Source organism: Calypte anna, chromosome 7 (genome assembly GCF_003957555.1).
Source record: "Calypte anna isolate BGI_N300 chromosome 7, bCalAnn1_v1.p, whole genome shotgun sequence".
NCBI classification, from domain to species: domain Eukaryota; kingdom Metazoa; phylum Chordata; class Aves; order Apodiformes; family Trochilidae; genus Calypte; species Calypte anna.
The window spans coordinates 21,904,175-21,976,263 of record NC_044253.1 but is presented as its reverse complement, the minus strand read 5'-3'; the positions used below and the strand labels follow the sequence as shown (position 1 = coordinate 21,976,263).

Genomic DNA, 72,089 nt, shown 5'->3' with positions numbered 1-72,089 from the left:
GATGTTCAATACTAAAATATTTTGAGAGGATTTTAAAGATTTTTTTTTCCTTTGTTGTTTTTTGTGATGAGTCAGAAAATAGTTTTGATGCACTTTCTGCCGCTGATTTTCTTGACCCCCAGCTGCTGTCCTGCAGCTGGAACAGACACACACCACACCTCCTGGGGTGTCACTAGCAGCACGAGGGCAAAACATCCCTCAGCAAAATTCCATGGGAGACATGCTGTGCTCCATGTGTAGGGCTGGTGGATCAAAGATGTAAACTAAGAGTATGCAAGGTTTTTCTTCAGTTGCTGCAGGGCGTTAAAGCTTTCCTTAATTAAATTTACCTTCTAGGAACATGGTGTCAGCGTGGAAGAACGCTGGGTGTTCCTGCTTCTCCAATGGTTGGATTGTATTTATCAACATTTTATTAAAAAGAATGCAAAAATGAATTTGCAAAATGTTGGAAGGTAGAAGGAATTGGCTGGCTGGTGTCTAAGGAGTGTATTTCTATTTGTGTCTCAGAATGGCAAGCATGATCATGTTCAGGTGCTCAGGCAGAGCAGCAGAGTGGGCAGACTGTCAGGGCTCCGACCTGAGGAGGGATGAGTTTGCTTTCCCTCCTCCCCTCTATTTTTCCCTTTCATTCAACCAAGCAGCATAAACACCTGGTACTGCAGCATTTAAGTGCTGTCTTGCAGCAGATGCACGCAACCCAGAGTGCAGGCTTTCCTGGTATATACATTGCATCTTGCTACTGAGACTCCCCTAATCTAGTCCTAAGTGTGCTTCTCCCAGTGAGCAGCTGCCACGTCCTCAGGGCTCAATTCACACTGCAGTTAAACACTGCACAGCAGATGAACAGTCCTTCTGCTTGTGTAGCCTTCAGTTTTGGCCTAAATTGTAGCTTATATACAGTTAGTCTTAACACATGAGGGAAAGAAACACCAAGACAATTGTTCTCTGCAGGTCAGTGAGCTGTTGAGGTGAGCTGGACTTCTGATTGTTCAAGAAAATGTGCATCAAAACACAGGATACCTTTTTGCAGCAGTATCTGGCTTTTCATGTCTTGTCTGGCAACTGCAGAGGGTACGTGCTCAGGGATCACTGTTTCCTGGTCAATGTTGTGCCTTTAATGTGATTCAGACCAACGCTGGTGGGAAGGAGGGAAGGAGCCCTACTGGGACTGCCAGCTCTGAGGGGTTTGGGCCCTCACAGCAAAGCCTGGATTAGGGTGAAGCACCCGGCTCTTCCCCTGAAGGAGCCTGTGCACAAATGGAAGAAGGCCTAGAAGAAGCTGTTTTCTTACCTAAAGATAGGGATGATTTTCTGAAAAGAAAGGCATTGAGGACACCACTGAAAAGAGGTGTCTGAGCAGGGCTGGCACACGGGGCAGGTGAGTGCTGCTTCAGCTGATGCGCAGCTGGTTGGGGCTGCACGGCAGAGCTCGTGAGTGGCTTCAGCATGGAAGCAAATGCCTGTAGAAAATAATGGTGTCAAATGCACAGGTGATGGGCACAGTGGGTAATCACACAAAGTATGTGAGAAAAGCACAGAGGAGAGATGAGCCAAAGGGAAGTAGACCAGTGGCTGGGTAAAAATGGAAAAGGAAAAATGGTGGGAGACTTATCCCCCAGCTTTTGACAGTTTTGGGGACTAAAACAACTATCCAGTGTAAGCACTAAATCAAAAATGTTTTTTTCCTCTTTGCATGAATAAACTAGAATGTTTTTTAGATCAAGAATAACTACTAAAATGGGAGCCTGTTTCCTGGAATGGAAAAAGGAAACTTATATAGCAAGAAGGAGGTTAAAAAGAAGCAGGAGGAAGAACTTTATCCTTCTTCAACTCATCCTTAACTTTCTTCTGGAAAATGCCTTTCCTGATGGAAGGATATGTCATGTAAACCACGCAAACTGTTTTTTTATATTCTGACTTCACTTTGTATTGAGTTGTCAAACATAAAACTGAATGTGCTGCTACAGGCTCATTCTGGGCCCCTTGAGCCAATGCCCATGGTTAAGGCACAGCCACAAGCCCACCTCATGGCCTTACGCCCACCCTGTGGTGCCTGGACTGCAAGAGCAGCCAGAGAGTAACCAGGCACCAAGGCAAAGGGGTGAGGAGCAGCTGGCTGTCTGGGGGGGGGAGGGGGGGGGCTGGGAATGCTATTTTCTGAATGACAGAAGCAAAATATTGGGACAGACCTTTTCTGTGATGGCCAGATGGGATGACAGCAAGAGCAGCAACTTCAAGGCACCGAGTGCCTCTGGACAAGGGAATGTTCTGCCTTTGTTTTGGTTACTTTTAATATCTTCCTGTTATTAGCAATGATACTGCTGAATGCCCCTTCCTCTATGCCAACAGGCTGCTTGGCTGCAGGCACATCAGTGTAGTCTGTCACATTCCATCAGTGTGCAAGGAGCAGCCCCTGTGTCCATGTGGGAATACCTCTGTGCCCCTGAGGATCCTGGTGGTACCTCGTACACCTACCCATGTGAGTAAAGAGAAGGTTGGGATGGCCACCAGGCCCAGCTGTGGGGGCATTTTGATCTAATCACATCTCGTATATGGGAAGGAGTACCATTGTACTTTTCAGCAGTGCTTTTTCTGACAGTTTTAGATACCTCATGTGGGGAAAGTAGTATCTTTTAAAGAATACATTCTATATTTGGTAATGATTCGAGGCATGAATGTGTCTGAAGGAGAAAGGCTTTTCAAGCAGCATGCTGCTGGCTCAAAGGTTCTTCAACAAATTCTGCTGGGCTTTGCCTCTGAGCTGTGCTGCCCCCTCACCAGCCCAGGCCTTGAGGGATCAATTCAGGAACTGCTTGAGACTCTGCACAATATTCTTCTATAGTCCTCTTTTTTCTCTGGAAGAAAGACAGAGGGAAATGTCAGAGAGAATTTACAACTTAGATGGGCGGGTGGCAAGGCTTGGAAGCTGTACAGAGATGATTGAGAGAGGAGCACTGTCCCACAGAGGTGGGACACTGCACAGGTAGACTTGGAAAATTTTGACTTTTTTCTTTTTTAAGTACAGCACGGCCTTAAAAAAAAATATGTGGAAAACCAAATCTAGCTAATCTCTAGCCAGTATCTCGGCAATAGCACTAACTGACAAAATGTTGGCAATGGCAAACATTACCAGGCCCAAAATCTGAAGTTGGCTGTAAGGCCCAGGGGCTGTAAGGATACCCTTCCTGCTCACAATATGCATGAAGTGGCCAAAATGGGCGAGCATGGGTCAGGCAGCAGCAGGCTCTGTGTGGGCTTGGCAGGATCCCTGCTCACACACTGAAATGCCCAAGAGGACACAGAGCTGTTAATGAATTCAGAGCCACTCTCTCTATTAGCACCTGGAGTGGTTTCCCTTCTGCATAGCTACAGGTGCATGGTCCAGGCAGAACCTGGGCTGGTGTTGCTTGGGAGCTACATCTGTAGCTGGCCCATTACTTCCCAGGATGTTAACTGATGCTGTTTGGCAGCAGTTTGCAAATTGTAAAGGCATGTGTATCTGGAAAAACTACAACAGGAAGGAAAAACATCTTCCAAAGAACAGAATGGAGCAGAGGCCAAATAATTAAGCTCTTAGTCAAAACAGTGGACAAGAAAGAATCTTGTTTCATTTTATTTCTTACATCGGCAAAGATGGCGAAAGAGAGGATGGATCTGGACCCCAAAAAAGTGAGTTTAGTACTTGGTTCTGCTGTGACCTCTGGCAAGGCTTTTGAGACTCCTGCACATTTCATTCATGGAATGGGGATAATTCATCTCATGATCAACAGAGTCTTTATGAGGAGAACATCCCCAATGGACCTCAGGCTGGGAGAAGTACTGGAAGGAGTTACCTTATTTCTATAAAGGGCACTGCTGAATTAGCCAGAATTTCAAACAGTTTTGGAGTTGAATAGTGTTGGTATCTGACAAAGAGTGAATGTTTTATACCTGGAGATTAGGATATTTTGTTTCTCACAGTGTAAACAAGAAAATATTTGTCTTTGTAGATTAGCTGCACCAATGAAAATACTTCACATAGTCACTAGTTGGGAGTTCTTCAGGTGGTTAATACATCCCAACCTGTCTGGTGCAGACTGGAACAGGGGAGCAGAATTAAATAGAAGATCCTGGGCAGGTTGAAGCCTTTTTACTCAACACAACGCAAGTTATGCTGTTAAGTCCCTTCTCTGCTTATAATCATCATCCTGATGACTTGTGTACTGAATGTGGACAAATGGTAGATAAACTGATGAGGAAATGGGAGAAAGGAGCATTAGCTCACTATTGTGTTGGCTGACACTTGTTTTTGATGTGTGGGTGGCTGCCTCTCTGACCTGTGGGAAATCATTAACATGCTTTAATTCTTATTGATTTCTATGTGAGAAAAGTAATACCTAACTCATATTTTTCACAGAAGCCAAGCTTGGCCTCTTTATGATGACTTTCACAAATAGGTTTCTTCTCTCCATGGAAAGCTCAGCGACAAAGTTTCACAGATAATTCATAAATGTCTAAAATTGTGGGGTTTGTGTTGTTTTGTTTTCTGTGACCTTAGAAACCTGCTTCTTGGCGTGCCTGAAAATAATAGAAATAAGGAAACATTTTCTGACTTCAGCACTTCCAACTAAAAGCATTATTGTGAATTACAGAACTCTGGAGGCCTGGGTCCCAGCAACTCCAAAATCAAGCATGTGTTTAACTTCCAGCCCATGCAGAGTCTACTGTCCTGGGGTCTTAAATCCTTAGGGAGCAGTAAATAAGAATAAGGCAGCTTTCTCCCTCAGAACTAGAATTAAATTGCAGATTTAACTTGCAGATTTAATTGACCTGTTTTATTGCAGATGTTTATGTTGAATTGTCCTATTACAGGAATTATCACTCATCCAGGGAATAAAATGGCTCCAAGTGACTAACTTCAGTGTCACATAAAAAAAAAAAAAATGAGTACTGACAGTTTTCTAAGGTTTTATGATTCTGTTCCCTTATACTGTTAAAATGAAAGTCAGTCTGTTAAATATTTACTTATTAGACAAACATGCTGTTCTAACTTCCTCCCTATATCCTTAAATAATGAATGACAGAGCACAAAAAGAAGGCTACTTGTCAAATTTATTTTAGATTAGTGTAGGAAAAACAGGGACTGACAGATACAACATGCTGAACAGAATGGGTATTTATTTTCCCATAAAATTGCAAAATGTATCTAGTTTAGAAGATTTTATTGCTCCAAGCCTTGGAGACTCCTATTACTGTGTCAGGTCATTATTATTCTCTTAGCAAAAGAAGATTCAGGAAAAAAAAATTCATGAAAAATATAAAAATATTTCAGGTTAGCCTCACATATGTAGTGGCAATAATAATAATAATAATAATAATAATAATAATAATAATAATAATAATGCCACAAGCATCCCTTTATCACCTTGTGGCAGGGGTGGGCACTTGTGTTCTTTGAGTTAATCTTTTTGGGAAGAAGAAGGGAATAGAAGGATCTGGCTGCTGAATTCTTTCATTATCTCTCCTTCCTTTGTGTGGGGTACAGAGAACTGTGAATCACAGCACTGCCCAACACAGCTATGGGCAGCCATGGGTGCACTAATTGCCTCAGCACCTGTGAGCAAGATTACTGAGCTTGAGAGCCAAGTTTCCTTGCTATACAACATGAAGAAGAATAAAAAGTTCCCAGATGCTATTTTTAGGGATGTGAACATGACTAGCAAAGAAGGGTCTGAAGTGTGCAGTGCAGAAGAGAGGTAAAGATGAAAGATGAGTTGCTGTGACTAGGACATAAACAAGGTAAGCAGTCAGTGAGAGGGGAAGGTGCATGATGGAGCACCAGTTTGCCCCTGGATCCATGACTGATAGGTGATGAAGTAAATAGGCAAACGTGCCCCGGTGATGAACAGGGAAGAAATGTGGTGATACAAGAACTATATTCGGTAAATGCCATGAAGATGGTGTGTCTACTGGTGCAGTATGACATCATGCAGGACCTGGTTTGGACTCTCTTGCTTTCAGCTTTCCTTTGACATGCCAAAGCCAGGTGGCACTTTCTGTGCACATCTCCCACAGAGCAGCTGAGCTGAGGGCCCTGCACTGCACTGGCAAGGGACAAGAGTGCCAAGCAGCCTGGCTTCTTCCCTCCTTGAAGTGCATGGATGCTGCATCTCTATTACAGAAAAATCAGGAAAGTCTATAGGCCTAAGATGTGTGTCTCTCACCAAACTTCTGAGAATGGTTAGACACTTGGACATCAGTGATGCAGCAGGTTAGAAAGTGGGATGAAAGGCTTTTTAACAGCACTGGCTCTTGCTAATTTCAGAACAAAAGTCCTGGCTGCCAGGACACGAAGTTATTGTTCGTTTCTTTGTTTGTTTTTTCCCAGTCTCCAGACTTGGAGAACCTGAAGATGCTGTTTCCTCTGTGTCTAGTGTGCTGAATGCTTATCGTTGAGACTGATGAAAATATCCTATGGAGTCTTTGAGAACACATTCTGGTCCTTCCTTTCATCTTGGGTTTCAGCTCATCCAGGTTTGAGAAATCCATATGAAAAAAATAAAATGACCTTTTCTTCCCCAAAGTCAAAGAACGAAAATCGATTATGTTGTCTTCAGAGCTGGACAGCAATGGAATAGAAACCAAGCACTAACGACTGGTTAGTGAGCTATGAATATGATGGGCTTGGTTTCCCTTGGGTGCTCTACTATTTGGATTCTTCTAGGTCTACATAGCTGGAAGCTCCAACTGCAGTTTTTGCTGTGTGTGGGTATTCCTGACATCTTTTATCTTTGCAGCTTTCTTGGTGTTTAATAAGGTTTTAACTCAAACTGCAGTGGGTCTTCTTTTACTTAGCAGCCTGTTTTCATGAAATGTACAGGAATGTAACATTTTTAGCCTTTTATTGTTCTGTCAGATGTGGTTAAAATTGGCTACTGTTTGTTCTTGTTCTCTCTCTTGCACAACGTGCAAGTATGTACATGCACGTATGTGTGCACACATGCGCACACACACAGAGATTTATTATACACGTGAAGAGATAATGATCTCAAAACCCTTTTCATTTCTGTAGGAATCCAGGCTTGGAAAAAAGTATTGTAATGCTTTTTCTTTGAGAGAGGAAAAGGAGGGCGAACTAATTATTTTTTTTCTACACAGCAGACAGAATATTCAGTTACCACTCTGTATAAACATAACATGTGTTGCTGAAAATCTGGCACCACTATTGTACAGTAAAAGATGTAGTGGGATTCCTGTCCTGGAGCTGGATACTTGTGCTCAAGCATGGCATGCACACTTTGCCTTCAGTGCTGAGGGGTCTTGCTGGGGTTGAAGGAATGCGTAGGGAACCTGGGCTTGCAGTCAAGAGCCTGTTTCCATTACATCTGTTTTAGTTTTGCCACAGAAAACAAGGCATTTTACCCTTCGTTGTAAGTAATTAAGATGATAGTGCTGTTTCTGAGTTTTCCAACTTTGTGAAAACAAACTAATAGCAATGTTTCACTTCAATAATTTAGACATTAACTGAAACGAGAGAGAAACAATACATTTAATTAACTTGCAGTAATTAATTTTTAGAATTAGGAAGGACACTTGCAGCAAGTGCAGACATTGCAAGTGTCATTAGATTGGGAAGGCTGTGCAGTTAACTCTGAAATGATCAGGTCAAAAGGACCAAGAGTGATCTCTAGCTTGGTCTGAATAGCATGAACTGTGTGATTGCTGGTGAGCTGCAGAAAAGATGATGAAGATGTGCATTTTTTAAAGATGTTTATAGAAGGCAGAGGTTAATTAGCAGCTAAAAATGTCTATTGCTGTTTATGTCAGCAGCATCAGTGTGTAAATTATTGTCATTTTCAAGCCTCAAACGTGCCTCTTTCAGACTGAAGCTGAAATAGATTAACAAGTCTTTTACTGAGGCATTTCTTAGATAAATTTTAATTAGTATATTTTTTTCCCCCTGAGAACATTCTATTCTGTGACTAGCACTGGAACTTCAAATCTCACTCAGCTTTCTCTTCCTTGGCATTTGTGATGCAATTCCATTTACCTGCAGGATGCTGCAGGAAGGTAAGGTGAATGTATCTGTTACCGTGGTCTTGTCCAAATTTTAAATTTTGGCTTCTCTGCAATGTAGACAGAGAAAAACCTGAAATGAGCCTTGGAACTTTCCACCTCATCTTTCAAAGTTTGTAAGTAGAAAGGCACAAAACTAATTTGTTCTGTTGCTCTTAATGCTTATGTCTACGCTAATGAAAATATGCTTGTAGGAAAAACCACAGAGGTTTTATATGCACTGTGGACAAGAGCCAGAACTCTCTTCAGCAACTGGGGTTCTTCACAAGGGAGGCAGAGAAGATCAAACGACGGAGACATCCAAGCCAGATGGTCTACAGGTGGCATGGGCTTCCCACACTCTCCTAGTGCCAACAAAAAATGCTGACAACTGCTGCAAGGCCAGGTCAGTCCTGCATCAGACACCTCCTGTGGAAGGCTCTACAGCCAGGCATGGCCCTCAGCCCTCTTCTGGAAGTTGCTGCCCAGAACTCCTTTTCTAAGATCCCATAAAGGACTGTGTATTTTTTTTTTTTTTTAAGAAGGGGAAAAAAAAAAAAAAAGAGCCTCCCTCAACTACAGGTAGGTAAGAACTTGGATCTGTTACCCAGGTTTATGACTCTCCCTTGTGTATAAACATGGATCCCTCACTGTTCAGACCACCTTAACCCTGTGGCCATGAGGCTGCTGGAACTGGGGCTGCTCAGCAACACCTTGGGATTTGCCAGTGGGAGCACAGGATGTGGTTTGCACTGTAGCCCCAGACTTCCTTCTCCTGGAGGGACCCACACAGTCTTGTTTACTCTTGCTCTGGGAATGGGATTTCAGACTGGGGTTCCTAAAAATATGTCACATCATCCTTCTAAAAATGTTTTTTTTCAGAGTACATAATTCCCATTACTAAGTTTCCAGTTTTTCAGTGAACATATGTGCATGTATATAATTTGCCAGTCTCTTTCATTTCCATAATAGCCTACTTTTCCACCAGTACTATTAGAAGTAAAATGCCAAACTGGGAAACAGAATTAAGCTAGATTAGAAGTACACAACAAAACACTTTTTTTTTCTTTCAGGTGAATTTAATTATGTATCTATTTTTCCATTCTAATTTTTGATGGGTTATGGAGAAGGATCATTAGAGGCCATATTATTGATTCTGAAAGTCTTGGTTATGGACTTCTTCCTCTTAACAATTTTTCTAACCTTATCTAAAAGAGCTCTGATTTTTTTTTATTATTTCTATAATTAAATCATTTTTGTTGTGATGACCTTAAAGGGTAGGAATTTAAATATAAACAAACAGGATAATGATGGGGCCCAAGGGCAGGAACTTTCAGGAAGCTTGAAAAAAGAGGTATTCATTTCTCACATAAGCAAGGTGAAATCAGAGTTGTCTACAGTGGTTTACCTACCAGTGGGCAAGTTTTCAGCTATGTACCTATCTGCTTTTTCTGACACCTCTCTCCTAATGGGAGATTAGATGATTTTGTTTCTTCTTTGTAAGAAACAAATTTTGTTAACTAAAAAAGTTTTTACTTAGATGTAATAAGCTGCCAGTTGAATAAAAACCACCCAAATTTTACATGGAAGATATAATATACTCTTTATTTATTCATATACACGGCTAAAAATACCCAACAATACAATTACCGAGGGAAAAAAACCAACCTTGTGCCAAGTACATTGAAATTACTCGCCTGTCTCAGTCACATAGATTAACATAAGAAAGAAAAAAAGAGCAGAAATGAGTTTTCTCTAACATGTTATTAAGGACACAGAGTCTGTTTACCAGTCAAATAATAGATGTCCCCATGGAACTTTACAATTTGCAAAACATACAAAAATGTATCATCCAGGGAGAGTTGCAGCTGTAACAAATGAGGAAGAATTTCTGACTAAAAGGGAACATGACTTATGTTGTCCTAATTGCTTAAAAAAATTTCATAAATACAATGAGAAGGCCATAAACAATGCTCCAGAGGAACTGTCCTCACACACTTACGTGTGGAGCCAGGACAGACTTTCTGTTGGCCCCATTCCTTGAAGATCTGTCATCTCTGTTAGTGAAGAGTCACAGCTTTTAGAATTGTGCACAGATGGGGTGGTAAGGCTATTTATTCACAGGTCCTTCCTCTTACTGTGGCCGGGCTGCCTGTTACACACCTCCAGTCGGGTGCACGAAGTGTCTGGAGCTGGTGTGCTCCTGCTGGGAATGCTGTGATGTCCAGCACTCTGCCAGGCCTTCTTTATTCCAGCAACAGCTTACACTGGATGTGAGCAGATCAGTGGAATCAATTGTCTCTCCTACTAACAGATGAATCCAGGTACCATTCTGTTGGACCTCTCTTTAATGGAGTTGTTTTAGAAAGAAACTAGGATTTTTAGAATAGCTTTCCCAAAGCTCTTCTAAAATCCGGTTTAACTTTTAGTAAATATTATTAGTCTTCCATATGGTTACACTTGGATACACTTGTGCAGCAGATTATACCAATGCCTTGGTATTTCAGATGCTCTTGAGTGCTGTTTGTACTCCTCCAGAGGCTAGAAATTCTGGGCTCCTGACAAGCACTTTACACAGACACAGCCCAAAGCAAGTTCCTGAGCAGTTTGGTAAGCTTGACACCCTGAATTCATCTACTTGCTGCTGCTGAGGGACCCAACCTCTCCTCATCTGCACCCACTCATGGAGCCCTGTACCCCACTCACTGTCTCTAAGTTTGACTCTGTAGCTTGCCATGTGGGCAGCAGTGTATTATCAGAGTTTGTTTTCTGGCAGTTGTGTAAGTTGATTAAATTATGGCAATGTCAATGAGCCAACACTCAGCTTCTTCTGGTCAAACCACACCTACTACTCAAACCTGCTCCTGCCTTGCAAAATTTGTTCTCTTCCAGCCACTCATCTCTGACTAGGGAGGTGCTTCCTGGAGGATGACAACACCAGGCCAGCCAACACCTTTCTCTGCCCACTACTGCTTCCCTGCTATTTTACACCAGGTGAGGACTCATTTCTCTGTTGACTCCTAAAGGGATGAACTCAAATCATGCATCTATCTTCAACTGCTGGTGCCTCACAAGTCAAGCTCCTGTCAGTGCTGCCTGTGGCCCAATGTAAACATCTCCCAATATTCTGAAGCAACTGGCCCATACATGACACAGAAATTAAGGGTGCAACGTCTAGGCCTAGTTGCTAGATTCTTTTTCATGTTTGCTAAGACTTAAATGAATTGTGAAGGAAGGACGAAATTCAGAATGAATTCTATTAAGTTTAATAAGGTCTGGTTCAGAACCTTGTAATTATCTTGGGGTTTGTTGTGCCAAGTAAATGTTTGGCACTTATAAACCAAAACATATGCCCCTCCAGATTCTACTGAAATTTTAAACAGATGACTAAAGTGAAAGCAGGTACCTCAAATTCAAAATTAAAAAAAAACAAACCCTGAATTGTTGGGTTCTGTGTCCTAGTTACTTTTTCAGACATGAGATTTACAGATAATTCTGCTTGTTGTCCCTTCAGTAAAGGATGTGTTTTAAGATAGCTTGTTTAACTGAATCCCTACTGATTATTCAATGTTATTTTAAATCCAATTTTTCAAACTAAAGCAATCTGTGTCTGAGTTATCCCAGTGATACAGAACACACCACAGCAAAAAGAATTCCTGCCTGTCCTGCCAAATTGCATTCTAGGATTCAGCATGGCAAAACCACCACATTACAGAGGAAGAGAGCAAAACAGGTGTGAAAGCTGAACTGGGCCACATACCAACAATTCCTAAATAATATGGCCTTCTAAATAGATGCAGGGTCACCTATCAAAGGCTCTCCTAAAGACAGACAGGGCGTAACTCACTAGTTTCAAAGGAGTATGCAGACAAAAAAGACATTTCCAATACAGCCAGCACTGTACTGGTTGTGTTAGGTGCTGTGCTTCCTTCTGATACTGTTACTGATCATAGAATGGTAGGGGTTAGAAAGGGCCTCTGGATATCATCTAGTCCAATTTCCCTGCCAGAGCAGGTTCACCTAGAGAAGGTTGCACAGGATGGCACCCAGGAGGGTTCTGAATGTCTCCAGACATGGAAACTCCACCACCTCTCTGGGCAGTCTGTTCCAGTGCTCTGCTACTCTTACAGTAAAGTTTTTCCTTGTTTCTATTGAACCTACTGTGCTCCAGCTTGTGACCACTGGCCCTTGCCCTGTGACTGGACACCACTGAAAGGAGTCTAGTCCCATCTTCCTGACACCCACCCTTTAGGTACTTGTAAGCATTGATGAGATCCTCCCTGTCTTTCCCAAGCTGAACAGATAGAGCTCCCTCAGGCCTTCCTCGTACGGGAGATGCTCCAGTCCCCGTGCTGATACTCTGAGACCAAGCTCCAAGACTTGACTTAAACCAAGAAGAGATGTTACAATGGCCATATGCAGCACTGCACTTAAAACCAAAATACAAGGGAAGTGTTTTAGTGTTCTTTCCTATTTGCATCTTATGTGATCTTTCAAAACCATCCCCGAAGTTTCATCAGAAGCTGGTAGGCATCACTTCCTCTCCTGAACTCTACAACTGCTTACCACACAGGCTGCTTTTCAGTTCTGAAATAGCCACATTTGGGTATCTGGTGGAGTTCTTCTCATTATGTGTAGATCAGTGTTGCTTCCTCCAGATCTACACAGTGTGAATTACAACACCCTCCTCTGAGCAAATGGATTTGAGAATTCATCCCAGGACCTGCAGTTTCCCACAAGCAGCCTAGAAGCTGGAGGCAAGGGCTTGAAGAGGCAAGACTCTTTAATAATGAGCTGGTCATGGTTAGTTTATTCAGATCACATACTGATACAGTACATCTGGTGGGTAATCTCAAGAAAGAGGAAACAATGGCTCCTCTAATTGGGCATGGAGCTCAATTTCTGTGCAAATAACAGCACAGCCCTAACCCAACAGGAGGACCCAGAACTTCCAACCAATATGGACACAATGGTCGCTCAGGTACATCCAGGATTTTTCCAGTCAGTCTTCATGCATGTATATTGGTAAGCAAAATGCTACAAGTAATGTGTTTTCTATTTGTCTTTTTAGCTCGATTTTGTTTTTTACTTCTCACCAGTACTGAACACTTCTGAGTCTCTTCTTTTTATCTGTTTTTAATAATAGCATACCTTTTTTGCAATTATTATTATTATTATCCTACTTTTAATAGTAATATTAATATTCTCTTTTGCTTTTTAATCTGAATTTAGTATTACCAAAGTGTCCCCATATTTTATGTACTTGACTAGAAAAAACTGGTCCTCAGACAGTGGAGCCTATTTACATCCAAATTTTACTGCACTGAAAAACCAAATCCCACTATTGATATTTCGGATCCTTCTGTCATAAAGCATTGCAGTTATGTCCCAAGCCTGCAATCAGATCCAGAGGAAAACTACTCTATACACAACATCTTACTGAAGTCAGAGTTCTCAACGTGCATCCAGCAGTAGAAGGAAGACTATGTAGTTAAAGACTTGGACACCATCATCTTCCTGAACACTGTTGACATGTGGCAAAACCCTGCTAGTTAGCAAGGAGCAGTTTTCTACTATCATTCCCACCTTCACAACATATTAACAGGAATTATTTCTCTTACACATCAGCCTTGAAATAAACCGCTTCCTAGTTTATCGGAAGTCTCAAGTCATCTCCAGTAGTTCTGGTTCCTGGATGACAGAGCACCATCCATTCCACTAGCAGCAAAAAATAAATTGCAGATGTTTTATTAGCTGGACAAGACTTTTTTCCTAGATTATACAGTAGTCTGGTGGATCACGTGATCTTGCATTTTCATTTTTCTCCTAAAATTTGCTTGTGTATATATACTGACACACTTTAGAAGGTTATATATTTAGGCTTTTACTGCCTAAAAATTATTTCTGATGTTCTTATGTCAGAATAAATATGACTTCTGTTCCTAGTTATAACTTTTGCTTCTCAGAGTGTTCTGTTATTAAAATGTAAGATATGAATTGAAAAAAAAGCTTCCTCTCTTTTATGGCTATGCAATTTAACTTGCCAACAACTGACAGTAAAGGAGAATCACAAAACACTATGTATGCAAATACAGACATTTTAAAAACCCAAGTGGGGTTTTTTTTTTTTTTTACAACCCTAGAAAAAATTGTGACAAACAGCTTTCGGATTAATTTACAACTTACTATTAAAAGTCACCTGAAGGCACTCTCAACATACTTGCAAAGGTAAATGAGTCTAAAATAAGACTACACATCACACAGTAAGAGCAATCTTCCATTCACAAGGCAGATACTGCAGTCTTCCTCCATCATAACTTCCTGCTATTAACTTCACATCTTCTCAGTGCATTCTTTTCTGCTCTGTAATAGTTTCTAGGCTAAGCCTGGGTAGTTATAGTGCAAGGTCATAGTGCTGATTAAAAAGTACCGTTCAATCTCTGCTGAGAGGCTGTTGAAAATTCTGACCGTGTTTCTGGGTTTCCTAGTTACCAACTTCTCCATGTACTCATCTGGGTAGCCTGTGATTTCAAATTCTCAGCACAACTATAAAGGAGACTATGCTCACTGTATCTCCTAGGTAAATCTTAGTGATAATTACATTAAAGATTGTAACAGGAAAGTAGGTTTGAGTGCTCATCTAATGTTTTGCACCCTCATGCAGGCTCCCCGGAACACCACGTGAAAGGTAACTAAGAAAAACTCTTTATCAGGAGAGTCTAAAAGGTAAGGGTCAAAATCACTGCTTCAGCCTACACACTGTCCTGTCACCCTGTGACTGACTGCATTTGGACCTGAGGAAAGGCCACACTGAAGCTGTTCCCCTTTACAGGAACACTTCAGGAGCTCCATGGTGTCACAGAGAAACAGGCCCCACTAATAATCATTTCTGTATCATCACATACTTATATAATGCTTCAAACGTATTTCCTGCCTTGGTGTAGCAATCCCAAGAGCTCCTAGTTTCCTTTGTGTTGCATAACGTCAGGGACCCAGCAGCAAACTAACGCCGAGGGGAATTTTTTTTCATTCTCCTCAACACGACTAAAATAAAATCTGCTGTCATGGGTGCCGGGTTTGGCTCCCTCACTCCGAGCGGAGCACGCTGATACCCACGACACCCCTGTCGGAAGGACGTGGCGTGTTAACATCTGACTCAAGCCTTACCCTCCATGGGTTGCAGTCTACAGAAAAGGCAAAGGCTCTTTTTAGATTCAGCCCGCCCGGGTCAGCCAGGTGCGAGCCCGCCGGGCCAGCACGCTTATGCAACACCGGCGGCCCGGACATTGCGCTCTGGCTCCCGGGGCCGCGCCGCCGCGGCCAGACGCCGGAGCTGACCCGGGCCGGACCCCTCGTCCCGCAGGAGGGAGGCTGCCTGCCGGGCGAGCTCCCGGGTCCCGGCGCTGGTGCGGGGCCGCCGCCGGGCAGGGCCCGCACGGGCGGGCCGGTTCCCCTGGGGACGGCGCGCCGACATTTTAGCGCCGGCCGGGACAAAGCTCGGCCGCCGCCCCGCAGCAGCGGCTGTCGCCTGCCGTGAGTGACACCCCCGCCAAGGCGATTTCAAACGAGCGCGGCTCCAGCCCGGCGCCTCCCGGGCACAGGCGCACCGCGCCGCCAAACGCGGCGGGGGAGGGGGCCGGGGGGCAGCCGTCGCACAGCTGTGCTGCCTCTGCGCCGACCCCCGCGGCGCAATCGGGCGGGTAGGCCCGCCGGGTGACCCGTGTCGCCCCGGAGGGGGAATCGCGGCGGCGGGGCTGCTCCCCGCGGCGCGGGGTCTGCCCGGGCCCGGGCTGCGTTAGGCCGCGGGCTCCCGGCGGGTCCCGCTCATTGTTCCTCGCACAAGCCCTGGCAAACAGGAAGCCGCCTCGGCATGGGGCGCCCCCCCCGCCCCTGGCGGGTGACTGGCAGGCCGCGCGGCCAATGCGAGGGGCGGCGGCGGCGAGGCCCAGCCAATGAGCGCGCGCGCGCGGGAGTAGGCGGGAGTTCCGGGCTGGCAGGCGGGCGGGCGGGCGGCGGTGTCGGCCGGGCCCCCTCTCCCGCTGCAAGCCCCACCTTTCGGCTTTCCCGCACCGTCAATCAAAATAGGAAAAAAAACCCCGGAGTAGGCTCGGGCCGCCGCCGCCGCTTCAGCCCGTGAGCACAATAAGCATGTCCCCGGCGGCAGCCGCCTAGCCCCAGCCAGCAGGGCCTGTGTGCGAGCCAGCCCGCCTGCCTGCCTCCCGCCCAGCCAGCCAGCCAGCCGGCCGCTCGCACTCACACCATGACCGGTACGTACGCACCGACCGAGCCGCCCCGCGGGGCTCCCTCCTCCTGCTCCGGCCCTGCGCTTCCCCGCTTCGGCCCCGAAGCGTCCGTGTGCGAGCGAGGCGAGAGCGGCACTGAGAGCAGCAGCAGGAGGAGCAGGGGGAGGAGGGAGAAGAGGGGCAGGGGCAGCAGCACGGGGAGGAGGAGGAGGAGGAGGAGGAGGGCTCCGTGCGGGAGGGCGGGGGGAGCGCTGGGGTTAGGGGGGGGGGAGAGGGAGGGAGGGAGAGGGAGGGGGGTGATCGCTCCCGTCAGTGACTCTCCCCTCCCCCTCCCCGCTCTGCCCGCAGCTCCCGAGAAGCCCGTGAAACAAGAGGAAATGGCTGCCTTGGACGTGGACAGCAGCAGCCACAGCGAGTATCTCCAGCACGGCAACGGCGCCGCCTCGGCCTCCGCCGGGGCGGCCGCCACCCAGGTAAGCACAGGCCCGGCCGGGCCCCTTCCCCCCCTCCCCCGGGTGACACGTTGTGAGCGGGTGCGGGAGCCGGTGCCGCCGCCGCCGCTTCCTGTGTGCGCGTCTGCGAGGAGCCCGGTCGCTGTCCCGCACTAACCGCCACCCACTTTCTCTCCCTGAACCCGCCCATTGTGGGTAGGACGCTCAGCCGTCACCGCTCGCTCTGCTGGCGGCCACCTGCAGCAAGATCGGCCCGCCGTCGCCGGAGGAGGATGAGGCCGCCGCCGCCGCCGCCGCCTCTCACTCTGCCGGAGCGGTGAGTGCCCGCCCCGCCGCTCTCGCACGGCCTGCCGGGGGGAGAGACAGCACAGCCAGCCCGCCCGCCCGGGGGGAGGGACGGGACACACGGCACTGCCCGCCCGGGGGGAGGGACGATAGCAGGGCCGACCTGCCAGGAGAGGGGTCCCCGGGCTCCCCTGCCTCTCCAGGAGGAGCCGGACTCCGGGGAGGAGCAGGGAGCCTCGCTCCCCCCTCCCCCGCCATTGGGAGCGGCGCCTTCATTTACTTTCAAAATCGGGGGGGAGGCGGGAAACCAACCTCCCCGGCCCTGGCACCGGAGCGGCTCGCTCGGCACCCGGCGAGGCCGGGAGGCATCTCACCTCCACCTGAAAGCACCCCCGGCATCCTTTCCTTAGCTGTCAGCCTGGAACCGCGCACCCGGCCAGGAACACAAAATGAAGGCTGGCTGTAAGGAAGGATGTAGTTAGAAGTAAAATGGCTGTTTAGAAGCGAACGCGGTGGTGGAAGGCTGCATGCTTCCTGTATCGACGCGCTTTTTTCTAGATGCATTTATCATGCAGTCCCTCGTATTGCAAACTGAATTTCTGTCCTTATCTCTCTTGCGCTACCGGCACTGAAAGGAGCCTTGGTGACCTTGGGACCTTGTGTGATGAGATGGATCTTGCAGGCTAGAAATATATATTCATGTTGGAGCTAGTTTAACCATGTCTATAAAAAAAGCCTAATGGAAACTTGTATGTTTCTTAATTGGTCTGGTTAAACTCCTTGACAAATGCTTATAAAGTTAAAAAATATGGGGTATTTTCAAATAACTAATATCTAAAAATATCGGTAGATTAAAAGGGAGTTCTAAAATACCTTTTAGAATGGCCTTAGGTTTTTTTGCCTTAATTCTTGGGAAATAGCAACCCTTTTTTGTTTTGGTTTTTTTGTTTTGGTTTTTTTGTATGAAATGGCTTTTAAAACAAAAGGAGCTCCTTGGTTTTAAAGAAAGTCTTGTTTTTTAAATTTGCTGTACAACAACCTTGACTGCAAATCGTTGTACTGATGGATGAAGTGGCTTTGGCAAGTTTTTGCAAGTGTCTGAATGTTAATGATAATGTTAAGTTCACAAATGCTCAAGTACTGCACTCTAAAGTACTTCTCATCCGCACATTTCCGCTTACTTTACTTAAAAGGAAGCTGCAGCAAAGTAGTTGTCTGAGGTCATGCAGCAGGTTGTAGACTTGTGATAGAGCTTGGAAATATATTAAGATTCTTGATATAGAGACACCTTTCAGGTGTCATTTTTGCTGAGCCTGTTTATATCCTCAAGCAGTACACTTTTAAAAATCTTTCTAGACATAAAGTGCCTGATATCTCTAAAATCTGTTTCATAATACCAGATGCATGCAGTGCAGAAAAGTGGAGTACACACTGAAAAATGAATGATGCTTAAATGGTAGCCTGCTTTCCTATAGTCACTTTAAGGTTGTTTGCATTTTAAAGCTGGAATTGTGCATCTTGAGGATGGGCTGGTCGCTCAGCATGAGTAGTGCAAGGTCTGATGAGGTACTAGAGTGCTAGTACAGGACAAATGGTTCCTGGTAACTCAAAATGAGCAAAGCGGTTTTGAAATAGTAATAATTTATTTCTATTAAATTCATCTGTTGTTACATTTATGAATGAGAGGGCTTTTTAAGGCAAGGCAAAAGCAATTAAAGACAAGCTAAAATTTTAGTTAAAACTAAATATGAATATAAAATCGCTCACTACTTTTCATATATGCAGATAGACCCCCTCGTACATATCTTCTGTGAGTTAGGTTATAGCATTCTGGTAGTTTTTACACTCCTACAACATAGGTATTCAGTGAAGAATATTTTGTGTGGGAATTACATATAAGTTGGAGGAGATACAGTAGCTGAACTAGACACTGGAGTTAATTAAGATGACCTTAATAAAAGCAGAGGAAAGATTAATGTCTGGGAAATACATTCCTTGTGAAAAACAGAATGCTGAAAGAGTATTAGTGCAATAATTTTTTTTTTCCTGTAATTGTAATTTATTGGGCAGGCGAAGGAGAGTAGAAGAAAGAAGGAGGGGCTAAAAAGGTTTAAATAGTAGGTACTTTATAACTCATCTGGAAAACAAAGTCTTTGTGCATGGACACACACATATTCTCTTCCTGGGGTTTGTGATGTTCATCCCTTTCCCATGAGTGTGGAGGAATTTGTTATGTTGACATCTGTGTGTTAGTGGTGGTGCCAATGTAGTGATGGGGAGGCAGAGCTTTCCCGGTTTCTTGTGTGCCCGTACTGCAGTTCTGGCTGCTGAATGTCTGGTAGAACTCTCAAGCCATATAAATGGGCAGTAGAAGTTAAACTAGCAGTTTCTTTTTAGAAGCATTTTAAGAGCTTGCATATATGAGGATAGTGGTGCTGTGTTTTAGGGGTTATTTTGTTAATGTTTTATTGACACTCACTTGGTAGGAACTGGCAGGCCTGGAGCCAGTATGCGAGGCTATTATTGCAGTGTTTTCCTGGCTGAAATGGTATGCTGCAGCTGCTCCCAAGAGATCAGGAGTATGATTTAAAAGCAACAGCAGCAACAAAACTCCCATGGAAATGCAGAGAATATTGCATGTCTGGGATTTGGAGGAAGAGCTGGGGCAAATGTGATTGTGTTTGCTGTGATCTCGTTTCACGTGCTTTGAGCCCAGGACTTGGACCAAGTGACCTTCAGATGTCCTTTGCAATTGAAATTATTCCAGTGGATGCTACTTTTATGCCACTGAAAGGATTAGTATGGAAATAAAAAGACTAATGAACATGGCAACTGCTTGGTATGGAGTAGAAGTGAAGAATGGTGACAGAACTAAACTCTACCTTCTTCTCCCTTCCATACTGTCAATGAACTGGGCAGGCTGTCTCAAGTCCACGAGGTTTTCAGCTTGGCCTCAGATTCTGGTTAGAGTTATATTAACTTTCAGGTGACAGAATGCTATCAGGCATTACTGCTAATCTCATCTTTGTGTATTGATGGAGACTGCAGCCTCTCAAACTTAGGCTTTGACACTGGTTTATTCCAGTGATCATCTGATACCAGTGCTTTGTGTTTTGCCTGCTGGTGTTTGTTTTTAGTGTAGGTGGCCTTGAGTTTGTGGCTTCCTTACCTGAGAATCTTCTCCTCAGTTGCCATACTGCTGCATCCATGCTTGGTTCAAATGCTTGCTGTGGAAACTTCCCCTCAAATATTACTGCCTGCTGGTATGCATGAAAGCCTTGCTGGTTTGTAAGTGCCTGACCTAGAACGACAGCTCATGTGTTTTGATGTCTCTGGATGTCTTTCCATCTCTTGGGAATTAAAGGGCTAAGAAGTTTTAGTTTGAATCTTGCTTTTTCACTGTTTATCGTTGACTATGATTCTGCTTTAAGCTTTCATATTTAGGATCCTTGTTCATTTAGTTAAATTCATTAGTTTAATTCCAGTTTAAACATTGACAAATGTTTTAGTATTTAGGTAAAAAAGCAAAGCAAAGCGGAAGGTGGCAGAATCATGCATAGGGGAGAAAGCAAGGAGAGGAAACATTGTAAAACTTAACAAAGTGTTTGGTGGTCAGTTGTGTGGTTGTTACCTGATCAGATGGTTGTTTAAGAAGCTACAAAGTTGAGATGATAAACAGTTATTTATGTTCTCTTACTTTATTGCAGCACAAAGCTAAAGACACTTTTGAACTAGCACAGTGCAAGGGCTATTCTTATGGTTGTGTTGGGCATGGCTGGAGAGTGTGAGGATACTGTGGAAGGCTGATGGGAGTGCAGGGAGGGAGAACTGGGAGGCGGGTGAATTGAGAGAAGTGGCATGCTGGCTGAGAAAGCTGTTGGCTCTGACAGCTGCCAGAGAATGGGAGCTGTCAGAGATGACTGCCCCAATTGTGGTATGTAGTTGCATCTAGTGCATTGCAGGCTAATTCTTCAGTCATTAAAAAAAAATAGCAAGCAGGAAGGAATGATTTATTTGTATTGCTTACCAAGCAAAGAAACATTGTGGAAAACATTTGGAGAGGTTAGTAATTAGCAATATGGGGAAGATGATTATAGTTTCTCTGCTGTAGACAAAGCATTTTTTGTATCTTTTACAAATAAAGGTTGGAGTGTTATAAGACTGGTTAGGCATATCTTGAACTTCAGAGTTGAGTGTCAGTGCTTTGCAGAACTTAATGAAAATATGTTGGGTTTTTTTTTTTTCCTTCCTTCAAGGTTATTTTAAGGTTATTTCCCCACCCCCCACCGGTTATTTTCAAGGTTATTTGTCCCATTGCAATTCCAAAGATCAAATTGAGGCCTTTGGTAGAGCTTTCTGCAATTGAACATTTGCTTGAGTTAAAGATACCAGGAAAATGAGCCATTTCGTGAAAAATTGTGGTTTGGTCTGCAGTTATATAGAAATTAATATATATACATAGATGAATAATTAATAAACAAGTGAAGTTACTTACAATCTGGTTAAAAATGCTTCCTTGTTTGCATGTCTCATTCCTTAATACTGCAGCTTTCTTGTTTCTACTAATGGCAGGGATATTGTACTGTCTTAATTTAGATAGGTTCTGAAGTTTTGCTGATGAAAAAGAAGCTGCTGACACTTTGGATCTAGTTGTCCCATCTCAAGCTAAAAGATGTAGATGTTTCTTAAATGAGACACAATCAAGTGTTAACTATGTTTTACCAGATTGAAATTGTCTTTTAAAATAACATTTTAAGCAGCCCCAGATGATTTTTTTTCTTTCCCTGAAACATTCTTTGATTTGCTAAACTTTTGATTTGGGCAAAGGTATTTCTCTGAATGGAGTGGCTTCATTGGCAGAGGTCTGAAACATGGAACAGAATTAATGTCCCTTAACAAGCAGCTTTGTGTCAGCTGAACCACAGTGACTGATGTTGAACATGTTTTTAACCTATGGCAAATACAAGATAGAATGTATTAGCTCATACCTTAATGAAAGAGTTGAAGTAAGTGCATTTTATCGTATTTGTAATGACCTAAGAATGCACATTCAGTTTACTGTAGCTTGGTAAACACATGCTATTAATCTCGTGCATTATAGCCCTAACTCTTTCATAAAACAACAATTTGAATGAGGCAGTGGCCAATCTTGTTCATTAGGTATGTGTTATTTTTTAAAAATGTTTCAGAGCTCGTGACTCATTATCTGTCCACATCTGCTCATTTTGCTGATCCTTTTGCTCCAGTACTAAATGGGGCAAAAGTGACTCTCTGAAAAGTGCAGCAAAAAGCAGTCCACAGTAGACTGGCACAGATAAATGGTAGTTCTTTAGCAATAAAATACTGAATGCTAGTGGCATGTGTCCAGTTGATCACAACTGACATGTGGAAATGCAGGTGTCTACAACATGTACCAGTTCTTAGTAGGATGTTTCTGCCCTTTCTGGTTTTACTTTAGTGAAGACTGTTATGTTGGTTTTTTTTTTTCAACACAAGTCCTGTCTCTCAACATAGTTTAGATCAGTTTTATTTTATCTTTATGTGTTTATCTTGTGTCCTTCCACATTTGATTTACTCCTGTTTTAATTTTCTCTAAACAATTTGAAGAAGCAGTTAAACTTTTATTTATTGTGAGCCCTCATTCTTCAGTGCTGAAAATTTCATCCTCTCTTTATTTTATCCACTGGAAACCATACAATGCTTGGTAAAGAATCAGCAGTGGTTGTTGCTTTCACTTCTTGGTGGTACTTGACCTTTCATCAAGTGGACATATCATTTGATTTTAATTCTTCCTGTGCCTTGTGCCAGCTACACTTTTTGCCTAGACTCTTGGTTTCTGACACTGATTCCAGCGAGCTCCCCTTTGCTTCCTGTTCTCTACTCCTGGGCCAAGTAGAGGTAATGCTGAACTTTCCTCGGATCTTTGCCCCTTCCTCTTTCCTGCAACCATTCAGCCTTCTCTTAAAGGAGCAGCGTCTAAATAACTGCTCTTATCAGTGGATAAATAAAAGAACTGTTGCTCTATCTCTGCCAATGAGTGTTTCTCACAGATGGCTGAGACAGTAAACAGACTCTGGCCTGTTAGGACTGTGCTGGTAAAGATCACTGTGCAGGTAGACTGTAGATGTTGCTGCTCATACATCAGTGGTAGAACTTTGAGTTACAATGCTTAATGTCTTGAGGATGTAATGATAAGTTACTACACTTTTTAGTAGAAAAAGGAGTCCAAAAAATGTCCTACTAGCTCAGCAGGCTTTGAGAAAACAGGTTGATATCCAGTTGAGGTTAGAGATGATCCTTAAATACTCTTTTGCCACACAGGGTTTTTTTATGCTTTAATACTAGTAATTTTGATAGCTGCCAGATAGTTTCCAGAAAGCCTCACCCTCTTTTTGCCCCTCCCTCCTCATGATTCATCTGGTAGTGTCTGATATAGCCAGCTGTAAGAGCAACATATGAATAACAGGCATTTTATGTATTATGTCTAGCAATAACTTTAGATCCATATGCATGACTACCCTGATTTTCTCCATGGACTGACAAGTGCATCTACTCAGAGTAGCCCTATTGAGCTAAAACCCTTAAAGAGCAGGATGTGAAGAAAGGTTTGACTAGGTCATGAAAAGGTGAGGAGAGGTACGTGCCCAACATGAGAAGGAAAAAGGCAATCAACATATGTTTGGGGAGAAGAATAACATAGGTCACTTATGTATCATGAAGTAAGACAGGTTCTCTTTGAGCTATTTCTGTGGAGGATTGTAATTTATATTACATATAAGTAGACATAGACATACTATTTATTGCATAATGGGTCAGTCTAGTTACAGCCTAAACATTCAGCATTTGCTTGTACATAGTCTTAATTCAGTTAGCAATTACATCACACTTGCAATGGTTCACAGAATCACAGAATTGTCATGGTTGGAAAGGACCTTTAAGGTAACTGTGTCCAGCTGTCAAACCAGAAGTAAACCACCATGCCTGCTATGGCATTTCCTGAAGTGCCACATCTACACAGGTTTCTCTCTTGTTCTAACAGTATCAGCATATTATACCATACATTTTTTTATAATGATGCACATTGAACATACAACTTTTTTTTTTTGCTTTTGGTAATTTCTGATACTTGCCTATGATTTTTATGGGTCTTTTGATAACTTTGTAAAGCCTTCAGTTAATAAGTATTTATATGGTAGTGAACTGAGTAGTTATGAACTTTACTAGCAACATTTCAGCAACTGGTACCTATAATGTGGCAGCAGAGGCAAATGACATTTTGCATTTTCTAAATAAGATATGCAGTATGGAATATTCCACAATTTTTCTTCTAACCCATAAATTATAAACTTAAAGACTAAAGGATTTAAATGTTTTCGTTAAATGAAAGGCTAATAATTTTAAGAGGAAAAGAAAAAATAAAATGGAATTAGCATTACTCCTTAAAATTAATTCTGTTCTGGTGATGCTGTATCTGTTCGGGGATAAGAATATGGGAGATAAAAAAGAATATGGGGATAAAAAAGTCCCTGAAAAATTATATATATCCTTGAGGCAAAAGAAGGTTATAATTCTGTTATTTGCAATAGTTATTTGTACATCTCTTCAGGAATTTAGAACAAAGAGGTGTGTTTTCTTATTGCTTGACAAGCACACAAAACTATTTTTTAAATAAGTACTTAAGCTTATATTGAGTATATTTCTTGCACATTTAAGCACTTTATAGTGTAGCAGCTCTTAATAAGACAAGGAAGTGAAACTAGCAAAGTCCTAGCCTGCACTGTGGACTAAATTCACTCAGATGCATGCTGCAGGATGCAGATGCAGGCTGGCTAAGTCTTAATGCTATGTTAGAGAAGAATAAGTTGTGTGCTGTATTTTGCATACCCGGGTTTTATTTTAAAGGAAGTCAGAGTGCAGCATCAGAAGGAAGCTGTGATGTGCTCTGGTAACTTCCCTACCAGGAGTGATCACAGGATCAGTGCAGAAGGGCAGGATAGAGCTTTTCTTTATGTCCTGTGGACTTAGCCCAGGAGACAAAATTTGTTTCACAGAGCTGAACAAGTTGTAAGACAAGTTACCTACTGCTAAATATCAATGGATTCCATTGGTTTACTGTAGTGCTGTAAAGCAGATAAGGAGAAACATCACTACAACTCTTTTAGATTGATGATTATTTACAATACAAGTTGGTTGACTACACAAATGTGTGCTAAGTGCTGCAGGATGTTAAATTTGGTTCTTAATACTCTGTTCTGAAAAAGCTTGCTTTGGTAAAGGCAGGTAAGTGCCATTTACCTTTTCTTTACTGAGTAAGAAACAAAAGCATACATCAGTCCTTAAGTTCTTTAATCTTTCACCATTGGGGGGCCCTGTTCTGAAACACTGATCTTTTCTATTGTTCCAACTTAATGAAGATAGATTTTTAATTTTGTTTTTAATCCTTCCCAACAGATACCTATGACTAATCCAACTGTGATTTCAATGTAAAAATCCTTATTGTAGAGGCCTTATTATCTAGTGAAACAATAACTCATACAAGCTTATAAATACTAGGACTTTGTAACTTAGACTGAGGCTATCTAGTCTGTTCAACCATGTGACTAAGTCACCTCTTAACACTCCTTAGCAGTGAAAGTCACAACATGCACATCTGTGCCATATAAACTTGGAGTCAAAAGGCAGTGGTGCTCCAGGAGATAGAGCCAGGTGACACTGGCTGCATGGCAGTTTATCCATTTCTTAGCAATAGGTACCAGGCCAGGTAAGGGAGACTGCAGAGTCCCAGGGTAGCCTGGTGGTGACAGCTCCAGCAGCCCCTGCCAGCTCCTTTCTTCCCACAGCCAAGGATTTGGTTGACCCAGCAGCCCCTACACCAGAATAGCCATGCTGCTATCACTTGACATAGCCCTGGCACAGGAGTTGCATTTGACCTGCTTGCAAGCCACATGCAGCTTATGAACCACAGGTTGGTTGTCCTGACCTAGGCATTCCCTTACTTATAAAATCTGTATTTTGTATTTCTAATCCAGTTGCTGTTCATATAGGCTGCACTTGCATGTTTTCCAGTTGTGTATCAATCTCTAGTATTGAATTGTATGGATGTTCTAGCATATGTCTGTATGTCTCTTGTGTTAATTTCATTTTTTGTTCTTTTTTTTCTTTTTATTCAGACAGGAGATTTGGCTTCTGTGCAATTAACAGGAACCCCAAATAGATGGGAGGTCTTGTCTGCAGCTCCTACCACTATAAAGGATGAAGCTGGTAATATAGTACAGATTCCAGGTGCTGCCACAGTAACTTCAAGTGGGCAGTATGTTCTTCCTATTCAGAGTTTGCAAAATCAACAAATCTTTTCTGTTGCACCAGGATCAGATTCGTCGAATGGTACTGTGTCCAACGTACAGTACCAAGTAATACCCCAGATCCAGACAGCGGATGGTCAACAGGTTCAGCTTGGCTTTGCAGCCTCTTCTGATAATAGCAGTATAAATCAAGAAACTGGTCAAATTCAGATCATTCCCGGCTCTAATCAAACCATCATTGCATCTGGAACACCTTCGACTAATATTCAGAATATTTTATCACAGTCTGGCCAAGTCCAGGTTCAGGGAGTTGCAATTGGTGGTTCGTCTTTTCCTGGCCAAGCACAAGTAGTTGCTAACGTCCCTCTTGGACTGCCAGGAAATATTACTTTTGTACCCATAAATAGTGTTGATCTAGATTCTCTGGGACTTGGAAGTGGTTCTCAAACCATGACAGCAGGCATTAATGCAGATGGGCACTTGATAAATACTGGACAGGCCATGGATAGTTCAGATAATTCTGAACGGACTGGTGAGCAAGTTTCTCCTGAAATTACAGAAACCGCCACTGATAATGACTTATTTGTGCCAACATCATCTTCATCACAATTGCCCGTTACCATAGACAGTTCAAGTATATTGGAACAAAATGCAAACAACTTGACCACAACTAGTGGTCAGGTTCACAGTTCTGATCTTCAGGGAAATTACATCCAGACGTCAGTCTCTGATGACACGCAGGCTCAGAATATTCAGGTCTCCACAGCACAGCCAATTGTACAACACATACAGCTTCAAGAGTCTCAGCAGCCAACCAGTCAAGCCCAGATTGTACAAGGTATTGCGCAACAGACAATCCATGGTGTGCAAGCAAGTCAAAGTATATCTCAACAGGCTCTTCAAAATCTTCAACTGCAGCTGAATCCTGGGACTTTTTTAATTCAGGCACAAACAGTGACCCCTTCTGGGCAGATAACATGGCAGACATTTCAAGTGCAAGGAGTTCAGAACTTGCAGAACTTGCAAATTCAAAATGCACCTGGTCAACAAATAACTCTAACCCCTGTGCAGACTCTCACTCTTGGCCAAGTTGCAGCAGGTGGGGCGTTGACATCAACTCCAGTTAGTCTAAGCACTGCTCAATTGCCAAATCTACAGACAGTTACAGTAAACTCTATAGATTCTGCTGGTATTCAGCTGCATCAAGGAGAAAATGCTGGCAGTCCTGCAGGTATTTATTTTATTCTTTTTGCAGAAAAGTGTTTTTAAATTACTGCATGTGGTTGGTTTGAATGGTGATAAACATAACATTATTGTCTTGTTGTGGAAGCTTGCAAAATGCAGTGGGATAAAAACATAGTGATGATAAATTTTATTTGAAAACACTGTTTTGCTTGAAACAAATGCTGTAATGGTACAGTCCCACCTCACTTCTTTAAGTATAAGCTCCCGTAACTCCCAACTGGTCATTTTAGGTAACAGCACTTCTAAGACAACGTTTATTGATGAGTCTCAACCATGCAGAAGATCTGCATACTAAATTGTGGAGGGGGAAATCTATCACCTACCACTCTTCTAAGTGTCATTGGCATACCCCGTTCTTCTCAGTCCTGAATAGATGAAGTTTTCTTGGAAAATACAGATTTTTCTGTTGATACCATTTTTTTCCCCTGAAAATTTTCAGACCCCTGAGGTGCTGTTATTGATCCACTGTTTTGTTAAATTTGTTTCCCACTGATATAATATCAGTGTAAGTACAATGTTCCAGGACTTATGTAAGCAGAAGTGAAATAAGCATGTAAATATCAAAATGGAGACTGTGTTTAAGAATGCATGTGAATTTCCAGTACTACTTATTAGCATTATGTTTCATAACGTGTAATTGTAAGTGATAAATTTCTCTGTGAGCAGAGAGGAGAGGCAATTTTCTTAAAGCAGGTATTACTTAATATGAGAAAAAATAAACATGCCTGCTTATTTTTGGTAAATTTGATAAAGTGCATTCCAAATTCCAGGATGTAGCTACCTAAAAGAAAGAATAAGAGATTACTGAAGTTCCAGACAATTTTCTGTACCAGAAGCCATTTAAAGTTCTCGTTGTGGGGTTTTACCTGGGCTAGTTACGAGCTGCAGAGCTGAGTGGTAATATCTGAGGGAACTGCTGCACAAAACAGCTTGGGAATTGCCATTTGCTATAATCATGTGATTTTAGGCTTTTGTTCATTAAGATACTGAAGCATAAATGTTAAGTAAAACATAAATGTTTTGTGTTGTATCTCTATTTAAGCATGTGACAAGTAGAAAATGTGAAGTAAAAAGTGCTTAGTGGAGCTGCTGAATTGGGCTTGTTTCAAAAGCCTACTCATATATATATATGCTTTTATAGCTATAGATACTGGTATAGACTGTGTAAGAAAGTTTGCTGTCCCTTTGGAATCTAAAATTTAAACTTATAAGTTGGGATGTTTTTCTTGTTCTTTTTGTTTTGGAAATGACTTCTATATTCTGGATTTACCATGGCAAAGTTACCCAGACCTTGATAGGCCTACTCTTGTTTGGCTTGTTGGCAGCAGCACCTCACAGATGAGTGTTCTGCTCACAGCATTTGCTCTCAGTGTGATCCTGATTCTTAAATTTGTCGGTGATCACAGGAAGTCTTGGTTGTCTCCATCATACCTTGTTACTTATGAGGACAGTAGGTATAGATACCAGTAACAAAAAGCATGCATCATGCCACTAATTGATAAATACAGTTACACTCAGATGTCAGAATCTAACTCTTGGAAAAAGGGTCCCATGGCTAATATGAAGTACAATGAGGAAGACAGTCTGAACTTCTGCAAGACCTTTGACACAGTCCCCCACAATATCCTACTCACCAAATTGGAGAGATATGGAATTGATGGGCGGACTGTTCAGGGGATAAGGAACTGGCTGGGTGGTTGCATCCAGAGGTTGGTGGTTGGTGGCTCAAAGTCCAAATGGAGACAAGTGACAAGTGGTGTCCCTCAAGGTTCTGTACTGGGGACACTTTAATATTTTTATCAGCGATATAGACAGTAGGATTGAGTGCACCATCAGCAAGGTTGCAGATGACACCAAGCAGAGTGGTGCTGTCAGTATGCCAGAGGGATGAGATGTCATCCAGAAGGACCTGGACAAACTGGAGAGGTCAGCCCAGGTGAACCTCAGGAGGTTCAACAAGACCAAGTATAGGGTCCTGCATCTGGGTCAGAACAATCTGCACTATTAAGTACAGGCTTGGGGATGAGGTGTTATAAAGCAGACCTGCAGAAAAGGACAAAAGCTGGACATGAGCCAGCAGTACTTGCTTGCAGCCCAGAAGGCCAGCCACATCCTGGGCTGCATCAAAAGAGGTGTGGCCAGCAGATTGAGAGAGGTGAGTATGCCACTTTGCGCTGGTAGGACCTCACCTGGAGTATTGCATCCAGCTCTGGAGCCCTCAGGTCCAGAGGAGGGCCACAAAAATGATCAAGGGGCTGGAACAACTCTCCTCTGAAGACAGGCTGAGGGTTGTTCAGCCTGGTGAAAAGAAGGCTCTGAGGAGACCTAATAGTGACCTTCCAGTATCTGAAGGGGGATTACAGAAAGGCTGGGATGGAGATGGACTGTTTGCAAGGGACTGTAGTGACACAATGAGGGGTAGTGGCTTTGAATTGGAGGAGAGTGGATTCAGATGGGATGTTAGGAAAAAATTCTTTACCATGAGGGCAGTAGAACAATGGAACAATTGCCCAGGGAAGTAGTTGAGGCCTCATCTCTGGAAATATTCAAGGGGAGGCTTGATGAGGCTCTGAGCAACCTGATATAGTTGAGGCTGTCCCTGCTTACTGCAGGGGGGTTGGACTAGATAACCTTTAGAGATTCCTTCCAACCCAAATTATTTTATGATTCTATATTTATGAGATTACTGTTTCATATAGGGTATCATGTAACTAATGTTATTGCTTGTGTAGTAATTTAGCAGAACTTGAGAGGGAATACAGAAAGGTAAAGGAGGAAATGAAATAAAAAGTCAAATGAAAAAAGTTCATCCTGTTCTGTGCTCTGTATATTAGTTTGTCTGTTTACAGTCCTTGAGACTATTTAAGTTGTGATTCATAATGAAATGCAAGTGAGTTCCATCAAACATTTCTTGACTGTATTTTTCTGTGAGGAATTTCACATGAGGAGGGAAGAGAGTTAAGTCTAAGGAGTGTGATTAAATAGGCAGAAGCAGTAGATGAATAGAAGAAACTATTGCTTGAAGTGAATAGCTATAAACACCTGGTTATAGTAAAGATAGCATGGAGATTTATAGTGACATTTTCCTACTTGTCTAGGAATAGTAAATGGACTGGAAGATATTAAAACTGCCATCCCTTAAATTTGGGGAGAATTTAATTTGTCATTCCTTTATGTTACAAGAAACTCGATTTTCCAAAGTAACGATCAATATGAAACTGCTTCTAACAGAATCAGACTGAATTATCTTGATTGACCTTCAGTGTCTTTTCCATATGCATCTGTCATTTTGTCTATATTGATGTTGTCTGATATAGTGTTTTTCAGTCATGTTCCTACTCTCCTCATTTATAACCCCTTCCAACATGTTACGGCACTATCTCTGCAGGTTGAAGAATAAATATGTGCTTAAAAGTAGATAGTGAAATTATAAAAAATATTTTTGCAGTCAAAATATATTGCTCTTCTGGTCTGCAAATGTGAAAAAACAGTTTAGTTTTACACTGAAAGAGGAAGGCATGAGGAAGGGAGAGCAGAATGAGAGAAGTTAAAGCTAAAGGGTGAGAGGCTCCTTGATTCTTATTTTCTTTAAACTACCAACAAGCTCTGGTACAAGATAAGGTGTTCCCTCTATTTTCTTCCCTCATTCAGTATAATCCATTTCCTTCCATAACAAATACAGTTGGGGTGTATTTTCTGTTTGTGTATAGCAAACCTTTTCTAACTGATGCAAAAATACAAAGAAAATATTCCTAATCTTGAGTGAGAGATGTTTGGTAAGTGTAAGTAATATAGATAGCTCTGTCAGTGGTACGGCTATGAAAGCTGTGGGTTAGATTTAAGATTTTGGTAGCTCCAGTCTGTTGTGTGAGAGGTGTTCTTCTAAGCCTTGCTTCTCAGGTAAGCAGCAGAGGACATCTTTGCTGTTCTTATGAATGTTCAAGAGAAAAAAATGTCTTTACCTAGGTCTTACATGTTGTTTACATAATGGAAAGCCTTCACAACCCTAATACAAAGCTAGTGGCTTTGTCCAGTAAATGTACAGTTCTCTTTAAAAAATGTCCAGTAATTATGCTTCTAGCAAAATGTCCACGTTACCAGGCATACATGCACAGAAGCTTTCATTGCACTGTACTTCTTCAGAAAAGTGTTGGCTGACCTTTGTTTTCCTTAGAATGTTTATTAGAGCTCATAGTCCTCCTCATTGTGCTTAGCGCTGTCTTGCAGTTGAGAAAGGAAGGATGTTGGTTAGTCGTAGCTGAAACTTTCTTCAGCATTGCTTCTCAAAACAAAAAGCACTATAAAATAATATCTCCATGTTAAACACTTGCAAAGAGATACCCTTCTCACCTGGCTTTGGTCTTCTGGTCTTGAGAGGAGGTTAAATATAAGAAGGCTCTCTAGTAGTCTGCTCTATTTGTTGGCAGTTTGTAATAAAGTACTGCGTTGTATGTAACAAAAAGAGCTATTATGCTCACAGATCACATTACTCTTCAGCAACTTAACTGTTCAGGAGAGGTATTTATGTTAGCATGTTTATATATTTCTTCTTCAAACATTTAATATAGATCCACATTCCTTCTGGAAAAATACAGGGGACTGAAATGTACCAGCTTGGTTTTCATGTTTTTTATCCTGTAAGTTTTGTCAGCTTGAAAGAATTTTTAAGATCCTGCTTTTTTTTTTTTTTTTTTCCATAAAGCCATTGTGCAGACACAATGACTTAACAATGTTAATCAAAATCTAATTGTAATGGTGTCTCAGCTAATAATTAATTTACAAAATCATAGTTTTCAATGGTTTGGTTCCTGAAAAAAGGCAATTTTACCAGGCTTAATTTTTTATAAGATGCTGGATGCAGTTTTGGGTTGGTGGTTTTTTTGGTGTTTTTTTTGATACTTTTGGCTGCTCCAGTAGCATCTGAAGAAACCAGCAAGTGACCTGAAAGCAAGTAGCACTGGCTTGAGAAAGGCCTTTCCCAGATACACTCAGATAGAAGATTAATTTCTTTAAAAATAATAGTTTTTCAGGTTGGCCTACAGTTGGAATAAAATCAAAAGGATTCTTTTCAAGAGTTGACTCAAAGTGCTTCTGCAAAACTGGGGTCTTAATTTCTATGTCATTCTTTTCAGCTCCTCCTCTGCAGGAATATACACAGCTACTTATGGACTTACTTGCCTCCTGCCATTGAACTTTACAGTCATGCCTGCTGCTCACCCTGTACCCGCTGACAGAGTGGGAGTGGTTGGCTATTTGTGGTGGGGACTTCATTCCATTCCTGCCAGAACCTGCAGTGTTTATCATGCTGAAGTAATTTAGTTATTCTAAATTTGGCCAAAAAATTGGTAGACCATTTTCAAGATAAATTATTGGCCAAGCAACAAGTTATCTTTTGTCTGCTGGTATCTTGTGAGGCTTTGGTATAACACCTGTTAGGTAAAACAGTCTCAGCCCCCAAACAAAACTGAAGTGGGGTATTTACAGTTTTATTTCCAGGGATAGTTGTTGCAATGCTTTAATGCTTCCAGTAATGCAGAATGCTACTTAGAGCACAGCTTTCTTCTGGCATCTAGAATTTCTATAAAGCTTCATCTGGTGTTCACAACTCAGGTTTTCATCATATAAGCTCCAGTTTTTAACCATTTTTGGTTTATTTTCGTTTATGCAGTTTTTCCTTTTAAGGCATTCTGTATACCAGTCTTTTGAGAGAAGGACATGGTGTTGAATCTGATTATTAAAAAAAAATCTTATAAAATTCACAAAGTAAACTGAAGCAATGATGTTGAGTATTTTCATCTGACAACATCTGCTTTGGGCTATTCTACGTACATTTGAGACATTTACTTTATGAGCTGTATAATCAAAATAGCTAAAAAAAAAAAAAGTTCCCCACTGTTTTATTTTCAATATGAAAAATTAAATTGGGAAATCTGACAAATTCAAGTTATGGCAGGAATTGGAGCTATTTATGTACTGATCTTGTGTAAACAAATAGTTTGCTCTCAACATGCTTAAATTATGTTCCTTGTTTTCTCACCGTTTTTCAAAGGAAGGTAAATTGTGGAAGAATTAGGCCATCATGCTTGTGTGTGTTGAACAATTTTGCTTATAAAAGCATATAGTAAATTATCTCACTTCACATGTAAGGAAGTTTGCATAACTTTAGTATCATTAGTTTTTTAATGCAGTATGTAGTGCTGTGGAATAGTTTTGCATTTTTTTGTCAAATTCTTAAAAAGATAGACTTTTTCATCCTTACTCTGTGTACTTTTTATGCTTTTCTGCTCTGTGTTCCGAAACAGCTCAGTCTTAGTCATTTTCTTGCACCCTGTGAGGTGCAATTTTGTTGCACATGTGTTACCCTTAAGTGAATATTCTGACATGTATACTTAGTGTCTGATAGAGATTCGCGAGGTTGAGCTGACTTACACTCAGGTTTCTTCAGGACTTTCACAGAAGAATATATTATCGAGTTTCCAGGTACTCATTCCTTTTTCCTTTTTCAAATGCCCTCTTTACAAGATACTCCTGAAGCAAAAGGAAAAGTCTCTTACATCTGTGGGGATGCATAGCAAGTATTCATAAAGTGAAGGAGGCAAGAGATTTTATTTCCAATACTGATTCAATTTAAAAAGAAGACTGGAAATTCATCTTCTCTCTTTGTGTAATCTCAGCACTTTAGGTCCATTGTTTCAGGTTCTGTGCAGTTTTCTTGCCTTTTGAACCTCCTGGCAGTATCACATACTTTGTTTCTGGGCTCTCAAGCTAACTTCTCAGTGCATCTGGCTCATAAAAAGCATTTGAAGTTTCTACCAAGGACAATGGCAGTCTTTTCATAATTCTAGGAATGCTCACCAGGATCCTAGTTGTGATTGCCTCCTTGAAGATAAGGCTGAATTGTAGATGTCTTTCACTGATTAGAGAAGACCTGTTTTTTCAAAAGGCAGTAATTTTTAGGGACGAAAGGGAGAAAAAATACACATTGTCAGTGACATGTTCTCAGTATGTATCATACAGAAGTGCTAGTTTTCAGTTTGCATTTAAATTTTATGCCACGTTTTAATGCATGCATTCCACGGATGTTTTGTACTTTGATTTTCTTAATCAAATTGTTTTACTCTATCCTAATAGATCACTTGCTGTGCAGAGCTCTCAAGTATATTGAATCAACAACGGTGTGTCATCATTGATTTAAAAAAAATTACTTGTGAATCTAATTGTTCTCATAGTCATATTTTGAGTAGCATCAATTCTTTCCCTGCTTCTTTGAGTCTTTGTTTACCCTTTTTCAGTACTATCACAGTACTATCACAGTGCTAGCTTGTTTCTTACTCACTGGAACACTCACATTATCCAAGACTTGCAGCATTAAAACTGCAGAGAGCTCTCCAGCCTTCTCCTAGAAATATTGAATGAAAAATATCCTAGTCTGTTGGTTTATTGTTTAGTTCAGTAGCTATTTTTATATCTTCTTGACTTACTATCTGTGGGAAGCTTTTCATTCTTATCTAGTGATAAAACCATTATTTGGTTTTACTTGAGTACCAAACAGAAATACTTACTGAACATTTCTGCCTTCCTGAATTACTGCTGATAATCGTTGTTTGACCCTAGCAGCAGTTTAATACTCTTTTATGTAGCAATACCTATCCACAGTCCTCACAGAATTATCTTTATCCTCCTGCCTTTATTACCTATTTCTGCAGTTCCCGATTTCTTCTGTATGGAACATGATCAGCTCTTCTTCCCCCTTTCTAGTTATGCTCTTTTATATTTTCAACTATGAGAAAAAAGAAAAAAATAAGGTCATGCTGCAGCAGGCATTACTGTCCATAAGAATCTGAAATAGTGAGAATCTGTAGACAACACATCTCAAAGAACTGCAGTTAATGTAGGGGTAAGTAACTGAAATAGTGAGAATCTGTAGACAACACATCTCAAAGAACTGCAGTTAATGTAGGGGTAAGTAACTGTTCTTTGATGCAGAATATGTGTTGTGGTAGCTCTGACTTAAGTACATTCATAAGTCAGATTTTGAAATAATTGGCTTAGAATAATGTGTAGGATCACTCAGAAATACAGTATATCGTGTTTCTTGTAGGAAAAAAGTTTCTATAGCTCTATTTTTAATAATTTTCCTGGTGCGCTTATTTATTCAGCACTGTGAGTTCCTGCTCTGAGACTTGTCTGAAATAGTTGTTTTCCTCAGAAACTCAAGATCTGATTTAGAATTACTTGAACTAGTTGACAGCCTTGTCTTCAGCGTTGGTGTTCACATGTATTTCAAGGTGCCATTCTGTTCAATATCTTTTGTTACCTTGTAATTTATTACATGATGAAAATGCCTAAATGCACACTTAAGTTTTGGGGGGCAAACCAGAGTAGAAATCATTAACTCGTTGAGTTTCCTGTCTGAAAGACTTGCACAGCTCATCAACCAGCAGGGACAGTTTAATTTAAATACTTTAGGAAGTTTAGCTTAGACAGAAATGAACAAGGCCAGTGCCTAAGAAATTTGAACATCTTTATTAAAGTTTCCTCTCATACAGAGATAAAAGCAAGTTGAGTTAGGATGCTGAGGGATGGGGGTTGTGCTGTAGGGAAAACTGAAAATCAAATTAATAATAGAAGATGAAAAGGAGATGGGAATTCACATCTGTTTTCTTGGGAGGGGTGGGAATGAGAAGCATCTATTTTTGAAAAGTAAATGAATAGGCATGACTTATTACAAGATGTTGAAATTGCAGCCAGTTTGTGACACTGAGAAAATAGGTGTGAAGGTATGTACAATGCTGCTGCAAAGCTGTTTTCAGTTGAAAGACTGTTTTTCTGCTTTTCAGATCAGGAATTTGGAAAGTTTAGCTGAGTAAAAAGGCAGGGTGTCTTTCAGCATCTAGGAAAAGCAGCTAAACTAGAAGCCTGTATTTTGGAGACAATTACAAGTAGTGCAGACAGTGCCTTTCTTTGACATTCTGCAGAGGCAAGTATAACAAAAAAATAAAGTTAGTTCTCAAATGCAGCATTCTTGCAGTGAATCCTTTTCCTTCTCACTTCATCCCTGTTTCTGTGGCTGTTGGGTAAGCTAATCACAAATATAGAAAACAACTTTTTTTAAGTTCTAGTTGAAACAGACCAAGATGGAATGTGAAGCTTGACTGATGCACTCATCTGATACATGCTGAAGTAGGTATATGACCTGGCTGTATCAGTGGGCAGCAGTAATTCTCTCCACACTATAGCTGGAATGTACTCAATAATAGTTTTATTTGTATTTACATCTGCATAGTTTCATCCTGTCAGTTCAGTTATTCTTCTCTGAAGCACTTTAAACAAATCTCTTAGTTACTGGTTTTATTTGCCAAATATGCTTAAACCTGCTCCATATTGTAGCCAGCTCTAAGTTTTCTATGACTATGAAACAAAAATTGTACACTAAGATCCCAATTTCCATCCTTTAGGGGAGGACAAAACCTAAATCAAATCTAGCTCACTGGATATGAAGAAGAATTTGAATAGAATATATGGCTTTCAGAATCTGGAGACTAAAACAGTATCTTTGTCTAAATTTACCCTTCATACTTATTTACAAGTACTGGGTCTTGAACTTAATTAAGAAGTAAGGACATACACATACGGAAATTTGAAAGCATGGAAATAGAATAGCAGTGAAGAAGTGCAGAGTTGCTGGTATCTGTAGGTATTTGCATATTCTGTAGTTCCATTGCATTGGAGAAAACTCCTAACTTTTGCTTTTACTCTTCTTTTTTTACTGTTGTCTTAATTATAGTGACACCCTCTTCTCCCCTGAAAATAATAACATTTTTTCCCTCATCTATTCTTTCAATAATGTAAAACCTATTTAGAGGGCAACAGCCTTCTTGGCTCTAAGAACCTTGTTAAGGCCATCAGATTCACTATGAGAGTTGATGCAATCTATTCTCACCTATCCTACATCCTGGAGAGGCCAGTGAACACTATCTTTTTATATTTACTTTAATTTTGATTTATTTAGAGCATCCTATCTGTAAATTGCCAGTTTACATTGCACTTTTCTGTGTGCCTAGACCAGAAGATTGTCCTTCAGAAGAATACCTAAAGCAATAGCTACGCTTTCAGCCTTACCAAGATAGCCAGGGAAACACAGCATAAAGTTACAAACACAGTACTACTTTGACCTAATTTCAGTTTTGCTTTTTTAAAAAAAATAATACTATGAACTATTCTGTGTCTATGCAAAGTGTTATTTTCTCCAGTAGTCTTAACTGTTAGATGAGTTTTGTCAGTCACTCTTCTTTTGTACAAATAATTTCTCCTCCATGGTAAAACTATTACCACTCTTACCATGCTGCAGTAATGGAGGTAGTGAGGGACTAGAAATAGAGAGATACCAATGGAAAAAGTGGAAGGAACTCATGATGAAGGTTTGCCAAGTGGAACAAACATTCCAGGAGTTGAAGAAAGTCCTGGATACTAGCATACAGTAATAGGCAATCTAGATGTGTTTCTGTTGTTAGGTATATCATTAGAGTGTGACTTTGGGGTGTCAATATAGCATGAGAAATAATATGTTACATGGAAGGTTTGACTTCTGTAGTGAAGCTAGGTCTTCGGAGAACAGATCCATCCCCTAATTTGATCTATTCATCTTTGCTAGGACATGTTGATACCTCTTTTGAAGTATGTGTATGCAGAGTTAACGGGATCCAGCTACTGATTTTACAAACTCTGCGTGCCGGTGTCTAAAGTTAGTTAGATCATACTGAACTTTACCTTTTTACCTTTTACCTTTACTGTATTTTATTTTATGAACATTACTGAAATTCTTATTTTAAATAAAACCAGCATTTATACAATATACATTTGACTGGTGAAATAATTTTGAGAATGGTGCATAACAAATCCAGTCCTAAAGAAATGCTTGGAGTCTTGAGTTGGCCTGTGCAGGCAGCCTTGCCGTATTGCTGTATTTAAGCTCCTACTGTGTGCCCAGTTGCAAGAGAGTACATCATGCTTTTGCCTTTTTCTAAAGTTGCTCTAAGTGAACGTATTAGTATACCTACTAATATCCAATATGAAGGATTAATCCTATAAACTCTTTGTATGTTGTATGGGGTTTAATTTCTGCTTATGTAAAATGAATTTTATATTTAACATGTATATACAGATTATTATGTATAATAAAATTATTTGATAGGTGAGTCTCAGAAAGTGACTTAACTTTGTAGGAAAGATAGTGTGCTGGCTGATACAGAAGACTAGAAGTCAACCCAGAGGTTTTCTAGGTCTTCACATGAAAGATACTTGTTATATTGCTGTCTGAAGTTGTGAACTACTTACAGTAACAGTGAAGCTCAGTGTTAGGTGACTTCAGGCAGTGCAGAAGTTTACTGGATTACTAGCTGCTGGATTCCCACATTTCAGAGCCTGTCATATTAATGCAAACTGAGTTTCTAGTAATGGCTTTTGCAGCCAAACCAGATAGATATTCTAGGCTTCCCTGTTTCTGACCTGAAATTTTCTTCCCAGTGCTACGGTTTCCTAGGAAATTATTTTAACTTTATGGTTGACAGCACAGTTCCACAAATAGTTATACAGCTGCAAGAAAGAGGAAGGCAAACAGAGGTGTTGGAAAAGACTGGACTTATTAGCACCAAGCAGATTTTTGTGTAGCTACATCCTTTGTCTTTAAACAGATGAATTCAGGAGATGATTTGGAACGAAGACCAGGTGACTAAATGATAACTAAATTAATTCTGCAGATGAAGTAGTCTCTTAAATGCATTCAGAAATACAACACAGTTTTTAGTTTGAAGCCTTCAACAAAAGAAGAAAAAAAAAATGAAGCATTGATGGTTTGCTTGAATAAAAGAAAACTGAATGAAAAGAAAGGGTTGAGGTATAGAAACTGTATATTTTTTAAATCCAGACTTAAGAGACTTTCATCTCATTGGGAATTGTGAGTAGTGTCTGAGGAGAAAAATGTTTCAATTAAAATGCAAATTAAAAAAAAATAGTTGACGTTTCATAGTGTACTAGGATGTTGTAATTAGTTCTTGGAGTAGATTGAAAGAATGCTCTGTAGGATGAGGATACACACACTTACAAATGTCCATCCTATGAGGATAATTCATTCCTTTTTTGCATCCATGAAAGAACAAAAGCGTGTTCAAAAAACCAAAAAGCTCAGAAATGTTGAGGTGGTTAATGTGTTGCTTATCTCTCTTTAATGCTGAATAGTACTCTTCCCCAAATGTCTTCTCTGTATGTAGTGGGAAAAGCATGAATTTAAGGTAGACAGAAAAAAATGGAACAATGCCTTTTTTTTTTTTTTTCCTTGGATATCTTGGTCTTTTTTGGGTCAAAGTTTTTCATTTAAATGATTTCTCGTATTACTTTATGTACCACTGTGCATACTGGAAACTTCTAAAGATCACTGAGAAAGGCTGATTCTGCTTCATACCACACTAATTGAGAAATCTTGTTGAAACATAATGGGCGACTCAGGATCATTTGAAACATACGTTTACTTTTTTTTTTTCAACTTCTGTCCAACCTCTTGTTCCTCAGTTTTCCCCATGTTCCAAGCCAGCAAAATCCTCCAGGCTGACAGCATTCCCTACCAAGAACAGTTCAAACTTAAACTTTAATACTTTGTTATAGCTTGTCTTCAACTTTGAAATGTAAACTTTTAAAATATGTTACAGGTTATAAGGGCACAGAAGCAATGTCGGTATGCACTGAAGGATGTTGACTTTTGGCTGACATAGTGCTCTCAACAGTAAAAAGATTTGATCATTATGGTTTTCTTCTCTCTATTTAATGGGCTACTTATGGATCCGTGTTTGTTCTTTTCCTCAGATATTAGGATTAAAGAAGAGGAGCCTGATCCAGAAGAGTGGCAGCTCAGTGGTGATTCTACACTGAATACCAATGATCTAACACATTTGAGAGTACAGGTGGTAGATGAGGAAGGGGACCAACCACATCAAGAGGGAAAAAGACTGCGACGAGTAGCTTGCACATGTCCGAACTGCAAAGAGGGCGGTGGAAGGTATGGAATGTTCAGTGTCTTGTAACACATGTAGTAGTGAAAAACAAATACTCAGTGAGGAGAAGAGGAGCCTTAGTTAACAGCCATTGTCTACAGTGAGGGAAATTAGAGGCTTACACAAAAGAGCTTATGCAGTAAAGAGCTGCCACCTTTATGTCTGGGCTTGTAGATGGTCACACAGATTATTCCATCCTTTGAATCCACTGAGATTAATTGGGAAAATCTGAAGTTAGATGCCACCCAGTACAAGTGAGGGGGATAGAACATTGCCCTAAATAATGCAAAAATGAAATATTTCAGAATATGCACGTTCATGATTGGCTTCCTGTCATATGTCAAGGACTTGATTAAATCCTGTCTTACTGCATTTCCTCACTGATTGAGCATTTTTCCACAGTTTGATTGCTTTAGAGTGTTACAAAAATACAGTTATCCTGGTTTTCGTATTCATTGGTTTCCTAAGAAAAACAAACTTATTATAAAAACTCTACCAAATTTTGAATTGACTCAGTGTTTTCAGTCAAAGTTAGTGGAGATTTGGCTAACAGAGAGGTACTAAGTTCCATTTTGTATAAAACTTCAGGACTGTATATAAAGCCATGTTTTATTTTACTACATCTCATGAAAGTATTCTTTAACATTTTGTTTTTATAAAGTTTTTATTCTAAAACACTTTAAAAAATTCTCAGTTATAGATATATGAGAGTAAGATAGGCTGCCTTTTACAAGTGAAAATATTTAGGTGTGTGTGTGCTTGATATAATTGTGTAAATTACTGAGTTCTCTTTAAAGAACCTATTGGTGTTTTAGGGCTCTAAGAGTTATAAGGGTACTGACTGAATGTCTTGTCCCACTCTTTTGTGGTTTTTTGCTGTATATTCTAGATACCATCTTTGCAAGCCTGAAGAGATAGTGTCTTAGGTAGCCATGCTGAGTAAATGTTTGAGATGGAAAGATTTTCATATATTTATGTCCCAAACGAAACTGATAATAATATCTGAAGTTAAGGTTATACAGCATCTTTGTCCATCATCTTCCATTTGTTGAATTGCTATGTGTAGTTCACTGAAACGTGGCAGAGACATTCTATGTTCTGGTGAACCTTCACTCTGCTGTGAAGATCTGCCCAAAGTATACCCTGGGTAGAGATTTGCTTCAGTCTGGGAGAAAACTCTTTTGCACTGGTTGTACTCCTAGGAGAAATAGAGATTTCACAGGATCAGAGAATTGTCAGGGTTGGAAGAGACCTCTAGAAATCACCTAGTCCAACTCTCCCAATAAAGCAGGATCACCTGGAGCACATTAACAGGACTGCAACCAGGCAAGTTTTAAATATCTCCCTGGGCTGCCTCTCCCAGTGGCAGGTTTCACATATTCCATCTTCCTTATGCTTTATTCCAAACTACACCAGGTTTAATTGAGAGAGAATCTGTCAAAATCCTCTTCCTCCTAAGTGGAGTTACTTAAACAGTGAACTTTAAAGTCAAAGTCCAAGAGACAATCTTTTGGAGAGATGGTTTCAATGCAGTCTGAAGAAGTGTGTAGTCTGACTGAAACTCAAATAGGGGAATTTCGGAAAGATTAATTTGAGATTACAGTGGGGACACACAGGTGAGAAACTGAAATACAATGTAACAAAAGGACTGGACATATGAAATACACTAACTAGGAAAAGTAGGGCAGGAAGCAGGATGCAAGAGGAATTAGGACTGGAGTAGAAACAGGATAATAAAGGAGGCAGTGGTGAGGAAACAGAAAAAGAGTGCTCACAGTTGCCAGAGCAACTTTCCCACCGTACTGTAGAATTCCTAGGAATAGCAAAACCAAGTTAGTCAGCCTACTTGGAGGAATATTTTCCATCTCCCTCTGACACACTGATCATGTTTCATAGCTGCTATGCTTACTTGTTTATCTTTAGTTCTGTAATTCTGAGTTTTGATTTGTCCTTTAACTCTGCTAATGACTTGCAGCGTTTCAGATAATAGGACATGTGCTTTTAGAAATTTCAGTCACAATTTTAGAATTTTCAGTCACAAAAATAGCAGTCACAATTCTCAAAAAGATGTTAAGTTTGCAAAATTAAAAACTTGGAATTTGGCAAATGCTGAGGTTAAGATATCCTGGGCAACTTAATTTAATCCCTTGTGCATATGCATTATCATTTGGTTTCTAATTTTATGACTGCACACTATTTTTTTCATGTGACCCCAGTGCTGTTCAGTGGATGGGATGGATGATGCACATGGAGTGAGTGAGTCAGGGTTGTGTAAGGATTGGCACCTGCTTCACTTACTGCAGTAATTGGAAGGAATTTAGGGAACACGACAACAGGACTGACATAACAGGGCTCTGAACTTAGAGAGGTGTTTGTTGAGCCACCCCACCTTTTCACAGCAGAAATACTGAATTCATTGCTGTAAAGAAGTTGATTGAGCTGAATTGTGAAACATCTACTGTACTCTTAGAAAATAAGTTTCTGCTGTATTGAACTTGACACCTCAGGCTGCTGGTTGTTTGACAATTTTGGCCTTAATCTCTTCCTTATATTGGATGTATAAAATGGTTATACTAATTGAAGTTCACTGCACAGGAGTGTTACAAGATGATAAAATCATTAATGTTGCCGAGTTGCTTAGACATTATGCATGTTGTGTGTGCCCATGATGAGGAAAGACAAACCCTGAGGAAATTAATAAATCCATATTTAAGATAGTAACTAGCAAGACAAGAAAATTGTATTAAATCAGTATGAAAAAGCTGAATAGCATTTCACTTGATAAATATTATACCTCCTGTACACTGAATGTGGTAGGAGGAGGTAGTACATGGATTCACATATGCAGACTTGATCATAATTTCGTCTTTTGTGTAGTTTTAATTTTGGCATTATTTGACACTTTTTTTTCTGACTGAAAAGGAGACTGGAGAGGTTCTTTGTTTTTTTTTTTTTGTTGTTGGTTTTTTTTGAGTAAATTAAAACCTTATAACCTCAAGCTGGTAGAGTGAGTAGGAATAAGCAAGTTGAGAAAGGTATGTATCTTAAAGAATGACTGATCCCAAACAGACTGTATTGGGCTTCTAGTTAGGGTGTCCGAAGTTAGGTGGAAAGTTCACCTTCCTCTGTGTTATATATGGACATTTCACCTCTCAATTACATATGGAATTATATTGAGATGTAGCTACTAGTGTTTGGATCTATAGAGGAACAGTGCTTCTCGGAACCAGTTCAGGTACATAACCCTACCATATGCATTCTTAGGTGTATTTTTTACACTTGCAATACTTGATGTTCCTTCTGGAAATACGGCTGGACTGGAACTTGAGTTTCTAAGTGGATGAAGGATGCATTCTGTATCGTTACTGAGAAATGTGGTTTCTAGTTTTTATAAAGCTAAGATGTACTATGAAAATACTTTAAGTCAAGAAGTAGCCTGAGTTGTGTCCTTTTGTTAGTGATGATAGTTACTGGCCAGTGCAGCAAGAAGGGCCTCTTAGCATGATGTGTTAGGGCATAGTGCCAGACTGTCACAGCTGCAAAGCATCCAGATAGAATTTGGCTCATATCCAGTCAGTTTAGAGCACACATGAAGCAAACATGCAGATGCCTATGTGAAGCTTTGTAGAATAAATACACTTTGGTACTCGTTCACAGTAGTCTTACTGTTTTCGTTCTGTGAATCCCTAACTTTTCTCTCACTTGGAACTTTGGAGTCTCCTAAGGAATTCTGTCACCAATTAGGTGAGGTGTCACTTAGGTGAGCTTACCAGTTAGGTAAGCTACACTGCCTGTGCACATTAAGCTGGCCATGAGATGACCTTTGGTTTCTTTCAGTCTAAGCTAAAGATGCAGTTAAGCAACTTAGGATGATTGACTTAGGAATCTTAAAATTATTCTAAGGGAATTTTGATGTGATTTCATGTAATTTGTGTCATGTTTCTGTACTGTATTATGCAAGGTTTTGGAGGTGTGAGGGTTAAATAGCAAGTGCAAAAAAAATACTGTCTGTATAGAAATATATTCTCAAATGCAGAAATACAATTTGTTATGATGAGCAGAGGCTGAGCACTTCTTAGGGTTACCTGGAGTTAGAAAAGCAATTAAAACCAGAATAGCTGAATCTTGTGGAGAATTCTTTCAGTTCCCAAGACTGTATAGTGGAGAAGATCCATGGGTGTTCCTTTGCCTTGCATGGCAGTTGCTGGGTGCCTTGAGCCACCAGGTGAGCACATGAAGAAGAGCTGTCTAGAACTGACCCATTAGATAAAGGTGAACGTAGATTCTGAGAATTATGGAACTGCAGTAAGGTAAAAGGTGGAATCCAGAAAATTTATTCCTTGGAGTCTGGGGAGCTGAGTCTTTTGGGCTAATACATGAACGTCTCTGGAACTGTTACAGGCACACAAGAGTTCTGTGTGACCGAGCTGTCTGAACAGAAAGAGAGAAAAGAAAGCTAGAGAAGAAAGGGGGCAATATAAAGACATTTTGAAGCTGAGAGTGTAAATGTAGCTCAGGTTACCAAAAATGGACATTTCGGCTTTGGTAGGTAATGTAAAAAAGGCAGTATTTGTCCTGATCCAAAGAAGCAATCTTCTTTTGGGAAATTTGAAAAAGGAAAATTAAGTAAAAGTATTCTTTCCAAGACTAGTTGGGAAGGAAGAGCTTAAGATGTCAGGTCAGGTATGAGAGAATTTTGTGTAGGAAATTTACAAACGAGTTGGATTAAACAGGCAGGTGAACTTTCTGTGAGGTAAGGATTTGAGAGTTGGGAATAAAACAAAAAAGTTAGATAAGCAGAATCTTTTATCTAACAAAAAAATTAGATAAGCACCATATGCTTCATGAAGGGAAGGGCCTGCTTTATCAATCTTAATTTCCTTTTATGACAAGGTAACACACCTAGCTGATCAAGGGGAGCCAGTGGATGTAATATTTCTGGACTTCAGCAAGGGTTTTGATACTGTCTGTCACAGTATCTTCCTGGACAAGTTGTCCAGCATACATCTGGACAGCTGTGCTATATGGCTGCTATATGGCAGCAAGTGGCTGACAGGTTGAGCCCAAAGAGTGACAGTGAAAGGGGTAGCATCAGGCTGGCAACTGGTCACTGGTAGGGTCCCACAGGGTTCCATCCTTGGCCCAGTCCTCTTCAATATCTTCATCAATGCCTTGAACACAGCACTCTGAAGGAATTCTAACCAAGTTTGCTGACAATACAAATTAGGTGGAGCTGTTGACTCCCTCAGGGACAGGCAAGCCCTGCAGAGAGACCTCAACAGTTTAGAGAGATGGGCAATCTCCAACCAGGTGAAGTTTAACAAGGGCAAGTGCAAAATTCTGCACCTGGGATGGGGCAGCCCTGGTGGTAAGTACAGACTGGGGAACAAGTGGCTGGAGGAGAGCAGCGTGGCAGAGAGGAGAGGGACCTTGGGGTCCTGGTTGATGGCAGACTGAATGTGAGCCAGCAGTGTGCCCTGGCAGCCAGCCAGGAGGGCCAACTGTGTCCTGGGGTGCATCAAGCACAGCATTGCCAGCTGGGAGAGGAAGGTGATTGTCCCACTTTACTCTGCACTGGTGCATTCTCACCTTGAGTGTACTGCATGCAGTTTTGGGCACCACAGTATAAAAAAAGACATCAAGCTATTGGAGAGCGTCCAAAGGAGAGCTATAAGTATGGTGAAGGATCTGGAAGGGATGACTTATGAGGAGCAGCTGAAGTCACTTGGGTTGTTTGGATTGGAAAAAAGGAGGCTGAGGAGTGACCTCACTGCAGTCTGTGGCTTCCTTACGAGGGGAAGAGATGGGGAAGGTTCTGGTTTCTTCAGTTCTGTGACCAAAGACAGGACTTGGGGGAAATGGTATGAAGCTGAATCAGGGGAGGTTTAGGTTAGATACCAGGAAAAGGTTTTTCACCTAAAGGGCAGTTGGGCACTGGAACAAGCTCCCCAGGGAAGTAAGTGGCCACAGCACCAAGCCTGCCTGAGTTCAAGAAGTGTTGGGATGACGCTCTCAGGCACGTGGTGTGATTCTGAGGGTGCCCTACACAGCAACAGGAGTTTGACTTGGTGATGTGATGGGTCCCTTCCACCTCAGCACAATCTGTGATTCTGTATCCATGGGCTCCTCTGAGTCTACTGCTAACCACAGCAAGTCAAAAGCCTTTTGGACTTCTACTGCCATTGAATTTGTTCTGAAGTCAAAACCTACATTGTCATGACAAATAATTAGTATGTAAAAGTGGTAGTTTTTTCTTCTGAGACAAAATGACTAATGAAGCACTATGAAGACTGCTCTACACTTGGACTTCTTCAAAACGTTTTCTGGACATAATTGGATTTTATCTCCTTTGAGATAAAGGACTCTGGAACGTCTGGGATGTTTTAGGTATATGTGTCTTACATTGGAATTCCCTCTAGATGCTGTGAGCTTTTAGAGTGAGTTAATTTCTGTACCAGTTCTGAAATGCTTGCTCCAAGTTCTAGTTCTATAAGGTGTTTTACCCTGAACCCTCATTAGATGTAAATCAGAGTTGTTCTGAATGCAGGGGTGAGGATCTAGATGCTTGGCAAATCCTTCAGACACTGGACAGTTAAAGTTGAGCACCTCATTGAAAGAAAAAAATTGTCCTGGGGAGAAAACTGAAAATTGTATAATCAGTCATGGAGGTTGGAGTGCCCAAGATTGATTTCAGAATACACTTAAGCTGTTCTGAGTTAACATTGCTGATGAATAAGGTGGCCTGATGCTTGGCTGCATTTTCCAATCTCCTCTCTTGTACCAGCATTTACTGTGCATATGGCTGCGTTGTCAGCCAGATCTATTCCCTGGAGTGCCCCTTTCAGCAGCAGCAAACACTTAAATTGGCTGAAATCAATCATGATGCCTTGCACTGGCCAGATTGATCTCTGTCTCTGGGTCTTCAGACACTTTTACCTCTCTGGTGATCTTATTTATAAAAAAAGGGGGAAAAAAAAAAGAAAAAAGTTGAGCTTTTGAGTTAAGCACTTCTCCTGAATCAGTTACCTTCTGTTTCAGCGAGGCAGCATCTTAAAGTAGGCATCAAGATCAGTAGTCTGGATTATACTATCTGTGAATTATGTGTTCAGTTTGATGGATTATTTTTTTCCCTGAAATATCATGGAATTAATTTAAAAGTCAGTAAGATCAGCTGTTTCACTGCCACTCCTTTTAGTGGAAATATTCAGGTTAGTATGCTTGTCCTCCAACCCCAAACAGCTTCTAAGGTTTCCCCAAGACGCCAACGATCCCATCTGTTCTCTTTCCAGTTGCCAAAATCTTTAGTTTCCTTTTTGGCAACTGCAGTCATTTATGTTTTTCTTTGTCAAAACTGTCTTTGGTAAAAAACTGAAACTGGGAGAAACTTGAAGTACAGGCACTTCAACATCAAAGTAGTACTTACTGCTGTAGTGATTGTTTCCAACTTCATATACAGGTATACTTCTATCATACGAATTTCACATGCTGTTAAATTCATAGTTTGTTGCCAAATTGGTATAGCATTATAGAATTTAGTTGTAGCTTCTCACAGAGTGTACTGGACTTCGTATTTTAAAAATAGGAAGCTGCTCAGGTTTGCTTGGACATTTGTTGGCATACATAATCCCACTTGAACCTATAGCCAGTGCTGAGGATGAGTGCCTTAGAATAACTTCTGTTCTGTTTTTTTAACAGAGGCTCCAACTTGGGAAAAAAGAAGCAACACATTTGTCACATACCAGGGTGTGGCAAAGTGTATGGGAAGACTTCACATCTGAGAGCTCATCTCCGCTGGCATTCTGGAGAGCGCCCATTTGTTTGTACTTGGATGTTCTGTGGCAAGAGGTTCACTCGCAGTGATGAGCTCCAGCGACACCGAAGGACGCACACAGGTTTTCAGTCTTTGATTCTGGTGCATTTAACTAAAGGAGTGTAGTGGAGAGGGCTTGGATAAATAGCTTTTAAGAGGAGAACAGATCTTTCTGTTTAGTCGATTTTAACTAGATCAGCTAGTACTTAGAGCTGTGTGTACACTTTACTTTCATTAATAGGGCTGGGGAGGAAAAACAGCTACCTTTTTTGATTCAGAACTGACATTTAAGCTAATATTTAATATGGCTTAATCAGAATACTGTGATTCAGGTTCAACAATGAATTTCATTTGTTTGAACCAGATTAGAACTGTTGTTCCAGCTTAAAACTTTAATAGTGTTTTCCCATTGCAAAAAGAAAAATAAAAATAGAGGGCTAGATATCCAACAGATTAGATATAATTCACAAAATCAAGGAAGAACATATGGCATATGATGTTGCATCATTCTACATCTTTTTGTTTCATAGTCAGACAACTCATGTGGGACTCAAGGTTCACATTTCTCCTTTTGGCTAATAAAAAAAAATAAATCTAGAACTTCCACCTTTTCAAGGAGCACCTTGTTTCAACTGTATTGTCTGTATTACCTATATTCCTACCAACTGAACCCATCATTATGTTCTAGAATGTTCAAACTACAGGGTGCTTACCTGTCAAAATTAGACTATTTGAAAAACCCAGTGGGAACAGTTAAATCTTTTATGTTCTTACTGGCACTTATATTGCTTAGATAACTGTCCTTGCAATGTTAATGAAAAATATTTCAGGTTTTGTGCCTACTGGTGTCCTTCTGTTAGACATGTTGGATGCTTCAACCCAAGCTGGGATGTTACAGTCTGTCTGAATGGGCAGCCAGATGGGTTTGAACAAAAGAGGCCAGTTGAATGATCCAGCTCAGGTCTGGTCCATGGCTCCTGGTGTACCTGCATACCAATGAAAAGGAGAACATTGCAGGGGTCTATCCTTTGACCTGTTTTGATGTTATCACCCACCTAGAGTGCACTCTTCTTTTGCATATGACACCAAACTGGGATGACTGGTCAATGTATTTGAGGGCAAGGCAGATATTCAGAAAGACTCAGGCTGAAGGAATGGGCTGTCAGGAATCTTTTGAAATCCAGCAAGGATAAATGCAAAGTACTGTGCCTGAGAGGGAATGAACCCTTGCAGCAACACAGGCTGTAGGCACCAACTAGCTGGGAGTCAGCTCTACAGAAAAGTACCTGGGAGCTGATGGATAACAAGAACATGAGCAAGAGTCAGCAGCAAAGATGACCGGGGCTATATCAACAGAAACAGACACCAGTGCTAGAGAAGTAATCATCCATCCTCTTCTTCTCAGCACTGGTTAGACTGTATCTAAAATATGGCATCTAGTTTTTAGCCTCGAACAGGATTACATTCACTAAAGTGTGACCAAGGTGATCAGGAAGCTGGACAGGGAGAGAGACTGTAGGAACTGGGCTTATTCTGCTGAACAAATAGAAGAGTAAGGGCAGGGGGGAGATTAATAGCAACCTTCTGGTACCTGCAAGGCCACCATTAAGAAGGAAAATATCGTGGTGCATTGGTGGGAGGATGAGAAAAAACAGACATAAGTTGAATCAAGATTGGTTCAGACCAAGTATGAATTAAAACTCCATCCATCCATCCATCAAGGTTTTCCAGACCAAAGTGGATAAATTCCTGAGTAACCAGGTCTTATCTCCTAGCTGACCTTGCTCGGTAGACACATCAGACTAGAGACCTCCAGAAGTCATTTTAACCATGAATTACCCTATGATCCTGTCTGTCAGTCTCAAATTTTATTGCTGTCCATCATTCAACTGGTTTTGTTCTCCTCTTAAAAGTTATTTGTTGGTAATAATTGCAGTGAAACTTGGCAGCCTAAGGATACGAGATGGCTGTATTCTTTAGCTTGCCTGTAAGTTCTCTCTAAACTCAGTGAGACACAGAAAAATTAATCCAACATGAAAAACTTGTCTGTTAAATTTCTAGGCATCTATGCAAATCCTTTAACATACAAGTTTATATTATCAGATTGCTTTTTTTCTTCAGTGTAGATGTTGTTAGAATTCTGACTCTTAAAGGCTGTGAGATATTTTAGGTTTTGGTGTACATGTGATATTTTTAATGTTCTTGAAAACATTTTTTGTTTTCTTCCATGACAGGTGAGAAGAAATTTGTCTGTCCGGAATGTTCAAAACGCTTTATGAGAAGTGACCATCTTGCCAAACACATTAAAACACATCAGAATAAAAAAGGTATTCACTCCAGCAGTACAGTGCTGGCATCAGTAGAAGCAACACCTGATGATACTTTGATTACTGCAGGAGGAACAACACTTATCCTTGCAAATATTCAACAAGGTTCTGTTTCAGGAATAGGAACTGTTAATACATCTGGCACCAGCAATCAGGATATTCTTACCAACACTGAAATACCTTTACAGCTTGTCACAGTTTCGGGAAACGAGACAATGGAGTAAATATTACACAAGATACCTATTAATTGTGGTTATTTTTATACAGTAGTGAGAAGAATATTGTTCCTAAGTTCTTAGATATCTTTTTATTGATGTGCAAAAATTTTTGGATTGACAGTAACTTGGTTATACATGACACTGAAATGCCTTACTTTGTATGATATTCCATAGTATATTAAAATGGTAAAATTGCATGGGTTTTGTAGGTACTTTTGGAATCTAGAAGAGATGAAATTTTACCAAGTTATATTAAAAAAAAAAAAAAAAAAGAATTTAACGATGGAAATGGTAGTCTAACCAAATGCATCAATCCTGTGTGGTTTAGTGTAAAAAAAATGAGAACATGTTGGTATTTATCTATTGTAAGATAAAAGAAGTTGATGGGTGAAAAGAAATCATGTTATGATAAAAGAAATTTTGTAATTTTCTTGATGACTGGAATTTTTATTATGCATAACTGACAAATCAAGTTTCCAAGCAAATGTTACATAGTGTAGGCTTTACTTAGCTCATCAACTTGTCATTTTGAAGCTAATTATTTTAATTAGGTTAACTATGTACAATATTTTAAGCATTACTCTTGTAAGATTTTGAAAACTACATTTTAACATGGAACTCTAGGGATAGTCACCTTTTAAATCCTATTGAAAAGCCATGTTTAAGATTTAATTTGCCAAAATGATGTCTTGTTAATATTCTTTCAATAACCAAGGTGGGCAATATAACCAATGTTTAAAAAGCTTAAAATGTTAAAAAAAAGTATGTATAGGTTGAGGCATTTGGGTGGTAAGGCAAATGTTATAGTGAAGTATATCCCTTCTTTTGAACATTGGAGGACCAAAAATAAGGTGTATTGCGTCTCAGCAGTCATTTTTATCAAATCTTTTTCCAAAAATCATCTGTCTGCCAGGGCCTTAAAAGCCATCTTGTAAATTACGAGTAAAATATAACATATGCAAATACAACAGAAAAATCACTTCCACATTGACAGTACTCCCAAACATATGGATATAGTCATAGTGAACTAGGGGTTTTATGAGGTTTTTATTTGTTTGTTGTTTAGTTTTTGGTTAGTCAATCTGCATTTAAATATCAGCCATCTTTCCTTTTTTGCTTCTTCCCTTAAAAATTGTATGTATCCAGTACATTTAACTGATAAACGTATATGTTTTTTATTATGCTGAATTTTCTTTTTATTTTTTAATTACTGTTTATATTTTCAATTATAGAAAAATGTACAAAATGAAGTTATATAGCCAGTCTGTAAGTGCTATACCATTTTCAAAAATGTACAACAATAATTACTGCAGTTCACCTATTTACAAACATTTGGAAATCTGTTCATTTGTTATTCTTAAAACCACCTCAAATTTAAAGGCTACCTTATTGTACGTTTAAAGTGTATTATAACAGTGTGGTAGTTAATAAAACACTATTTTTTTTTTCTTTTGACTTGAGTTTACTGTACTTCTTGTTAACTAACAAGGTGTAATTTCATAATATATCTTGATAGCCTAAGATACTATTTTGCACTAGATGGTAGGACATAGAAATGGTATTTTCTTTCCTTATGTGCAAGGAGATGATGCTGATGTACCACATACTCAGAAAAAAAACCCCAAACTTCTGTATTTTTACAGACATTTATGTATCATATACTGTGTTGATGTAGTGGTAATTTTTTTTTACCTTAGGCTGAGCAGGGCTGGAAGGAAACACAGGAAATGTGTCCTACAGACTATGAAAATAAAGTTGCATTAAAGTCCCCTGACAATACAGGGAGTCTTGATAGAGAACTGTGGCTGAAAAGGGATAATGGCCTTTTGCTTAAAGCAAGTACAATAAGTACAATGGGGAAAACATTAGAAAATATTACTGGAAGGGTGAAATGATAGTTTTAGATGGAATAAGAAAGACTGCTGAGACATGTGAGATTAAAGGAAGCAATTGTTGGGTATGATGTGATGATGAAGTGAAAAGCTTGGATTCATGAAGTATCCAAAGGCCAGCAGACAGGCAAGGTTAATTTACCATAAACCAGGTAGAGTTCAGTCTAGAAAAGAGAAACTTTGGAAAAGTCATGAAGGGAAGGAAGATTTTTCTGCATTTGCAGGTTAATGGGGGAAAAAAAAGAAAATCTTGAAATTTAGACTAATGGGAATTGACAAGTACAGAGAAAAGGAAGTTCATTTGCTGTCATCATAGTCTTCTGTTTAACAAGAGTGAAATTGATTGGGAAGGCACAAGAGCAGCAGCTTAGGAGAGAATGCAGTTCTGTTTAGACTTGCACCATTCTGTGGATGTTGGCAATTTTAACATGCTCAGAATTTACTTCCTTTAGACAGGTGAATGGGCACGGTTTCCACAAGCTGTTCTCTTTCACAGAGCATGTATGTGTAAGTTACTTCCATTTGAAATACATTCTGTTTCTCACCTCTCCAGACATTTTGTAGCTATACTGGTGCATTATTTTAAGAGGAAGGTCACCTGCTTAATGAAACTGCTTTACAGTACTAAAGTTTCATGGCATAAGAATTTCACTGATGTGCATCTGTGGATGAAGGTGTTTTGCTGTCAATTGTTTTGATACCCTCATTGCTGAAGATAAGATTGCTTTATTTCTCAGAACCTTAATGCTTATTTCATCAAGTGGTTACTTTAATTACTGTTTAGGAGGCACAATTTTTGAAATTGATGTTTTGTTGTTATGAAGTTTTGGAAGAAAGTATCTGAAATATATAGGAAAAAGTTTGGTGGAAAGCTGGAAAGCCTGCAGTCTAAGGGCTGTGTAACTAATGTCTCTCAGCCTTTGTGTTCATGTTATTTGAGAATGCTGCTGCATGTATTCACATGTTGTGTGATCGTGATTTGTTTGAAGATTTCTGCTCACCTCCAGGGCAAAGGTTAACAAACCCAAGTATAAGATCTTTGGTATGTCACGGACTGATACTACCTCATGGCTTGCTTTCCTGGTCACTCCAGCAACTCAAATGATACCAAGACAAAATTGTGAACTCTGTAGAAGGCTTTCTGAGTTTTTCTATCTGTTCTTCGTGGATTCCTGATGCGTCTTGGTGTGCTTCTTGCTTCATATCAGTACAATTTGTAGCATTTAAAATACTTTTTTTCATGTTAGGATTCTTCACTTGCAAGTTTCATGGTACAGTAGCCTTTAGATCCTTGGATGATTTGTATCTCGCTTAGTCTGATGTGATCACTGATTAAGAAGACCTTAAAACTGGTTCTACAAGAGAGCATGAACTTGACAGTGGCCTGAGTTATCAGTTTCAACAGCGTACTTACTTGCTGTAAGTAAAAGGCCTGTACAGACACTTGCTATAATCTGAGTATTCTCGGGCTCATTCCTGAATGAACTAATGATTTGATCATTGCAAGTTAAAAACAGCTACTGATTCGTGCAAAGATCAAGAGGTTTTAATCGTTGCTACTTACCAGGCCAAGGGCCAATATGACTGAGAATGATATGATCACTGAAACGCTTGTGAGGAGCAGGATTTCTGATTTGAAGATTCAGATTTCACTTTGGAAAGGGATTCCACAGAGTTCTTCTTTCAACTCGTCTGAACAAGAAATACCAGGCTTTGGTTTGAGGCTGAGGTTTAAAAGCTGGAAGCAGTATGGTAAGTCTTACCATTAGGTAAGTCTTCCCCACGACTTCAGAAAAGCTGTTATGTCCTGTAACAAGTTGTTCTGGATGCCAGGGAATGAGGGAGTGGAACTAATAGTCACCTGTCAAGTAGTTCTTAGTTCCTTTAAGTAAAAAACAAGTGAGCAGATGGCTGGTTTTCCTCCATCTTTTTACTGTCACTATTATCATCAGAAGTGCAGTGTGCGCACTGTTGAGCAGGGCTCGCATGGCTGATTCAGATCTTACCTGGCAGATATTCTCTATAAAAAGACCGTCTCCATTTGATGCTCCAGAATTGCTGTTCATTACTACTTCAGTGTATTCTGGTGTATCTTTCCTATAACCCATGTCTGTAGGATGTCTGCTAGAATCTTGGTCAGATGTGTAGGTGTTTTATCCATTCACAAATGTTGCACCAAATGGGATCAGTAACTTACTATGAGTCCCTGTGACCACACCTTCCTGCCAGTGAATGAGTGGTCTGGGAGCCTTCCACCTTTCTTGCCCACAAATGCTGGTCCTTCCTTATTCCTGAGATGCCCAAGAAACCACAAGAAATAAAAAAAAAAAGTTAGTAATCAGTCTAAAAATTTGTTGTCCCTTTCCTTAGAATGTGCTATGCATCGTTTTTTGCTGTCGCATCCTTTGTGCTTGGAAAATAACTCTGAAATAATTTAATTTTTAATTAAAAATTTAATTTAATTTTTAATTTAATAATTTAATTTTTAGGTGCACAATACATGCTGTACTGTGTTGTATATACGTTCTATGTACACTTTCCTGCATATGTGTATGTGGGAAGGTAATATGCTATTTTAAGGTTATTTTCACGCAGAAGCCAGAAATGTTGCTGATAGTGAAAAACCTGTCTTTCCATTTAGTTAGGTAAATATCTGCTGTCTGACAGCCACATCTAGCTACAAATTGTGTATAGTAAATCCCAGAGTTCGGTGGCCACTGGGACCTAAAATTCCCCTCACAAAGAATTGTTAAGGTTTGCATATTTTGAAATTAAGAAAAACAAAATCTGTAAAGTAATAATATACAGCTCTTCTCTGATCACCAGCAGAGTAAGACCCTGTGCTACCCTTAGGCCTTCTACTAGGCATGAATCATACCCATTTTCTATAGAAGTGGGGTACTGCTGATATGCAGCTGGTTGGTCTGTACTCTTAAGGTATCATAAAACATTTAATACAAGGAGTTCTACGTATGTTTCCTTCTTTAATCTTGAAAGTATGAAGAGCCATTTCTAACTCAAACCAGAGTCTTTGTGTAACACCAGAGCTCACTTTTGCATCTTGACGTTGACCAAGCCCCTACCTGTACAAGTTGGTAGCATTCTCAAGTCCTACCATTGCTGAGTTGGCAGAAGAATGCTCTGAAAAATATCTGCAAGGAAATAACCTTCCCTCCCCTGCTGTGCTTTCTCTTTAGTCAAAAAGCCCAATTGCATGGATTTTTAATTCAACATGAGATGGACACCACCTGGAAAAAGTCCAAATCAAGACTCAGAACTGTATGTTGTTTGTGCACAGCTCTCCTGTTCCCTCTGAAAGCTTAAAACTGTTACTTTCAAGTAAGGACCTCCTGGCCCATGAGAAGAAAGGAGTCATCAGAGAGATAATCGAGCTGGGTTCCGGGCATACAAAAAAATATCTCTGAAATCATGTTATATAAAGGAGTCCCTGATTTTCACACATGCTGGGCCACCCAACTACCCACAACTCTTAATTTCTGCCTTCTGCTCCTACAGAACTTACTGTTCTATGAAAGGTATTCACAGAATTTTATTCATAATTTATGCACAAAATCCACAAATGGCTGCTTCAGAGGTTTGCAGGGAAAATCACTGGAATTCTATGCATGTGTTCTGTGGTGATGATTCTTCTATTCATGATGCTTCTGATGGGAATGATCTACATTTACTGTCTAAATTGTTTCCTCATGTGTATCCTCTCTGTTTAGGCCATGGCATGAGTTATTAGCAGTATGTAGCAAATGTAGGTAAACACAAACAAAATCCTGTTTCTTCTGGTAACTGAGTTCTGGACACTTTTCTTATATTTTTGTTCTGTGATCCATTCTTTTCCCTGGTACTGGAGTCTCTGTTCTCTTACTTCAAATGGTATGGCTGGAAGGTTTATTGTTTAAAATGATGGCTCTCGAAAGGCAAGAAGCCATGTCTTATATTGTTAGCTTGGCTGCAAGGTGTTGAGGATAAGCTGATCTGGCACAGGACTATGTATCTGTTACCTGACTATGTAAGCCTTGGATCCCTGTTGGAACCTCTGCTGCAGCTTTGCATAAAGACATATTTAATGTCCAAGTGTGGTTGGAGCAGATACAGGGCTGTATGGCAGCACTTCACTGTGTTTTTCAAGAGCAGCATGGGTGAGTGGGTAAGAAGAGCTGAAGAAAGTGAGATGGTATGTCGTGAAAGGAGGCAACCAGGTGCCACTAATTCCCAGGTAGTGGCATGAGCTTGGTATGAGGAGGAGCACAGAACCTCAGCCCAGCGGGCTGAAGTGGAAGGACAGAAGGGTCTGTGTAACAAGATGAACTTCTTTTAGGGAACGGCGCTTCAAGGTCCAACCAGGTGTTCCAGCAGACTCACGAGTAGTGCTCTAAGCCTATGGCCCTCAGAGTTGACGAGCCTGGATTGGTGCTGTTGCTCCGAGAGCGACTGACCTCTCTGCCGGCTAGCTCAGGACTGAGCTGAGCCTGTGACTCAGGCCTCACCTTTTATCCTGGTTGCCTCCTTTCACTACAATGGTAGCAAGCAGCTTGTTAGTACCAGACACCGAACACGCTGTTACTGGAAGAGCGCTCTTGAGGCACTGCTTATGGGCTGCTAGGAAGCTTTGTGAACACAGGAACAAAATGGAAAAAGGTAGGAACAGGTGGGCTGGACAAGTGACTTAGAGCAGGGTTGCATGTGGTGACACATGACTAAGAGTTGATATGGGTCCTAGTCTCTCGTGTGTCCCTCACAAAACTTTCTGAGGTTTCTGAGGTGTGATTGCAGCCATTCAGGGGAACTGTAGATGGATTAGATGAGATGTGATAAAGTGAGGAAAGGGGGCTAGAAAGGAAAATCTGAGTGCTGCATAAAGCTTTCCACCATTCATTATGCTTTCATGGCAATCCTTGCTGCCCGTTGGTTTTTCACTGCTTTACGCAACTCTTTCCTGTTGTAGTTCTCCTGCCAGGTCTCCAGATACCATAAACCCAGCAAGAGAGTACAATCTAGGATGAGCTTTGCGTGAGTAGGTATTATTGCTGAAGGGCTGCTAGAGCTTGTATCAGACAATATGTGCTGTTAAAGGTTATTTATGATGGAGAGAAACAGATGTGCATTAAAGATTGCACTGTGAACTGCTGCTTGAGTGGTGTCGTGGCTGAATTCTGTTAATTTTAAGTACAAGGGTATCACAGCTTAGGAATTGGATTGGAAATTAGGTATGAAAGGATGAGGCTGGTCCTTTTGCATGTTGGCTTTATTTGCTGTTTGAAAACAAGTTATCTTGTTTGCCTGCTGTGGTGAGAGCCAGTGTGTGCCTTTCTCTCTCTGTGTAAGGAGGCTGCCAATAGGCCCGTGATGGCGGCATAGGCCCAGGCACCACAGGGACGCTCATGCCAGGCGGGAGACCAACAGCCCCGCCACGGCCCTGAGCTTCCCCAGCCTCCGCTCCACTCTCTGCATGCACACACACACACACACACAAACACAAACACACACCAAGCACGATTCAAGCAACATTATTTATTTTGGAGCCCAGTCCAAAGGGCTGGCCCACATCCTGCTTGCAGCAGGGGACCCCCAGGCCTCCCCCTCACTGGTACCGGGCCAGCACTGGGCTGTGGGGCTGAGTTTGGGAGGGGTGAGCAGGGTGGGTGTGGATCCAGTTGGGTATGTGGTGCTTGGCTTCATTTAAAGCCATGTTTGGTCAGTGCTGGGATTTGTTTTTAAGTGAAACTTGGTCAGCATACTGCCACGCCAGTGAGAGGCCAGGAGGGTGACTGGGGCTGCAAGGGAGCGTCATAAACAGGGCCCTGTGCTCCAGGATTGAATCCGTAATTCTGACTGAGTTTTTTTGTGCCAGAGCTGCCATCTCAGATAACAAGATTTAGTAATAATTTTTTCATGTATGTTTGCAGATTTTTTTTTTTTAACTAAATGTAATGTGTCCTAAATAAATAATTATTTAGCAGCTTGACATGCTTCCAAAGGAGCTATTCAAGTCCTTTCTGTAAATAGCACACCTTTAAAAATTATATCAATAATTAATGTCACTTGTGCCTTTTCTTAGATTCCCTTAAAAAAATGAATAAAATTACCTCCCAGTCAGTATATATCTGAAGAATTAAAATAGTTCAATTTCCACTTGTGAATTAGCTTTTTTATATGCCGAATTATGTCTTTGCTCATCTGAGATTTGGACTGGTGATTTTTCTAGCTTCTCTGGAAATATTAACAGCCCTCAGAGGAAGGAATAGCTATGAGAAATATTTCAAATGCAAGAGGATTGGAGGATCCAACATATGTTACAGTTTTTCCTCTCCATATGTGTAAGGTACCAAACACCACTGAATGGGCATACAGAGCAATTGTGGATAAGCTCCAACTTCAGCAGTAGAGTGAAGGAGACAAATTTGTCACCTCCCAGTGTTAATCCTTTCACTGCTTTCGTTTTCAGCCTCACTTAACACATGCCTCTTCTGCAGCTCTCCGAATTATTTAGAAGCCTCTTTGCTCGTCCTACCTTTTTGAGGAAGAGCAACAGATGTTTCCTGTCTGTTTATTTGTGGGGGGCAGAAAGCTTTGGGGTAGAAATGATCCTTCTTATGTGACAGGGTGAAAAAACAGACGGCCCTGCTCTGGAAGGTTGGACATGTGAAAACCGGGTAAAGAGCTGACTGATGTCACTGTGAGGGATCTTTACGCCTGTGAATGTTAAGTAAAGTGAAAGAGCTATTTGTGTATGTTTCTTGTCCAATTATCACATAGGTTTTAAAATCTGTGCAAGATTTTATTATCCCATCTATATAATTTCATACAAGAAAGCCTATACAATCAGAAAACAAACCCTGATTCTTACTTTTATAAAAAATTAATTAAATATATAAAAGCATAAATTATTTATTGCTTACAGACAGGTTAATGCTTTTGTTTTGTGAGGCTCACATCTACTTCTACGACAAAACTGAAGCATTTTCACAGTAGAGCTCTGCTATGCTACAAAAGATGAGTTATGTGAAATACTTTGAGTGAGGGCTATAAATTTTCTCCTGATATTCATGACTTTTCATACTTTAGAAACAGTTTTGAAATTCAATATCAGATACTATAAGAAGATTGCAGATGTCAGGATCAGAGCACATAAACAACTGCTGATGACAACACAATTTAAAAAAAAAAAAAAAGAGTTATGAAGGTTAAAAAACACACAACAAAACAAAACAAGAACACACACACACACACATACACACTACATGAATCAAATGTATATAGTTTGCAACCTAAATGTTTAAAGACTGATATGTGCGTGCAAGATGCGATGTTTCAAGGTCGCTGTTTAGTAGATATTAATGATCCCTGCAATTTAAAGTAATATTTCTCTTTGAATATACTTTAGCCTTTGCTTAATCTAAGGGACACTTGAAGTAGCAATAACTGGTAAAGAAGCCAAAACTTTTCTAGTATTTTCTTTTTTAGACTCTGTGTTTGGCAGTGAAGTTTGTGATCTGTCAGTTCAGTACATGCAGAAGATTTTTGCATAGCAGACAAGTGAAACGTGGTCCTGCAAAGTCAAGACTTGAAAACCAGGCTGCGATACAGGTACAGTGTATGATGATTATCAGGTAATGTGGGGCTTCACTGTTTCTAAAAGAAATATTGTATCTTCATCTCTTGTATATGTAAACTTATTAATGCAAAGAGGTATTATTGCTTGTCATCTTAGATTCATAATACCTGAATTACTAAAATTTTGTGCTTTTAAAGGAAGATGAAAGTAGTGAAAAGGTCCAAGACTGGTGGAAAGCATGCATCTGAGTTAGGAGACCATGCTATCCTGGTTCTCTTCAGCCAAGTAAGCATAAATACTTGCATGAAGCTATTAATTATATATTTCCATACTCTTCTCTCTCTCTCTCTTTTTTTTTTTTTTTTTTTTTTTCAAGGAAGACTATAGGAAGCATGTGAATGGCAGCTTTAAACATCTATCCAGTCATTTGGTTTTATCTCAAACATTGTGATGAAATCTTGTTCACCTTTAGGTTCAGTGGATGCAGAATTTCTTTCAAGGTGTTAATCTGAAACAGCTGCTTTAATAAGAAGCATCCGCCACATTTGAGTTAGAAACAGACTGCTTCTGTCAGTCATCTCTCTGTCTTAACTTTTTATTTCTCTATGCCCTTCCTACTATTTCCTTGCAATTCTCTTTATCTCTCTGGAGTTCTTCCTCTGTCCTGTCTACCTGTTACAGAAAGTACAAAGTATGTATTTTTAGGCTTTCTGTGCAATTTTCAGCTCTTAAACATAAAAAATGTTGCCCAGTAAATTACTGACTTTTGGTAGACTCCTCAATTTCTGCTCTTGCTATCCATAAGTTCATAAAATTCTGGAATGGTTGTCTCTTCCATTTTTAAAGGCTCTTGAGCATCAGAATGTGGCATGAATGTGAGAGCGTATTTGAGGATATCATGGTTCCATATTTGCAGTTTACACAACTGAAAACCCAAGTATCATCTAAGGGAGATCAGAATCCATCTCAGGCTAAGCTTGGCTCTCCAAGACCTCAGCCAATACCAAATGGCCATTAATTTGAATGTGATAATCTGTGAAAAGAGAGATGGCTTTAACTGCCACAAACTTTAGGGCTGTAAAGTTGTTAAAGAAATAAAGCTGTATAGAGGGAGAGAAGAGTACTGGCTACAAAGGCAACCCAAAAAAAAGAAAATGGAGCTGCTAGCTTAGAAACCTGCTAATTCCTGTTGCAGAATGGGACTTTTTCTGAAACCCTGAAAGCACAATTAGAGGTACAGAAAGCAAATAATAGATTCAGTGCTGCTTTTGGAAAGAATATATTGCTGAAATGGAGGCTTCAGTACCCACGCAAAAGAGAATGAAAAATTCAATAAAATTCATAATGATAGCAAAACTCTTATTATAGTTTAAAGGAAACCATGTAAGAATCCTAGTCTTCCCTGATAGAAAGAAGGTAAAAACCTCCAAGAATGCTATCTGATTATTAAGAAAGTTGAAAGGAAAGAACTTTTCTTTATAATTTTGAATTCTTTATCTTGGAGGGTTTTTTTAGTTTTCATGCTGTCTCGGTCTTAGATTCAATTATGTTCTGACTTCCTTACACTCAGTTTGGCCTTGCTGAAAAGAGGTTAAGTGGCGTGGCCAGCCCCCACATCTATCATGGAGATTCAGTTAGACTGGAGTGGAGACAAATAACAAGAAATCTTCTGACTAAATCTTTTTTTAGGGCATATCAGAATAGATTTTGAAAGAAAAGGTGGAGCCACGTGAAAAACAGTTCCTTCTGAGAACACTGGAGAAGGGAATGCTTATAAAATATAATGAGAGAAAAAATGTAGCAGCTTTATCTCTGGCAGGGGAAATGAGAAAAAGAAGCTGATAGAAACAAATTGCTAGATGGAATGAAAAAAATATTTGGCAAAGCAGCAGAGGAAGACAGATTCTAAAAGAACCCTCAAGCAGCTTACTATCCTTAGAGGCCAATTAAGCCTGAATCAGTCAGGAAAGACAGAAAGAGCCGTCCTCAAGCTTACTGAAAATTTGTAACAGGCAAAATAAAGCCCTGATATTATTGGTATATAATGAGTTGAATGCTTAGAGAAACAAGCTAGCTTGGCTATTAATGGTACCAGGGTGGTATTTACATTTAAAACAAAATTTATTTGTAAGGTCTTTGAAGGTTTTCTGTGTCCATCTCTATATTAACAAAAAATCAGCTCCAGCTGACAAAATAATGTATGTAATGAGGCAAATATGCCCCCAGGTTCCAGCTGCCCAAATGACCATTTGAAGCTATCCAACTAAGGAAAAAATCAGAAAATATCATCAGAAAAATGCCAGCTAGCTCAGAGTTCAGGTCTTTTTAAATATTTCTGAACACCTTACTTAGCTACATGCAATAGCTATCACTATGCTTGTGAAGACTTCTGCTTTTGGAAATTTATACATTGCTTTGCAAGAGCTCACTGAAGCATCTGTGTTAAACTTCATTGTTGCACAGAATATTAGAAGAATATAATCATTACCATGAACCTAGCTTATAGTAATGTTACCAGTTACTCAATATGGTAAAGATAGACCAAGGAAGTCCACATCTTGGGCTTCCTGCAGCTACAGCAGGCTATTTTCTTAGCATACCAAGTTCCATAAAAAGAAGTTTGAGTAAGAACTTAATAATTTCAGTTTCCCTATAAATCTCCCCAAAGAGTCAAATATAAAGATAAATTGGAAAGATATGTAATTCAGGTTAATACATTTTCTCAAATCCCAACTTTTCACACATAATTTTAGCATCTTCAAATGAAACATACACCAGAACCTCATGTGACTACCATATTAACTGTCCTGAAAATCAGCTGTAGTTTAGGTTGATAGATACTACCCACTCTCTCACAGTGAATTCACACCATAGTGAAGGTTTCCAGTGGATTCTCAGTTTAGCAAGCTTAAGATGCAGGCTCTAAATAACAACAGATAAAAGGAATGAAGGAATAGTTTATCCTTGATCTAGAAATAAATAGCCAAATTAGATTCCATATGTTGTTGATTAGCTTCCCTAGGGGCAGGGAAAAGCCTCTGGGTATGGGCTCAATAGAGAAGACGAGTCCTCATTCAAAGGATATTTTTTGTGGTTTGCATAGGATTTCCCATATTTGCTCATTGTTTCCTTTCAGAATTCATCTGCAAAACTTTGAAGCTTCTCTGAACCAATTCCTATATATTTCAAGGTAATTCCCCTTATTCTTGTTTTCTACATCTGTCTGTTGATTTGCTATGGATATACAATGGTCTAATTATTTTTCGTGCTGTACATTTCCTGATGGTCTTAGAAGTGATACATAATTTTAAAACTAATCTTTTAAAAAGTTGAAAATGTAGGTATGTATGATTGGATACAAGCACAAAGTAAAAAATGCTGTTCCCATCCATTTTGCTTTATTGATATGGACTCTGAACCATGTGAAAGCTCAGATGGGGGCCCAGGTGTGCTTTTGCCTTCTGTCAGTTTGCTTGATGATTGCCAGAACCTTGTTCTTCCTAGTAACTGAGCCTGTTTCTCAAACTGTCTTAAGTCTTTTTAGAGAGCACTGCATCAGAGTTTTGGGTTTTTGGTCTTTTTTAATGGGTGCTTTGCCACATGTAAATACCTTTGTCTGAGGTGCAAGTCATCATTGCTGTCATTCGCAGATACTTTATTTTCAGTCCCAAGTGCTTCAGTGTGTAGGAATGTGACAGAGTACATTAGTCCTGCAATAAGGAATATCAGCTATGCCTTTGTAATAAAGCTGTGTATGCCCTGTCACAAAAGAAAAAACATACAGAATATGAATTGACTTTTTGTATGTGAACAGCTAGAATGCAGGAAGGGGCTGTTGAATGTATGCTACCAAGTTATCTTGGTCTCTGTACAGGCATTGTAGACCTCTTATTGCTGAGTTTTCTTTCAGAAGTATAAGTATTCTACCCCCACCATCTCCCAGATTTGTGGTTTAGAACCTCAATTAGTTCCCTGTGCTTGACTCATGGGCAGATTCCACTTGATGTTCTTTCCAACTGAAACAATTATGCTGGCTTGCCACACACAATGACTGAGGATGTGAAAATGAATACTGAGAAGCATTGAAGTAAAGCAGTCTTCTTAAAGAATGGCAGCAAGAACTTAACCCCTCCACTCATAGGTGGGAACCGTGAATAGAGCTGAAGAATAAGTACTCCTGGCTGCTGTATCTGAGTATCATTATAAACAGCAGTGTCTGGGAACAGAAGTGGTTGAGAAGAAGACACATGAAACTCTCATGATACTTTTTTTTTATAGCTAAGTGAAATCAAAATAAGACTTTTTTTTTTCCTCTTCATAAAGAAACAATAGAGTTTGTTCCTTGAATCTGTTCTAATGTTGACACAAGTCAACAGTACCAAGGCTGTATCTGCTATAATATCATATTATACCAAGGCAACCAATTTTTCTATAGTACTAGAATAAGAAGGTGTATATCCTTACATATATATATCTGAAAAGTATATAGAGAATATATGTATAAAACTTGGGAGACAAATTTTGTTTCCTAAGATAAATTTGAAAGGGCAATGACCTGTTTATCATTTACTTTTATGTCCTCATCAGATTTAAAATATCAACTAGTTGCAAAATATTCAGATCCAGAACAGATCATTTTTTTTATCATATCCACCACTCCAGAATTCCAATGTTTGAATTCAAAGGAAGAAATTTTTTTCTTGTTTGTTTGTTTTATTCTGCAGTCTAAATTGTTCACCTTTCTCTTAGGCCTCATCACAGAGTTGTACAAAGAGCATGGCCCAAAGTTGCTTGGGAAAAGGGAAGATTTAGAGGAAGACCATAAGTACTTGGGAAGGAGATGCAAGGGTTAAGGTCTGGGACCAGAGAACAGCTGGAATATGTTAGTTTTACAAGAAGGCAGCGGGGAGGGGGAGTGTGAACTGCCAGCAGGTGTCTGGGAATGGCTGAATAACTGGTGGTGGGACTAGAAGAGAGCTCTGCCTTGTACTGTGATGAGTCCACCAATTTCAGCAATAGCTGCTTTTCTTAAGAACAACAGACCTTTGTCAAAGCCCATTGAAGGAAATTTAGCATTTTCTTTAAATATAATAGGTTCTGGATCAGGCTCCTTCCTATTTTGACAGTGTTTTTGTTTTCTCTGTCTCTTAAAGCCTTACCTTATTCTTTCTCTGAGGAGGGAGAGAGGGCTGGTTGACTGCTTGACCAGCTTCGGAGTGCAAGGCACTGGTGTGTCCCTTGGAGAAACTGTCTCCAAGTTAAGCAAATGTTGTTTTGATAAGAGAAGCTGCAAGCAGAAAGTGTAGGAAGAAAGGTCTGCTGGGGTTTTTCTCCCTGCTGCAGTAAGGAAAGCTATACTGACAGAGACAGCTGATCTTACCACAGTGCTGCTTTGCTGTGGTTTGCACTTTGGGTCTATGTTCTCCAGTAGTCCTAGTCATAAAGTGGCCTTTGCTCTGGGTGGCACTATACAAACACAAGAGGCTGTCCCTGGCCCAAAGACCTTGCATTGTTGGTGTAAAATGAGAGATGACAGCAGGTGGACATGCAGACAGAAGCAGAAGGACCTAATGACAGTGCAGGTCAGGGAGCATAACACAGCAGTTTTCTCAGCATTTAATTGGCATGGTGGTAAAAGAGTTTGAAGGAAAAATTTGAAGATAATAGGATCCTGCACAGGTAATTCTGAAAAGCTCCTCCCAGGTGTGAAGGGCAGCGTAGGATAAAGTGTGCATGTTCTTATTTGACAACCTAACAAGGTGGCATTTGTCAGGATTGGAAGAAACAATACTGGAATAACCAAGATGGGAGAGGGTGGAGAAGATTTTTATCTATATGTATGGGTGGGAAAATTTTACCTTATGCACTAAGCAGCAAGGCTTTGTAATAGTTGTATATAAGTGCTTTTAGGAGAGGACCTATAGAGAAATTTAAATTGAAGATGATGTCTGGATTATGTGTTTGACTGATGGGCATTATGGCAGTATTATCCACTGTGGATATGATGGGAGACCTTGTGCAAGGTTATCTTGGAGAGAGAGGAGGGGGAGAGTAACATCTCTATTTCAGCCAGTGATACAGAGGGAGCTGTCAGAGAGTGGATGAGAATATATGTACAGAAAGGTGCAGGCGTTGGGGAATTGAGGTAGTTTGTGTTGGTGTGTGTGCACTAGAAGAATTTGTGTTTGAAGTAAAATTATATGTTTGGGGAGCAGCAGGGAGAGAGGTGGGTAAAGAGTGGGGAAGATTAAGCAAAGACAGTTGCCCAAAGAAGTTGCAGTGTAGGTGTGTGATTGGAGACATTGGGTGTGGACAGAAAAGTGCAAGGTAACAAAACAAATTGCTAGAGAGGTGGCAAGCTGAAGGGCACAGTTACCAGAATTTCTTCATACAGCCCCTGCAAAAGCAATCAGGTGTTACAAGTAAAGGAAAATGTTAAAGGGTGAAAAGGGTGTTTTGGGGTGTTGAGATCGACTGTGAGTGAGTCAGGAACTGGTGTACCTCAGAAAAAGCTCAGGCAGAAAAGAGAAAAACAACTTTAGATTGTACATACTGACATCATATGTAGGTGAACAAACTGAGGGTTGGCGGTAGTTAGGAAAATAATCAACAGAGATTATGAGAAGGTTTTTTAAAGACAGGAGAGCTAAAAATTTAAAGAAAGATGCAGCCAGGAATCGTAATTGAAACACCAGTCGCAAATGAAGTCTTCTGTGTTCCTTTACATGGCTATATCCTTGTTATATTTTGGTGTTTGCTTACTTTCCCAGAGTAGTATGCAAAATGTTCAGATTTGTGCTGACACTCGGAGTTTATCAGTCTTGATACTTTGTTAATAACAAATACACTTTTTTCCAGCTTTAGACTATAAGTGGACAAAAGAACCAACATCTGACAATTTAAAGAAGTGCTAAATAGAAAATTCAGTCAAGAACTGATACTTATTTCCATCACTAGCCAAAATTTTTGTTCCAAGAATCATTCCATTTAAACTGTAGCACTGTAGTCCAATGAAATTATACTAACGCAGTAGATGCGTTTGCTATCTAATGTTTTAAGGAAAGATTCAGTACAGATTGCTTTTCAAGAAAAAAATGAAGTGACCTACTAAAAAATAATTTTGGCAAATGCAGAATAATAAGTTGCTTTGCATTTGTGATCAAGCAAAATGCTGCTTTAAACTCATGTACCTCTAATGAACTGGCAGTCTGCATAGGAGCTTTCATGACTGTAAGATAATAAACACTGACATGGATAAATTGTCAAGAGTTGAAAAAAAAACCCTGTCAAATTATCATTTTGATGATGATAGTGCATTTGGTTATAATGAAAACAAATGTGCTGGTGGTTCCTTGCAGCAGTAATTTTCCTGTCCAGGATGACAGAGTTAGTTCTGAGAAACTTTTAATTGTTTTATCCACATAATGTCATGCTGATCACTTTTATGTCACTGGACAAGGAAATAATCTTAACAACAAAAACTACATTTCATACCAGAGGTACTGCTTTTATCTTTAATTCTTTATCTGTGGCAGCACAAATAAGAATTCTATAGCATGATGACTGGCACAGTGGGATTCATATTGCCCATGTGTTTGAGTTGGACAGGAACCAACACAGAGAATATATACATAAACATGACTCAGGTTTATTATGGAAATGCTTGTGGGAGCCCTGAGAGTGTGGATATCTGAAGTATTTCACCTGAAGGGTTCACAAGAGATGCAAAAGGTAACAGGTTCCACCGCAGTTTGCCAGGATTCCCCCCAGTGTCTCAGCAGATGCTTGTTGAATTCTTCCCCACCATCTATATTTCTCCTTGAGCACGATGGATGCTGTTGTATGATTCAGAGCTTCATTCCCAAATGGACCAATCTCCTGGAGTCACTCAGGTGGGAAGTCAAATTGTCTGGATGACAGAGCCACATCAACATTTTGTGTAGTGTTGGAAACAGATCTGCTTGAATCACTGTTTGATAGCATGATTAGATCTGGTTAAATTTTTACTTCAGGGTTTTACCCATAAACTCAGTGCATGAAACAGAGAAACAGACGGTGTCTGTTTATCTCAGGTTTTTGTGAGCAGCACTACATCAAATAAAAAGCAGTCACTTGAAGTGCTTAGTCTATTGATCATGCAACTGATCTGAATCTGTCATGTTTTTATCACAGTTAAAAAGTCAACAGCTCCAGATGGTCATACAGATCATAAAATAATAAAATTACCTTAGTTTTAAAAACTTATCTTGAAAATTAAGGAAGGTAAGAAGCGTGATATTCTTTTTTTAAGTGCAGTGTATACTCACTTGGAAAATGCAGGAAAACATTCTGGGTTATATATGAAGAAAATGTATACATTTTGATATCTTGTTTCACTAACTATTCCAGATCTTTTTCTCAGAACCCATAAGAGATTATACTTATTTAATTTAATTTAGAAAAGTGTGGTTTATTTATATCAGTCCTCTCTTTTTGTTTTTGGTAAAATCAGAAGCTAAAGAGACCAACCAATTTCTTTGTCCTTCAAAACATTACATTGCTACTGAAACTTTCCAGCATTAAACATTTCAATGATCTCCTTTTCTCTGCCATCTGTCTGATCTGGCCTCTTTCCAAACAATACTGCTTCCCCAATGGATATGGTTGTCCTGGTACAAGAGTTTTCAGTCAGGGTAAGAAAAATTCACATTGTGTTCAGTTGCTTCTTTGATAGTGCATATAAATATTGAATGGACATGAGCAGTTTGTGTATTCTAAGGTGCACATCAAAAAAAATGTTTGTCAGAAACTCTGACTTCTGCTCTGCTTTGCTTAAAACCCACCGCTCATTGTTAAAAATATTTGTGGTTTCTGTCATCGTGCTATCTTTTAGTTTATTTGAGAACTACTTTTTACAGTATCTGTATAATGTTCAAGAATGGAGGTTTTGAAATGTGGTTGGTTAAAAAAAAATATCAAGTTCCAAATTACACACAGCTTTGCAGAAATCAAAGATTTTGAAATAGTTTTCTTAGTTCAGAAATTCAACATGAAATATCTCAGGAAACATAACATAGTTCAGAAGCTGAGCACTTAGCCATGAATCATGTACCAAGTTGGGCACAAAATCTCTAATGTCTTCTTGACCAATATCTTAAGAATTTTAGATTTATTTAAATTATGTATTGTGGTCATATATTTAGGTATTACATCATATCTGAGGATGTCAACAGAGGTATAACATCCCATCTAAGAAAATGCAATGCATCATTAAAAATACATATGAAAAAGCATGGTATTTTTACATGCACAAGTGCATTAACTGTTGAAAAGGTGGAGTGGTCTCATTTTCCCTTCTTCCTTTATGCTAGAATCACTTTCATGCTAGTAATTAAGTAGTGCGTTTTATAGTGAGCAATTGTAATAAAAACCCATCAGACACTGACAACTTCCTTTAAGAGGAGCATATTACATTATACTCTGAACTATGTACATCATCTCTGAACAGCAATAGAATTTCATGTTGAACAATTAACTCAGTGTGTCCCAGAGTATCACAGGCAATTTTTCTTTCTTGTTTGGGATGAGGTTTTTGTGTTTGTGATTTTATTTTATTTATTTTATTTTTCTATGCACTCTTGCAATTAAGAGACAGCACTACTCTCTTTCTCTTTAAGGCAGAGGAGTGTTTTAGGTTATCTGTAGTCCTGATTTTGAGAAGTGATTTTCACTCATTCAACTGAAAGAGTTGGCTCTCAGGATTTATTGCTGTGTCAGAATTGCTTTCAAACTCTTGTCTAGGAGCTTGAAACAACTGTCTGCTCATGCAGCCAGTTCCAGGATTAACTCTGAATCCTCTGCATGCTGGGATAAGACATTGGGAGTTCAGTCACTGGCTTGAGAAAAGGCTGAGAGACCTGGGGCTTTTTAGTCTGGAGAGGAGAAGACTGAGGGGGTGATCTAATTAATGTGTATAAATATATGAGGGCTGGGTGTCAAGAAGGAAGGGACAACTTCTTCTCGATGGTGCCCTGTGATAGGGCGAGGGGCAATGGATTCAAGATAAAACACAGGAAGTTCCACCTCAACATGAGGAAGAATTTCTTTACTGTAAGGGTTACAGAGCCCTGGAACAGGCTCCCCAGAGAGGTTGTGGAGTCACCTTCTCTGGAGACTTTCAAGACACACATGGATGCATTTCTAATCGACTGCCCTAGTGTTGGCCCTGCTCTGGCAGGGGGTTGGACTTGATGGCCTTCAGAGATCCCTTCCAACCCCTGATGTTCTCTGTCTGTCATACACATGGAGGGTAACTTAAAGGTGTCAGTACTGTTTAAGTCTTCCCTGAGCCATAACTTTAAGACTTACATTTTGTTTACACAAAGATATCTTTCTAGTGCCCTGGTAGTATAACTCTTGCATTTGCTTAGCCTGTTCTGAACTGGAATAGTGGGAGGACTGTGTCTAAGCCTGTGATCATCTTTTGACCTGTGCTGTCACTCTGAAACAATGGTCGGTAAGTGGCAAAAGGAGAGCCAGGAGTGTCTGAAACCACAGCACTTTCATTGCAAAGGCAGATATGATTGATAAAATTTGTATGTTGGTTTCCTACTGAGTCTTTACTTTGATAATTTAAAGAGGCATTCCAGGAGAAATAGAAAATATAATTAATCTTCTGTTTTACACATGAAATTACAGAAGTGTATTTTCCACGACAGGGTAAGTTTCTGTTACAAGAAAGATTTCCCTTTACTTTTGGTTTTGAATGTGTTCAGTAAAAAAAGAAATTTACAGTTTATTATTTTTGCCAGTGTTGCTATAAGTTATTAATATACTAACTAAAAGTTTTAATTTTATTCCCCAGCGTCTGGCATTCAGCGTAACCTACTGGAACTGTATCTGGATTAATTTTGTGCAATTATAACATTTTACTAGATTTTCTTTATTAAACAGACACTCAGCACCTAATCCTTAGTGCAGGGTGTAGCTTTACAACTAGATGATATTTATTACTCTGGAAAGCCATTTGGAAAAAAAAAAAACAGGCTGTAACTTGCATGAAAACAAACATATTCTCATATAAATTCCTCAAGAGGAAGCTGGCAGAATTAACAAGTATGAAAACAGGGAATCTGCTTACTTCACCAAAGTTTGCCCAAAGGCTGGAAAGCAGCTGAATTACTGGGTAATATGAATACCTTATTTTTACTGTGAAACAGATGTACACTGTAAGATCTTTTTCCTGTGGCAAACAAAACCAAAAACTTAGCATATTATATATGTTAGATATAAATAGAAAGTGACCAGTTCCAAACTTCAGCTAGCAACTTTGCCATCAATTCCTGTACAATGAGAATCAGGCTTTGTGTTTAGTAAGAGATTCCCTGTTATTAAATTACATGAATGTGGTCAGAAAAGCATCTTACCAACCAGAATCATAGATTCATAGCATTTTCCATGTTGGAAGGGACCTTTAAGACCATCCAGTTCCAACCCCCCTGCCATGGGCAGGGCACCCCCCACTAGATCAGGTTGCTCAGAGCCCTGTCCAGCCTGGCCTTAAACACTTCCAGGGATGGGGCTTCCACCACCTCTCTGGGCAACCTGTTCTAGTGTCTCACCACCCTCATGGTGAAGAACTTCTTCCTAACTTCCAATCTAAATCTGCCCTCCTCTAGTGTGAATC

The 72,089-nt window shown here is 40.1% G+C and overlaps 1 protein-coding gene across 2 annotated transcripts; it reads left to right on the top strand.

Moving 5' to 3' along the window:
* The first annotated feature begins 16,014 nt into the window (after positions 1-16,014).
* On the top strand, positions 16,015-52,417 carry SP3 (Sp3 transcription factor). 2 transcript variants are annotated; one of them, XM_030454119.1, is made up of 8 exons: positions 16,042-16,301; positions 16,626-16,750; positions 16,929-17,045; positions 26,185-26,275; positions 26,381-27,547; positions 40,420-40,612; positions 48,303-48,499; positions 50,652-52,417. In XM_030454119.1, the coding sequence occupies exons 1-8, from the start codon at positions 16,295-16,297 to the stop codon at positions 50,966-50,968; spliced, it is 2,214 nt and encodes a 737-aa protein (XP_030309979.1). In that variant the 5' UTR covers positions 16,042-16,294; the 3' UTR covers positions 50,969-52,417. The 2 variants fall into 2 exon arrangements, with proteins under 2 accessions (XP_030309978.1, XP_030309979.1); XM_030454118.1 differs by having other exon boundaries at positions 16,015-16,301; positions 26,185-27,547.
* The last annotated feature ends 19,672 nt before the right edge of the window (positions 52,418-72,089 follow it).

What these genes read in the sequence shown, in the direction of transcription:
- SP3 (XM_030454118.1), top strand. An exon ending in CCGGGGCGGCCGCCACCCAG is followed by an intron (nt 16,751 to 16,928) that starts GTAAGCACAGGC and finishes CATTGTGGGTAG; the next exon opens with GACGCTCAGCCGTCACCGCT. An exon ending in TGCAAAGAGGGCGGTGGAAG is followed by an intron (nt 40,613 to 48,302) that starts GTATGGAATGTT and finishes TTTTTTTAACAG; the next exon opens with AGGCTCCAACTTGGGAAAAA.